This window comes from Citrus clementina, unplaced genomic scaffold (assembly GCF_000493195.1).
Source record: "Citrus clementina cultivar Clemenules unplaced genomic scaffold, Citrus_clementina_v1.0 scaffold_2, whole genome shotgun sequence".
In the NCBI taxonomy this organism is placed as follows: Eukaryota; Viridiplantae; Streptophyta; class Magnoliopsida; order Sapindales; family Rutaceae; genus Citrus; species Citrus x clementina.
Window position 1 is genome coordinate 19800578 of NW_006262688.1, and position 72089 is coordinate 19872666.

At 33.1% G+C, this 72089-nt stretch overlaps 3 protein-coding genes and 4 non-coding genes across 8 annotated transcripts; all 7 read left to right on the forward strand.

Moving 5' to 3' along the window:
• Positions 1–23482: 23482 nt before the first annotated feature.
• On the forward strand, positions 23483–26086 carry LOC18052794. Its single transcript, XM_006447315.2, has 2 exons — positions 23483–24050; positions 25177–26086. The coding sequence occupies exons 1-2, from the start codon at positions 23621–23623 to the stop codon at positions 25872–25874; spliced, it is 1128 nt and encodes a 375-aa protein (XP_006447378.1). The 5' UTR covers positions 23483–23620; the 3' UTR covers positions 25875–26086.
• Positions 26087–26815: 729 nt separating this feature from the next.
• On the forward strand, positions 26816–26961 carry LOC112101373. Its single transcript, XR_002907500.1, has one exon. It is a non-coding gene; the product is annotated as a small nucleolar RNA snoR134 (small nucleolar RNA).
• Positions 26962–27198: 237 nt separating this feature from the next.
• Positions 27199–27289, forward strand: LOC112101372. The gene has a single exon (XR_002907499.1). It is a non-coding gene; the product is annotated as a small nucleolar RNA U36a (small nucleolar RNA).
• Positions 27290–27377: 88 nt separating this feature from the next.
• Positions 27378–27471, forward strand: LOC112101335. Its single transcript, XR_002907462.1, has one exon. It is a non-coding gene; the product is annotated as a small nucleolar RNA Z223 (small nucleolar RNA).
• A 299-nt stretch (positions 27472–27770) lies between these two features.
• Positions 27771–27878, forward strand: LOC112101363. The gene has a single exon (XR_002907490.1). It is a non-coding gene; the product is annotated as a small nucleolar RNA snoR97 (small nucleolar RNA).
• Positions 27879–37448: 9570 nt separating this feature from the next.
• On the forward strand, positions 37449–43697 carry LOC18052795 (external alternative NAD(P)H-ubiquinone oxidoreductase B1, mitochondrial). The gene is made up of 10 exons (XM_006447317.2): positions 37449–37631; positions 38104–38380; positions 38610–38807; positions 38987–39237; positions 39869–40088; positions 40487–40591; positions 41307–41570; positions 41718–41839; positions 43088–43207; positions 43293–43697. Exons 1-10 carry the CDS (start codon positions 37456–37458, stop codon positions 43378–43380), a joined length of 1821 nt encoding a protein of 606 aa, XP_006447380.2. The 5' UTR covers positions 37449–37455; the 3' UTR covers positions 43381–43697.
• Positions 43698–44366: 669 nt separating this feature from the next.
• On the forward strand, positions 44367–47134 carry LOC18052796 (protein TIC 20-IV, chloroplastic). Of its 2 annotated transcripts, XM_024191451.1 has the most exons (4): positions 44367–44577; positions 45445–45596; positions 46406–46676; positions 46761–47134. In XM_024191451.1, exons 1-4 carry the CDS (start codon positions 44489–44491, stop codon positions 47017–47019), a joined length of 771 nt encoding a protein of 256 aa, XP_024047219.1. In that variant the 5' UTR covers positions 44367–44488; the 3' UTR covers positions 47020–47134. The 2 variants fall into 2 exon arrangements, with proteins under 2 accessions (XP_024047219.1, XP_006447381.1); XM_006447318.2 differs by having other exon boundaries at positions 46406–47132.
• The last annotated feature ends 24955 nt before the right edge of the window (positions 47135–72089 follow it).

Here is a 72089-nt window from a genome sequence, read left to right on the forward strand (position 1 = left end):
GGAGGTGGATTTTCATTGTGTGTAGAATTAATTTTGTAAATGGGCGGTTGGATTTGTGGTGAAAATGATTTGGATTATCCTAAAATTGGAATTGAAATGGCGAGAATAAATTCTAAAATTGGAATTGAAATGGCGAGAATTAATTGAAGAGAAATCTATTGAGATGACGTACTTAGGTATCTGGATCCGTATCAACATGTATCATGGGCTAAATAATCCTTATTAATGCCAATTAAATCATGAGGGGGGAATCCACACCTTATGAACCACGCTCTAATCAATATGGTGCTAAGGGCTTATCGTGCCAAATAATAATAACCTTGCACTAGGGGGCCGGTGAAACCAAGGCGGTACTAGACAATATTAGTATTATTTGTCGACGAAAAGTCAAAACATCCACAAAAATTAGAGGGGAATAGAAAATAAATTTACCAAATAAAACCCATGACACATGTTGAGACTTCACCTTCAACCCAAGTTTGAAAGAAAATTAGCTACTCATAATTGAAATAGGGGCAAAATGGGAATTTATGGTTTGACCCGGGTTGAACAGTAATATGGAGTAAATCATGGCCATCGGATTAAAAACAGTTTGGACGCTCAAGATTGCACCACGTCATCAGTCAACAATACGCGGTTTGACCACACGGATGAACAGTAATATGGTTTGACCCGGGTTGAACAGTGACACGGTTTGGTTGAAAATAATTCTGTGTGATGCATGTACCGTACGCGAGATTTTTCGTCCACTGATATGCTGCCACGTCACCATCAACAGTACATAAGAATTTTAGCCCAACAAGATCATGACACCTCATCAATCAATGCCACATCATCAGTCAATGCCCGTCATCGATCCGTCTATGTGAACAGTGTCATGAACAGTAACGTAGACAGTACCGTACACGTGAATAGTACCGTACATGTGAATAGTGTCATTTTTCCTTTTATGCTCCTCCTAAGATTTTTTACCGTCCTGAGTTCAAAAGTTATGTCTGTTTTGCCGTCTGATCTCTCGTTTATTGTGAAATGACCATGATGCCCCTAAAATACATAAAATACTTAATTAAAATAAAACACACATAATTAAATTACAAGAAGCTTAAATACATAAAAGTAAGGGTTGTTAGTCAGACTTAAAATGTAAAATGACGATTTTCTCCTTTATAAATATATATTTTCTAACACTCAACACACCCCCCAACCAACTTATTGCTAGTCCCTAGCAAATAAAGCGAAAATAAAATTCAAATCCAAAATGATTTTTTTTAATAGAAACACTCGTGTTTATTCAATCAAATTAATGATAGCAATCAAATAAAAGTATAAGCATTATCTCCAGTCTAAAGAATCATCACACCCACATCAACCATCCACATGAATCAGCCTAGTAGACTTTGTTATAGCTACTTTCAAGAATGACATGTCAAACTCCAAAATTTCACTGAAAGTAGTGACACTCTCACAAAGAAATTAAACTCAATAAAAACAGTCACTCCAATGAATGGTAATTGAGAGAAAATAATAAAGAAGTGATAGCACATGCTCTCACCAAGATGAAAGAAATATGCCCTCAGCTTAGAAATAATACGATCTCAAGTCAAACAAAAATGCTAGTCAACCCATTTTATTTATCTCTTTTTTATTATTATTATGCACCACTACATCTTTTTAGCCCATATAACTAACTTCTACTTCAAACTATAGTTCCCTAAAATCAAGAAGGACTTTTATTAGGACGTAATGTAGGCTAGGGACATGGCTAACACAGAAGGGAAATAAGGAAAAGAAAGTGTATGTTTGAGAAAAATACAGAGAATTTTTTTTTTTTTTTGACGTTGCAAGGTGTATTTCACCTATTGTTGTTATTTTTATTCTTTTGAAACAACAACTTTTGTTTTGAATTATTTTTTTTTTTTTTTGCTTTTATTTGGCATAACTTCACTGAACAAAATAATTATTTACATTTTCTCAAACATAAATAGGTGATGAAACTTATAAGACATCGGGTAATACTCCAAATCGGAGTGAGTCAAGATGATAAGTTGACAAAGAAAAGGTTTTTTCTTTTTTAAGGCTCAAAAGGGTTAACTATGGATATTTAATAAAAGGGATGGCTATAAAGGGTCAAACGGATCAAAGATGGCATTTCCATCGTTTTTTGAGGCCCTAAATAATCATCCATATCTACTAGTTAGATGGGCCTCCCAATGTAGCAACACACATTTTTTTTTCTTTTTCTTCTTTTTTTTTATTTTATAATTTTTTTTTTAGGGTTAACTCAAAAGAAATCTAGAGATTGTGTATAAAATAATAAACTGCTAAGCTGTATAGAGAATGAGCAAAAGGGTTACTCTCCAAGAAAATGATAGGCTCAACAACTCACTTGGCACTTATTTATGACATGTTCATTCCTTCAAGCAACTCATATTTGTCTCCGACATCAACATGTAAAGTAGCAAACATAGCGTAACATCACTTAAGACCAAAGATAATAAAAATACTAAAATTTAAAATTAATCATGTCATCCAATGTTAAAACAAATCACACAATTTTTTTTTTAAACAACATTCTACCCCCCAACCTATTCTAAGCATGAAAGGAAAATATGCATGCAGAAATGTGAATATGATGCAGAAAAACTAATTAGAAAAGTTACACTTAAAATGATAGAAAAAGAAAATGGTTTTTTTTTTAAAAGCTCAAAAGTTTGAAAATGTATATTTATAGAGAAGAAAGAAGAAGAAAAATGAACATAAAAACTTAATAAAGAAAAAGAAAATGTCTGAATTTTTTTTTATTTTTTGTTTTTTTATTCTTTTTTTTACTTTTTATTATTATTTTTTTTTCAAACGATGAAAATGCGTTTCTAGAGTCACTAGACTTCATATTCAGCCATCTTCAACACAAAACATTAGCAACAGTTAGTTTCTACAACAAAAAATCAGTAAAAACTTAACCAAGATTCCACAATTATCGACTATTCCCTCCCCCCAACTAGAACGAAACATTGTCCTCAATGTTTTAAAGGAAAGAAGTAGAGTTTAGAAGAAATCACCTGGGTGGTGCAACACAAAAGAAAATATTTACAGGCGGAGAGTTAAATCTAATTTGTACTTCTTACTGCGGCTATTGTTACCATCATTATTTGGATGCTCCAACACAAAGGTTCAGGGGTCTGGCTCCGGTCTATAAGCTTGTAACAGATCAAGTAGCTCATTAGCAGTGTGAGTACAAATAAAGAGTTTTTTCACATTAGAGGGAATGGAATAGTTTTTTATTGCATGGTTAAGAAATGTGATAAAGCCATCATAAAAGTTATTGACATTTAACAAACCGATGGATTTTTTATGGATGTGCAGATGGGCCCAAGATGCTAGTGTGATAAGTGCCTCTAGTGTTGCAAGATCTCCTGGAAGGAAAATAAAAGCATCAGCATGATTAAGCATTTCAGTTATTCTTTCTTGCATACTTGAGACCACTAACTCTTCTCCAGTTGATGAGTCAGACGAACTGCCCAATGGTTTTAGGACTCTTGGAATGATGCCTAACACTTGACTTCCTCTGACAAAAGCTGCTTCTGAGACCATTTTTTATAACCCTCGGTTACCTCCTCCATACACCAAGTGTAATTTTCCCTCTGCTATACTTCGACCAAGATCGATGGCTGCCTCAACGAACTCTTTATGTTTGCCATAGTTAAATCCAGAAAGCACACAAATGTTCTTGAATTGTCTATTTGGAGTAGCTGCCATTTGGATACTTCTCAAAAAATAATTTGTGAGTGCTTGACAAAAAAAATCACATTTAAGAGTCTTGGTGACAGTGGGTCACAGTTGTGTATGAGGTAACATGTCAGTGTCAAATAACACGTAAAGCACGTGGCTCGCGAGTCAAAAAGGAAACAGTAAAAAGGAAAAAGCAAACAGTAATAAAATTATTAAAGACAATAATGCACACAATAAAACAATAGTGAAATAAAATAACAGTAAAGTAAAAGCATATTTACAGGTAGTTGCGACTGTTGCTCACATCTTCCTCTGGTTTTACGTCCAGAAACAGCTTGAACGCCCTTTATGGGTCGAGGATAGGCTTCCTATCCAGTTTTCTTATAAACTGGCAAACAGGGTCGTTTATAGTCAGATTCCCGAGACTATATCGTGCATGCTCTTTCTGGAATAATGGCCATAACTGGAGAATCGCTCCTTGCACATATCCACTGGGATACGTTTCAAGAGACAAAAGGATACCATCCAATGACTCCTTATTCAAGCCATCCCTAATGAATTGAATCTTATCTTCCCTGTTATCAGACAACATTCCTAAAGAACATGGTTTTTTATCGCATCTCATTCTAGCACACTTATGACAAGCAACAGAAATTCTTCGAGCTCGTCGTTTTCTTGCATAATTTCCTTTACCACAATCAGGCATGTATGCAATAAATTTTGGAGATAACTCACCTTCCGATCGTACTTTAGCCTCGATTAACTAATGGATGTCAGCAGGTATGTTATTCCTTATGAGTAATCGCATGCGTTCGGACCGAGCTTTATAGATCGTAAGGAGGGCATTCTGAGGAAGTGAAGGGAATCGATTGTGAAGCTTCGCTAGAATGTCGTTTATGTCCATACTTTCGCCTCAGAATATCAGTTATTATGGGAAACTGAAGTAACCGACTTGATTGTCACGGAGTACCGTTATCCGCCACTTCACCGGGGTAACAAACTAAAGCACACAAATAGAAAAATAAATTAAAACACACAAAGAAAATTAAAATCGTCCTCTTATTGAATTTACCTCAAGCTCCAACTGGATGTCGTAAACACTTCTCTCAATGTCTCTGAGTTGGCTTTCTAAACCCTCAACATAGGCTACTAACTCTGGTGGCTGTAGAGCCCAAATGCGATGTATTTTACAAAATTGAATCTGCCTTTTGAGATGAGTTTTGACACATTGAAGTGGTTTAGGAATGTTTAGGAGGAACGGTCTAAGTAAGGTACTCATGATTAAAAATGATAAGAGAAAACTTAATAGTTAAACAAACACACTTATGCAAAAATAATTTCAATTAGCAAAAGAATAATATAAAGAAAGAAAAAAAATATCAAATCACCGAAAAGAAAAAAAATAAATTCAAATCTGGTGGGTCACTCAAATTTATTTCGGTGCCTTCTTCATGTGGTTGGTACTCTAGATATGGCTTTAATCTTTAACCATTAACTTTAAACGTGACACCGTTCTTCGGGTCCTTAATTTCAATTGTCCCATGTGGAAAAACGGTATGTACAATAAATGGGCCAGACCAACGAGAGCGTAACTTACCTGGGAATAGGTGCAAGTGAGAATTGAATAAAAGCACTTTCTGACCTGGAGTGAAAGATTTTCTCATAATTTGCTTGTCATGGAAGACTTTCATTCATTGCTTGTAAATCTTGACATTTTCATATGCGTCATTGCGAATTTCTTCAAGTTCTGTCAGTTGTAATCTTTTTTCTGAGCTAGCTTGCTGCATGTCAAAGTTGAATTACTTGATGGCCCAATACGCACGATGCTCGAGTTCCACAGGTAGGTGGCAAGCTTTTTCATACACTAACCTGTAGGGTGACATCCCAATCGGGGTCTTGAAAGCCGTTCTATATGCCCATAATGCATCATCAAGTCTTAATGACTAATCTTTTCTGTCTGGCCTCACCGTCTTTTCTAATATGTGCTTTATTTCTCGATTGGAGATCTCAACTTGGCCACTGGTTTGCGGATGATATGGGGTCGTCACTTTGTGAGTGATTGAATACTTTGTCAAAAGAGACTTGAATGCTTTGTTACAAAAGTGAGCACCACTATCATTGATTATTGCGCGTGGGAATCCAAAGCGTGAAACAATGTTGCTTTTCAAAAATCTTATCATCACCTTGTGATCATTGGTTCTATATGGAATTGCTTCTACCCATTTCGATACGTAGTCAACAGCAACCAATATGTATTGATGGTCAAAAGAAGGAGGAAAGGGACCCATGAAGTCGATACCTCATACATAAAAAATCTCAACCACTAAAATTGGATTTAGTGGCATCACGTTTCTTCGTGTAATGCTCCCCATTCGTTGACACCTATCACATGAAGAACAGAAAGTGTAAGCGTCTCGAAATATAGTTGGCCAATAGAAACCATATTGTAAAACTTTAGTCGCTGTTTTTTTAGCACTGAAATGGCCGCCACAAGCTTGTTCATGGCAGAATGAAAGAATATTCTGAATTTCATTTTCTGGGACACATCGTCTAACAATTTAATCTGCACAATACTTGAACAAATACGGGTCATCCCAAAAGAAATTCTTTATTTCTGCAAAAAATTTAGCCTTGTCTTGCTTGGTCCAATGCTCTGGAAGTTGATCTGTAACAAGATAATTCACGATGTCAGCATACCATGGTAATACTTCCACACTCATCAATTGTTCATTTGGCAATGATTCATTCAATGGTAATGTTTCCATAATTGTGTCAAAATGGAGACGAGAGAGATGGTCAGCCACAACATTCTCTGTGCCTTTCTTATCTTTAAATTCTAAGTCGAACTCCTGCAAAAGTAACACCGAACGAATTAGTCTAGCTTTTGCATCTTTCTTTGTGAGAAGATATTTAAGAGCAGCATGATCTGTGAACACGATTATTTTACAACCAATGAGATAAGATCGAAATTTCTCTAATGCAAACACTACTGCTAGCATTTCTTTTTCAGTAGTTGAATAGTTCAACTATGCATCATTCAATGTTATACTAGCATAGTAAATAACGTGGGGAATTCGATCAACTCTTTGTCCTAATACTGCTCCTACTGCATAATCAGATGCATCACACATGAGCTCAAATGTTAAGCTCCAATTTAAGGGCTGAATGATGGGTGATAATGTCAACAATTGCTTTAATTTTTCAAAAGCCACAAGACATGAATCATTAAAGATAAAATGTACATCCTTAGCAAGTAGGTTGCATAAGGGTCTAGAAACTTTGCTAAAATCTTTAATGAAACGTCTATAAAAACCAGCATGCCCAAGGAAATATCTTACTTCTCTGACTATTATGGGTGGAGAAAGATTAGAAATGAGATCCACCTTGGCTTTGTCAACCTCAATACCTTTGCTCAAGATTGCGCCACGTCATCAGTCAACAATACGCGGTTTGACCACGCAGATGAACAGTAATATGGTTTGACCTGGGTTGAACAGTGACGCGGTTTGGTTGAAAATAATCTTGTGTGATGCATATACCGTACGCGAGATTTTTCATCCACTGATATACTGCCACGTCACCATCAACAGTACATAAGAATTTTAGCCCAATAAGATCGTGACACCTCATCAGTCAATGCCACGTCATCGATCCGTCTATGTGAACAGTGTCATGAACAGTAACGTAGACAGTACCGTACACGTGAATAGTATCGTACATGTGAATAGTATCATTTTTCCTTTTATGCTCCTCCTAAGGTTTTTTACCGTCCTGAGTTCAAAAGTGATGTCTGTTTTGCCGTCTGATCTCTCGTTTATTGTGAAATGACCATGATGCCCCTAAAATACATAAAATACTTAATTAAAATAAAACACACATAATTAAATTACAAGAAACTTAAATACATAAAAGTAAGGGTTGTTAGTAAGACTTAAAATATAAGATGATGATTTTCTCCTTTATAAATATGCATTTTCTAACACTCAACACACCCCCCAACCAACTTATTGCTAGTCCCTACCAAATAAAGCGAAAACAAAATTCAAATCCAAAATGATTTTTTTTTAATAGAAACACTCGTGTTGATTCAATCAGATTAATGATAGCAATCAAATAAAAGTATAAGCATTATCTCCAGTCTAAAGAATCATCACACCCACATCAACCATCCATATGAATCAGCCCAGTAGACTTTGTTATAGCTACTTTCAAGAATGACATGTCAAACTCCAAAATCTCACTGGAAGTAATGACACTCTCACAAAGAAATTAAACCCAATAAAAATAGTCACTTCAATTAATGGTAATTGAGAGAAAATAATAAAGAAGTGATATCACATGCTCTCAATGATCCCGAACTCGGGCATGTATTTCTGGCATCTCTTCCAGAAGAATTACAACCAGAAATTCAGCGTCAGTTAGTTGCTTACAGGCTCAATATTGACACATTATCATTAGGAACATTATTCCATATTGCTCTAAGATGTCTTGACAAATTGTGTGAACAAAATAAGTTCTTCCAGGATCTCATCAAAGACAAAGAACCTTTCAGATCTGCTTGCAAAAAGCCTTATTTGGCTATCAAATGCAAAGATCCAAAGAAGTATGACTGCTCACCCAAGAAAAGTCTCACTTCAAGAAATCCAGATTCCCATTTCCACCTGGGAAACGGCGTACCAAACAGTTTCGCTTTTTCAGAAAAAGACAATGCCATTCCAAACAGTTTCCTGATAGAAAGAAAAGCAGGTGTTCCATTTGCAAAAAAAAAAGTCATTTTGCTAAAGATTGTCCTGTCAAACCTCACAAGGCAATAAAATTTATTCAACACTTGGAATCCACTACAGAATTTTCCTCAACCACATACCAAGTTGAACAATTGTTTTCTGAACAAGAAGAGCTAAATGATGATCTAGTTTTTGGCTTACCAACAGAATCCAGTGATTCTGACAGTTCTGTTTTTGAACCCATCTACACAGTCCAACCATCTTTCATTCTCATTCATGATCGTACCTACCCATACCTTCTATCAAAATCCAACTTATCCCTTCCAAATATCATAAACCTATCACAGTCATAATGTTTCTTGACACTGGTGCTCAGCAAAGCATGCTTGATCCTGCCATTCTTCCTACTAAGTATTGGAAAACTCAAAAGGAACACTTCAAAGAAGCAGACGGAAAGATCTTTACAACTAAATTAGTTACTAAACATCCAATAGAAATCCAGTTATTTCCTAATTGTGTTGTTTGGATAAAACCAATTGGTTCATCTTTGCCAAACAAAGATCTTCTTCTAAGTTTTGATATCCTACATCAAGTAAAAAATGTCCAGATTACTTCCTCTAGTCTCCGTTACAAATCAATGATTAAACCATTCACCAACACTCTAAAGATTTATTCTTTAGCCAATTCACCACCCTCATACCAAGCCATTACAGATCAAATTCTCAAATTTTGCCCTGACAACCATAGCCTTTTTACCCATCCAAACCCGTTGTGGAAAAACTCAAAGTTCTTCATATCCTTACTTTTCAAACTAAATGAAGACAGCAACCCAACCAAAACTACCCATACAGGAATGACCCCACAAGACCTTATTTTGGCCCAACAAGAATGCGCCCAATTGCTAAACCAAAGCCTCATTAAGCCCACAAATTCTCAATGGGCTTGTCAAGCCTTTTATGTTGAAAAAATGTCTGAAATTCTTCATGGCAAAAAATGATTGGTCATACACTATCAGCCACTCAATAATTTTCTCCAAGATAAAAAATTTCCACTACCCAACAAACATGCCCTTTTTGTCCACCTCAAAAATGCTCGAATCTTTTCAAAATTTGACTTAAAGTCCGATTTTTGGCAATTTGGCATTCATCCCTCTGAAAGATACAAAACTGATTTTTGTATCCCAAATGTCCATTACCAATAGATAGTCCTTCATTTTGGCCTCAAAACAGCCCCTTCCATTTTTCAAAAGGCCATGACCACTATCTTTCAGCCAATCCTCCACCATACCCTTATTTACATTGACGATTTGCTTTTTTTTTTCAGGTACTCATGATGAACATCAGAAGGTCCTTCAACAGTTTTTTCATATTATTCAAGAACATGGGATCATGATCTCTGACAAGAAAAGTACGATTGCGACTACCTCTGTTGACTTTCTTAGCATGAAAATCCAAGATGGCCATTATCAGCCTGGACCCCACATTGCAAAAGAGTTACTTCACTTTCCCGAAAGTAACTTTACCCAAAAGCAAGTCCAACAATTTCTTGGAATCATCAATTACATCCGTGATTTCCTACCACATGTCGATCACCATACACGCAAGTTTTCTGCCCTTCTAAAAAGGAATCCACCATCTTGGTCAGAAATCCACTCAAATGCTGTAAAGCAACTAAAGCAGATTGCCCATAATCCTCCACCTCTTAAACTTATCACAGATGGCAAAAGAATCCTGTAAACCAATGCCAGTGATGAGTCATAGGGGGCCATCCTCCTTGAAGAATGCAATGGAAAAGAATACTTTATTGCCCATGCAAGTGGACAATTTCCTGATTTTATGAACATCTATCAAATGAGTAAAGAACCTATGTTTTTTCCTAGTTTTCATCCTGTCATCTTTTCCTCACAGGATTAGTACTTCCACCTCACAGAGATATTACCGAAGATGAACTTTGACATACATGGTGTCTTACTATTCTGTATGCCACAAAAATGATTTTTCTTGTTTTACCCCTTTTCAACAGACTTAATAATCCAGAGTTATCCACCTCCCTTACCTAAACTCTCTTTGAATGGTTTTCACCATTACCATGGTGGCGTAGGAAGCTGCAACAGATTGCTGACACACACCACCTTCTCGACCTTCCAGACAAAGAAGGACAACAATTCACTTCTGTTTTTATCATTCACCGTCCATATTTCCAATATCCTCATACCAGAGAGTTTTGGACCCAGAAACGGAGTTATGAATGGATGATAGTCCCTCACATTGCCTGTCTCGAACAAGATTTCCATATCAAGACTTCCTTGAAGAATTTCTTTATAGAACTCAACCATATTCCTCCAGACCAGCCAGAGATCCTCCACACATCTCTTGGACCAAAACATGAAATGTTTATGATCCCTATACCATCCTTACATTCCCAACCTCCCAACCGTGGAATCATCATAAAAGAAGAAAAGCCAGATTACACTGACTTTTTATTCCAAGATTCCCAAGACCCTTATGAACATTTCACTCTAATACCTTCACCATCACTATATGATTTCCCTGGATCATCTTCTTCTCAATATCTGTTATTTTCAACCCAACCAGAACATTTCCCTCAGCAAACTCCTCTCTCACCAAAAGCCCGAGATTGCCTTTGGCCATATGTTCCAGGATGTTCTCATCTAGAAATAATCCTCAAAAAAGACAAGGACCTTGATCGTGACCCTGATGAGACTGAATCCTCATCTGAAGATGGAACCATATCTCTTTAAGAGATTTGTCACTTTGTAATAATGTAAAATAAAGTACTTTATACTTTAGCTTTTTAAAGTTGTTTGTCCTTATGTAATCATGCACTTTACTTTTGTCGGTCACTACTGTACCAGTGAGCCCTACCTACTTTTATAAAATAAGTGTGCCTGTATGCCAGCTGAAATGATCTCGATCCAGCTTTTGTCTTTTCCCCTCCTTATCTTTATCTAAGGAGAAGTTATTTAAATAAAAATTAAGAAGTTTTTTATAACATTTTAAGTTTCAATATTCCACCCTATGGATAATTAAAATCTTTGTTTCTATTCTTTAATCCTAAAATTCTTTAGGTTTAGAACTCTTACCCTTGTTCAATGTCTATCTTCTGCAAGTATGCTCTGCACTTGACTTGAAAAAGGATCTTGTGCATCAGAAAGCTAGTCAGGCTCTTATTCTTTCTTTGTTCTGAGACAATAGACGGAACCCTGCCTTTAAACTAAGTGACCAAGGAGAGTCTGTGTCTTTTTGGGTTGTCTAAGTTCTTAGTTTATCGTAAGATATGGAATGTCTGGTATCTCGCAACCACGTCATTCTCATTTTCTAGGTATATCGGCTGGAAACCCGAGAATGCGAACTACTAGTCCAGTTGGTATCAGAGCCTGACTTGTCTGGAACATCTAACAAGTCTACTACTGACACATCCACTAGCCATGAGCTTTCTAACGATAATTTTGAATCTTTTTTAAGTAACTTTCTTTATCTTCATTGTTCTACTCGTGTGAGAGAACTTCTTATTAAACTTAGAGATTTTCATTGTCTTTTGGCTACTCTCACCTTACATGACCTCAATTTTATTCTAAGACTAGGTCTAACCCTGTTTGGCGACAAGTAATGGTTGAAAGATTATAAGTTCTTAAAAGGTTTTATACTTGGGATTTAGTTTATCTTTTACTGAAAAAATCCGCCATTTGGTGCAAATGAATTTATAAAAGCAAGAGCAAATCAAATGGGTCAATTGAGCGATATAAAGGCCCTTTTGTGGCAAATGGGTTCTCTCAAAACTATGGAATAGACGATGAAGGGACCTTTGCTCTCGTTACTCGACTTATCTCTGTAAAAAGCTTACTTCTTATTGTTATTGCTTGTCATTGGACACTTTTTCAGATGGATGTGAAGAATTTCTTTCTTAATGAAGATATTTCTATGGAAATTTACTTGATATCCCTACCTTGTTATCCTCATGCTCTATATAAGGTGTGTAAACTTCGTGGTGCATTATATAGTCTTAAACAAGCTCCGCATGTTGGTTAACAATACTATTGCAGTGGAAATATTTAGATCGCGTTTCTTATATAATATATAAAATTACTATAATGTAGAAATCGTACCTTTTCTTTTTCGTAGAAGATATTTAGACTCTCAAATCACAACTTGTCACCAGCAATCTTATTATATCACAATCTGTCACTAACAATATTCTAGGTTATAACTTAAGTTTGATCTGCACTTGACGTGCGGTCGCCTTTATCATTACTATAAGCAACTAGCAAGAGAAAACCTTTTTCTCTCAAAATTAGAGGGAAAAACTCCTTTTTCTCTAATCTAAATATTGTGGCTGCTCTATCTCCTTTTTGTAGAGAAACAAGCCTTTTTGTATCTCATTTTAGTAGAAACCCTAAGCTCTTATTTATCTCCTTTGTTAATTCTATTAAATCAAATTTGATTTAAATAAAAAAGATGAGAGAAAGACCAAAAGTGGAGTTACACTTGTTCTTGTTATAGGGGCCCACCTCATAAAATAAGACAAGACCCCTTACACATAAGCATATTTAATGGAACCATCTACTAAATGGTATATTTAAGTTTTCAACCCAATTAGGTAGTTATCTTACTTATTAATCCAATAGCAGTGCAGTCAATTAAATGAAATATTGGAATTAACATGTATAATTATATGCTTCTCGAATAATAATTGAACCCATGCCACATGGATTTCTTTACTAAACAATCATTTGTACCACATCGCTAATTAAATCAATATCTCAATTGTCCAATCAATTTAATTACATCTTATTACTTGATACTTACTGTTTTCTCTAATAATCATTTTTAACATACTAATTATGTTGACACACTCTAGCCAGAGAATTCTATGATCAAGTACCAAAAACTTGTTAAGAGATGTGTTGTACAAATTCTATATTATTAATCTATAATCTTACTGCTCATAGTTGTTTTCACCAAGATACTATGTAATCTTGACTACAAATGTATGTAGTGCCCATTGGTAACTCAAATGAAATGATAATCACAAACATGAAACTATAATTAACTCAAGATTGAGATTGTAATAAAATCAATACCTATGAGATTTAATAAGTCTGACAGTCATTTTAAGCTAATTAAATCTCATATGTGATCCAGTTCAATGTAGTCAAACTACATCAGTAAATTCATACGTGATTAACACAAATCATTCAATAAATTTGTTACAGTCTAAACGTAAATAGAGCGCCCAACTTTATTTAACCACTGCGAACTTAATTTATTTAATTATAAAATAACTTGTATTTATATCTTCTGTTAATCCATATAATAATCACATAAAAGATATATTATATGATTAAATAGACTTTATTCAACATATTTATGAAATTAAGATGTCTGAAAATGTCTCAATATTTTATTAACCAGAAAATAAATCAATCAATATCCTATAAAGAGCATATAATCCCAACACCACATGCATGGTTTGCTAAGTTCAATACTATTGTTTATGGATTTGGCTTCATATCCGCTTTTTATGACTTTGCATTATTTCTTCACAAGAAGATAAGGGATATATTTTCCATTTACTTTATATTGATGATACAATTATCACTAATGATGATATGGCTACTATCTTTGATCTCAAGGCTTCTCTTTAGAAATATTTTTAGATGAAAGATCTTGGCAACTTGAGTTACTTTCTTGGTCTAGAATTGCTCTCTAATTTGAATGGTTACTATCTCTCTTAAGTTAAATATGCTTTTGATTTACTAGCTAGAGCTGAGTTGATCGATTGTAAAACGACCTCTACTCCTTTTGATCCAAAGCTTGAGCCTACACTTACACCAACAGATGGGAATTCACTCAATGATGTAACTCTCTACAAATAAAGTTCGCTTCTTAGTTTCTTTGACTATGACATGACTTGAAGGTTTTGGAATATCATCTCTTACTTCATTTTTAGTCATAGATATGAATTGACAATCACAAACAACTTTCTAAATTTCATAATTTAAAGTTTGTAAATAAATTCTCATCCTAGTTTGCCAATATGGGTAGTCATTACCGTCAAAGAACGGTGGTCTAGTTATGGACCATCCTTTCCTAAAGGTTGAGTCATTTTGGGTTACCATAAATCTTTTACTTTAAACGGTTAAGTCCTCATAAGATAATTAAGCTCTGATACCAAATGAAATGCAAGTTATGCAACCCAAGAGGGAGGTGAATTGGGATTTTAAAACTTATGCAAAATAATTCGCACAACAATTTATGCTGTGTTTACTTTCTGGAGTGGGAATGAGGAGTGTGGATTCCTCCCACTCCAGTGTTTACTTCAACAAATTAGCTCCGGATTGGGAATTCCACTTCGTGGGCCTCACCCATTTTTGGAGTGAGGAGTGGGAGTGGGATCCACTCCCACCTCTCCCTTTTCTACCCTTTTTAATTTAATTTAATATTTTATATTTAATAAAATAAATAAATATTATTATATTTATTTTAAAAATAATAGTACTATATTTATTTAATATTAATAATTAATAATAATAAATAGTTTATTCTAAGAAAATATTAATTTTGTACTAAATAATATTATATTATTATTTTATATAATAATAAATTTAATATAATTATATTAAATAAAATAAAATAATATTTCATTTTATATTTACCCTTCTTTTTTACTCTTTTTTTATTAAATTTACTATAATTATATTTAATAAATATTTCAATAATATTATATTTATTTCAATAATATTATTATATTTAACTAAATAATAATTTGGGTTGATTCTAAGTCTAAATTACTTAAAAATAATATTATTGTATTAATAGAGAATTAATAATATTACTATATACCATCTTTATTTGAAAACCTCTTCAATATTATTATATTTATTTAATATTAATAATTAATACTAATAAATAGTTTATTCTAAGAAAATATTAATTTCATACTATGTTAATAGTAAAAATATTTCATTTATATTGCCCTTATCAATAATTTTTAATTTATATAATTAAAATTAAAATTAATAAAAATTGTGATGTTCATAATTAAGAATATTAATAATTATTATAAATTTACAAATATAATAAAATAAATGTTTATTCATTAAATATATTTTTTATTAACTTTGTAATTAAAAACTATAATTCTTTAAATAAAGATAAAATTATAATTTGAAATTATTTACTCCCAATCCAAGAAAAAGTAAACACATAAATTGAATTCTGATCTCCATTTCATGCTTCCATTTCAGTGTAAGTAAACAATCTACTCCCACTCCCAATCCTAAGATTCTCACTCCTCAGGATTCCCACTCCAATCCAAAAAGTAAACGCTACCTTAATCTATTACCTTAATCAAATCAAAAATAATAAATTCAATAAAGCATAATAATAAAAATAGTAAGGGAAGAGAGAGCAAACACAATAATTTTTATGTGGTTCAAGAATTCTCGCCTATGTCCACGCCTCCAGGCTAACCAAGCTCGAGAATTTCACTATCCAAGCCTCCTAAGACTTCAAGTTCTTTACAATTGACTTCCAAGGCGTCAATAAACCATTACAACTAAGAAATTATCTCCAAATATCTTCACTCAAGTGTTTCTCACACTTATACACTCACAAATTTGATGAGAAAATAAATATTACAACAAAGAAACTTTTTTTAGAGTGGATATACAAATTATAGCACAATGATAATTCAATATATGATGATTTAATAAATGGAAGCTCAATATATGTTGTATACACTTGTTTTTACTTGCAAAAGTCTTAAAATTGAAGTTGTAGTTGAGTTTTTATAGCTAAAACCTGAAAACTAGTCGTTATAGGCAAATTCCAGTAAGCAAGTAGCTAGCTGCTTAATTTAGCTGGCTCCCTGCTTCAGAACAATAAAGTTACCATTAAATTTGAATTTGCTACAGTAACATTGTTCACAAATTACTTTTTTCTCTAAATGTTCTGTGATTATATTGGGGAATTTTACAGTAATAACCATTAAAGTTTTGATTTTTTTCATCTTAACCCCTTAAAAATATTTCTATCAACATTAGCCATAAAACAACTTTTGAGACCAAAATACCCCTCCTTCATCTCTCCCCCAAAAAACTTGTTCTGTGGCCAAAAAGCTTGATTTTTTTTTAAAAAAAAAAATCTAATCTTTTGCGGCTTGTTGCATGATTTTAAGATGGAAAATTTGTCAAGTTGTATTCTATCAGCATTATTATTATTAATGCTTTCACCTGCAAATCCAGTGATATTCATTCCCCCTTCCATAATCTTCGTGCCCAAATTGCTTCTAACTTTTCTCGACTTCGACGCGGGTGAGAGATTGCTTTTCCTTTCACCTTTTTGTTTTCTTCCGTTTAGCTTCATTATTTAAAAAAAAAAAAACCGAAACAGAACAAAAACAAAAGCGTCAGCCCGCGGCCACCGTCCAAGGCTGCCGGCTCTCGTTTTCCGTCACCGATCCGGACGCAACCACCACTAAACGGATCATAAATCGCCGGCCATCAAACCCCAAGCATCGGACACCGTTGATTAGCCACAGATCGCCGGAAAAACAACCAAAACAGCCGCGCCAACCGTGCCGTCATTCACCGGTTTCCGCCGCGATTTAGCCAGCACCACCGTAATCAATCCACTCCTCTCCACGAGCTCAACCTCTTTCGTTATTCCCCACCTCCGATCGACCAACCCATCGCCGGAATCTAAGCATCACCAAACAGTTACAACTTATCTCAAATTTCCGGCCAAAACGCCACCGTTTCCGACGAATCACAAACATCATCATGAACAACTTCAAGTTTTGGTGCGACAGGCACCCTGTCATCAGATTCATCCCCCGATTCAGATCAATAAGTTTGAAAATAACTCATGTCACGATGCCGATTAGTTTTGGTCTGTAAAGAAGGGTAATTTGGGGAGAAAGGCTTGTGTTTGGCTAATGTTGATAGAAAAAAGTTCAGAGAATTAGTTGCAAAAATAACAAAATATTTATGGTTATTTTCGTAAATTTCCCATTATATTGTGGCCCACAATGTCATAAAACTTTATAAAAAAAGTCCAATTTTAGAATTTTTAAATAATGTTTGTCATTCCCAAACTTTTTAAAATTATGATATGACTCAAAACATAATAATATTTTTCAAAGAAGTCCTTTTCAAACTTTAACAAAATACTTATAAATTTCAAAGTTCTCAAAATCTCTTCAATTTAGTCCAAAATTTGAAAATATGAAATTTTCCTCAAGTAGCTAGCCGCTAGCCCTCAGGCAGTTAGCCGCTAACTCTCTGTATATTTTTAATATTTACACTTTAGCCTTAAATTTTTAAAAATTATAATATGGCCCAAAATGTTTAAAAGATTTGCAAATAGTTCCAAATCCAAAACTTAAATCAAAGATTGCAAAACTTTTTCATTTTAGTCCACATCTTGAAAAACAACTAATTGCCTAAAATACTTGCTGCATAATTGTTAAACCTTTTGTTAATGAAAAATGATGATTTATTAAACAAAATCTTGAATACCAACTGATTGTAATTTTGATTTGTGGTCACGCTGGACAGTAATCAAATGATTATCTAGTACTTTTAGGAAGTGATTTTTATAAGAAAAAAAGAACTAAAATAAAGGTCAATTTCTAAGATTTTAAGTGACCCTAAATTATAAGGAATTGCCCAGAGAATAATACATACAAGATACTCTCAAGGCATATAGACATTAAATCCTATCTATAGTAAAACACACCACATAGCAATAGTTTAAATGAATCTCAACAAATCAAATTCTCAAAAGCAAGAATATGGATACATTTGTATTTCAAAAGTAAAGATTAAAAATGAAATTAAACCTAAAAAATTGATTCAATCAACATAAATTAATCTTTTGTGCACATGTAAAAGAAGCAAACTAAAAAATAGCAACATAAATATAGTAAAGAGTGCAACAATTTATTTGCTAGAGAATTATTTTCATCGTGGCTTGTTGTTGGAAATCAGACCTATGAAAGAGATGGCAGCAAATAGTTTAAGTCTAAAACAAAAACACAAGATCAACAATTAAACTTTCACCCAGCTATTACACAAAAGTACTCGTCTCTTTTAACAAATTAAACTAAATTTGGCACCAAAAGCAAAAAGCAACTTGAGATTTTGTAGGCTGGAATTCCTAGTTGCTATGTTTCGAAATCGAAAGGATATTGGTTGTTGTTAATGCAAAGGGAAAAACTACAACATATCTTCATATTATATATACAAGAATCAATCTAAGAGATGCACAATTTTTAGAAAAAGACAAAAAAATTAATTGGTGGATTTTAAATAATTGGGGTTTTAGGGTTTCAAATTATGAAGAAACATTATGAAATAATTCCAAATTACAAGAGCAAAAATTGAAAATTAACTACTCCTAATTTCGTTTTGATTAAATGTGAGTCAAAGTCTAGAAAAAAAAATCAAACCCACTTCCATTCAATAAATTTTCATCGATTTCTTCATCACCATGCCAAGTTTGCAAAGAAAAATTTGTCACCATTTCATGCAAGCCAAACCCAATTAATTTATTTAGCAAACTTATTCATATTACAAGCCCAATCGATTCTACACCTAAAATCAAAGGACAAATTGAAAAAAAAAACACTCTAAGCATTTACCTTCACGAAGCGAAATGACAGTGATGGTGACGCTGAAAGGACAAAGAGACTAAGAAATGATGCAAAACAAGTGTGTAATTGAGAGTAAACGACTTAAATGGCAGCATATGGTGGTGTTTTCGAATCAATTGAGAAGGTGAGAGTTTAGTTCTAGGGTTTCAATATTATTGGCAAAATGGTGGTGGCAGTGACGAGCTACTATTTTTTAACCAATATTACCGTCATAGTTACAATATACTTGAATGGCAGCCAAAGGATGATGTTTTGCTCGATTGATTGGGTGCAAGGTTGATTTCTAGGGTTTGGTCACGAGAGAGTGATGAGTGTTTGGTGAGAGTGTTAGTGAGTTTGGGACTTGGATCAAGACGGTAGTGTTTTTCTTTTCCCTTTTTTCATTTTTAAAATATTAAAACGCACCCTTTTGTTTTTTAAATAAAATAATACATTAAACTTTTGGTCAAACACAGTAAAATCAATTTTTCAATCATAATTTCTTAACAGAGAAAATTTTTATCATGATTCTATCATAAATTTGTGATAGACAATAATTTTATTACAAAACCATCATAAATTCTTGATAGAAAATAATACCGCACAAAACCATCATTAATTCATTATAGATTTAAAATTCTATCACAATTATGTCACACTATTATGATATAAGCCATTTTACACAGAATCTGTTATAAACTGTCTGTCATCTATTTCATATTTTCTTGTAGTGTGAAAAGAATACTTTTCATATATATTTGCCGTGTTGAATTCAAATCTATGGGTAGCATTTATATAAAAATTCATCTAATAAGAAATCAACTAAAATTCCTATAAAAAAAAGAAATTAACTAAAATTATTTTACTACTACATATGATATGGCTATTTTCATTTTAAAAATTAGGGTAAATGTTCATTTACTCTCTATTTTTGACTTATTTGTTTGTTTAGTCCTGATATTTAAAAACAAAATCAAGATATCCCTACTAGTAAATATGTTATATTTCTACCCTTACTTTTTCTTTATTTTTGTAATAATATCCTTATAACAATATTTTTGTAATGTTGATGAAAAGAAAAAAATGATAATTTATCAACTTAGCCTTAAAAATAACATAAAAATTTACTCAAATTTTATTTTATTATTTTATATTTAGGCTTAATTTAGTAAATTAACTTTTCTAAAACAATTATTAGTAATAAGATTGTTGTAAGGATATTAAACATTACTTTAAGTTGACTGCTATTAATTTATTTATAAATATTTATTAGCAAGATTATTGCATGGGTACAAAAACTATTAGTTCTTTCATATTAATATTTATTGGTTAATTTGATAAAATTAATTTTTTTTAAAGATAAATTAATTAATGTCAAGAATATTATTGCAAAGATATTATTGTAAAAGCCAAAAAGAGGTAAGGGTAAGAATGTAACATAATTAATTGTAAGGGTATTTTGAGGTGCTTTTTAAAATATAGAGACTAAATAGGCATTTAAGTTAAAATATAGAGATTAAACGAATATTTACCCTAAAAATTACCTTCCATACTCTATTACTCTATACACATATATACTAATTTTTTTTAAAATAAGTTTTACTATGTGTACTCTTTAAAATTAAAAAAAAAAAACAAATGCTTACTTAAACTATTAAACTAATTAACTTTATTTACTTAAAATACTAATAAAACTATAAACACCCAGTTTTAGGAGATTCAACATATACTTACAACAATATAATCAAGTCAAGTTGTAAACAAATTATTTGATATTATTTTAGTTATTAGTTTTATTTATTTACGTTCAATAGAGTATAACCCCTATAAATTAATAGGATTGGGACCATATAAAATCTATTAATTAAAAGAGAAATTAAATAATTGATAAGTTAATAATTTATTAATTAATCAATAAATTAATAACTTATTAGTTTACAAAGTATGTACAATTCAATTAACATACATCAACAACACTTCATAATTTCTTATTACAAATTGATAAGTTAACACCACACCTTCTAGATGCAATAAGAAAAATAAGATGAAATTCAATTAAATTAAATTTTAAGAAAGGACAAGTAATAATAAAGTCATATTTTATATAAATAAGTAACAATAGAGTCATATTTTATTTAATTAAAATATTATAGTCAACTACATTTATAATTTTAGTAATTTATTAATTTATGATTTGAATGAGACTACAAAGTTATATAAGTGTTTTTAGAAAAGTATTATCTTATTATTTTATCGAATTATTAATTTAGTCCATTGGTCCAAGTCGACATCCTGAAAATTTATTATGTAATAGAGATTATTAATTTATCAAGTATTAATTCATAGACATTTGTCTGTATTTGATTTTACCCCCAAAATAACTTACAATGATAATAGAAAAATATTTTATAGATACCGCCCAAAGAAAAAAAAAATGAGAGAAAGGAAGAAGAAAATCAAGTAAAGAAGAATGGTCAAAACCTTAAAAAAAATGTTTATTTTATATTACTTATATGTTGGGTCCAGCTGCCTTCCACCCGCTGGAAGGTACGGCTTATTTTGTCCTCTTGTGTTGTGGCCGTTGGATATTTGAGAAGTTGATCTAACAACTCTTGTTCGGCAGCGTGAAATTGAATTTCAATTGGCAACCGTTTCATGAACTTTGCAAGAGACAATTATCTACAAAAATACAAAAAAAAAAAACTAATTTTTCACTTTCATCGGCCGCCACTGCCACCCACAACCCCTTAATATCATCATCAGCATTTCAATCCTTAGCCACCATCTAAAAGCTCTAACAACCACCATGACTGCCGTCACAACCACCACTCCTCGCAACCCCTAGCCACCGCTACAAACATTCACAAACTCTAACCATCATTATCAGTTCACTAGCCTTATCCTCCATTGTCGCTGCCTACCAATCATCCACAACACCTAACCACCATCACCAACAAACCTTAGCCACCGCCTCCTATAAGCAAGCCTCACCACCCACCACCGCACACGCACAATGCCACACCAACTGCCATACTATTGCGACAGAGGCCACAATGTAGACAAGATCCAGCAAGGAGGGATGTTTTCCTTCTCCGGCAGATTATTCTTTTTTGTCTTTTTTTGTTTTTTAATTATATTACTTTAGTTATTTTTAGTTTTTCTCTTATTTTGTCTATATTTTGGTTGTTAGATTGTTTTTGTTGTTGTTGCTGGCGGCGATGGAGTTGCAGCTCGTGATGATGATGCTGATGTTGGTGTCATTTTAATTAAGATTTTGTTCCTTTTTTACTAGCTACATCAGTCATCTTCATTCATTACGTGTCCTTTTCTAACATGTTAGATTTTACTACTTTTTAATCGAAGGGTTAGACCACAACGAGACAAAAGAATGGGTACCTTCCAACAGTTGGAAGGTAGTTTCAGCCTACTTATATATATTTTAATTTTTAAGAAAATGAAAATATTACACATACTTTGTAGTCAAAACTTTTTCAAAATAATAATTTCCTAATTGTTCGTTTAAGCTCTGATTAAGATGCTGTAAATAAATTTTTTAAGATTTAAGATATAAAAATTATATATTGAATAATGATTGTTCAATACGGGCGCTCAAAGTAATTGTATAATATTGACTTATAATAAATTACCTTAATAATAATTCACATGATGGGTAGTTTCGTAATAAATTTTTTTAGTATAATTAGAGTTGTATAATACCTCTACCCATAGGTGATGTTTGGTTTGAAGAAATGAGAGAAAAGGAAAGTAAAGGAAAAGAGAGAAAATGAGAGGAGAGGAGAGCAAAATATTTTTTTAATATTTAGTTTGTTACATAATTATATAAAGAAAAGAAATCTCTAATTTTTTATTTAGACAATCTTAGCCTTAATTGTTGAACTTTCAATATTTATCATAAATATTATTAAAAAATTAAACAATAAATTTATTTAATATGTTTACATGAATAACTAATAAAAAATTATTTTAAATAACATACTTTTATTTATAATTAAATTTTATTTAAAAATTTTTAACATAATTTTATTTTATTACTAATTAAATAATTATAATTGGACACTCAATTGAGATACATAATGAAGTGACATCTTATTTGTTGTTCATTGAGTGAGTTGTAAAAAAATAATAAGTTAATAACTAATAATAAAATTAATTAATATCACACACATAATATTAATAATTAGTAACACATCAGTCAATATTTCAATTAGGTATCCAAACTTAGTAAATATAATATTATTATAATAATATTTTTCTTTGTTATAGATTAGTGATCATGTTGATAGACAGCCAGCTAGAACTCTAAACCCCATTTGCTTGTGAAATTAATTGATTTTTCTTCTTAAGTAAACCAATTAATATATGAAGATTAAAGAGTTTCTTTGCCAAATTCGACTGGATCAAACAATTTCGGCTTCTGGGGCGAAATGGGCCGAATAGAATCCTTCACTCTGTTATTCAGTGAACTCATCATATTCAGGGCTCAAAAATAAATGGTAGAGTTTCTGCAATTATTCTACATCCAAATCCAAATCCAAAGCATGATGCTTTCAACCGCTCTCTCGTCTCCCAACATAACCCTTAAGCCCCAACTTGACCGTCATCTGAAAACCTATACCCTTTCTCGATTCTGGCTCCAAACCCATAAAAAAATCTCTCCTTTGTCCAAAACTCGTTCACTTGAACCAATACGCACGTGGTCAAGCTTTCTGGGATTTTCCGGCGAGGAACGATTTGGGTTTTCGAGTATCAAAATTTTGAGGTTCAGCGTGAATGCAGACAACGGTGGAGGCGCAGAGACTGCACATAGTGTTGATGATGAAGCTGAAAGATTGGCCAGAGGTGAAAGTACAATGCCTGAACGTTTTAGGCACTTGACCAAAGAAGCACCTGACGTTCCTGTCAAGTGGCCTTGGTTTATTGGTAAGTCTTTTGTGAACTGGGCTCAAGAGATTGGCTAAATTTGATTTTTTTTTTGTATCTATTGAAATATTCTGAAAAGAAATTGAATAATGTGCAAGCACCGAATTTTGTTTATTTGCTGATTCATAGGGTGGCTTCTTTGCGCTAAATGTGATTTAAGTCATGGAATAGACTCAGTTTGGACATTTTTAAAAGAGTCGTAGCATATTACTAACAAGAAACTTAAAAGAGGAACGTATTTGCTACTTTCGTTAAGAGACAATATTGAAAGATCGTGAGATTGAAATTTGTAGAGGGAAAGAAAATAAGTGGTTGATCAAAACTCTTTGTTAGAAAGGACTATCGTTATAAGTCTTCCATCCTGTGAGGTTTGGGATGTGCCTCGAATTACTAACATGTGAGCTACTTAGTCAACGTTTTCATTTTGATCTTTTCCCTGATGTGAAACTTTTGGCCTTATTGGTGAGCTATGACTGGTAAGTTCTATGTTTAGTCTGTCATCTAAGTATACCCTACAGAGTTGGCTCCCTAACCCAAATTTCTATCATGGAGGATGCAAAGAGAAAGAAATTTGATCCATTATAAATTTGGATTGGAGATAGGTTGGTAATTGTGTTATGCAATTAGATGGCTATTTGAGACCAGGAAAGTAGTAATTTTTATGGTTGAATGATATGGGAGCCAGAAGATCTTTATGTTTAAATCTGCTTCTTCTATAATGTTTTATATCTGATGAGTTTAATCTATTTTATGCATCAGTGAACAGACTTAATTGTATGTCTTGTGGCTCTCACAGAATTCTGTAAACATATCAGTTATTTCTCGTAGTCATGCTAAATAAAGACCTTTTGATGCCTCGGCAAAAGTTTGTGCATATTCTTCCAAGTCATTGATGCAAAGATTGTAGGACTTGTGGGTTTGATTGTGCGTTTTTTGTTTGTTTCTTTGTTTCTTTGCTGTTCGTGTCCTAAGTAGTCATTTGTATGGTGAAAATGCAACTAAATAATTTGATTTAGGAAGTGCTTTATTTTTTGTGTTGAAAGGAGTAAACACAAGAAGGTAACTGTAACAAAAAAATAGCACCAATGCTGACTAAAACATCTTCATTTTTGGAATCGTTGTGCAGCTCTTGCTTTCCTGGTCTATGCATGGAGGACAGTCTTGTTTGAACTATCTAACTGGAGAAAGGGTGCTCTGACTATTGTTGCATTTGCGGGATACCTCCTAAAACTCATCTTAGCCCTTATTTTCCATTTCATAGGGGATCCACTTACTTCCCTGATCTTCTGTTTGGAGACTGCAATTTACTCCATTCGAGCTTTCTACTCTGGGATAGTGGCATATACTCCCGTCGGTGAACTGACCTTCATTATCATGCTTGCATCAGCTGTTCTTTCCATTGGCGAAGCCACTGTTCCAAATGCTATTAGCTGCCAACCATATCTTCTTACACTGTCTGGCCTAATTGGATATGCAGTTGTGGGAGGCCAGATCTCCGAGCCATTCTTCTGGACACTTCTATTGGGCATGTATGGTTTCTCACGGCTAATTAAAAAGAGGGATGATGTTACGTCTGCTTTACCCCCTGCGGCTGCGTTAGCAGCTGTTGGTGAGCCCTGGGTTCGAGTACTGGCAATGGCCGCATATCTAGCTCTAGCTATTTTTCATCATTCAAAGAAGCTTGGAGAAGGAAAGGAGGAAGTACAAGTCTTAGCAACAAAGAGAAAAGTACCACTGCCATTGTTTGGTGCTGCCTTGGCCATTGGAATTAGAGTCACTGCCAAGTGGGCTGGGTACCGGCATTTGACATGGATGATAACTTGAAAGCAAGGAACTCCTGCCACGACCATTTTCACATTGTAAGCTTGAAGTGGTCTGTTTTGAGAAGACTGTCGATGTTAAGGACCAAATTTTCATTGTTGAGATGAGAGGATTTTTCACTTTCCTTTCTGTCTACATTTCCTACCTTTGATGCTACTGAGTGATTTTTCTCTGTAAAATATTACAAGTTTTATGTTTCATGCTGCCAATTTATGTTCTATGTAACAACTTTATACCATAGAAGTTTAATCTTTAATATTACAAGTTTAACATCTTCAAATTAACGCAGCAAAAATTAAGATCAAATTTTTTGTCGTATCTCGTAGCAAATTACTTGTACTTTTCAGTTTAAGTGAAGTTATGTCACCCTTCGTTATCTTTATAAAACCCTACTTTAAATAAAATTATAATAAAATTACAGACAAATAAAAATCAGAATTAAATGAAAAAATTAAAAGAGTGTATTAAAAACAAAGGATATTTTTAAAAATAAAATAAATATAACTGAAAAAGAGAGTTCGTCAGGAGATTATAAAGGTGCCAGCAGTCCCAATTCTTTCAGTTTTCACAAAACTGACAAGTAATTAAGTGAATCGCCTAGGTTGGCCCATTCTAATTTTATTTGGGCTTAAAATGAATCGCCCAGATTGAGCCATACTAATTTTTACTTGGGCTTAAAAAATACTGTCCGCTCTAGAGTTTCTTAAATTATAACCCCAAAAATAGGGGCCGAATAATCCGATTCGTATCCAGCCTCCCACCCAATCTTTTTTATTAGGGTTTCAAAATCTCTATATAAGCACGTCGTCCTTCCACATAATTCACAATGTCACTCACCAAATTAGGAGGCTGTGAAGTACAATTAGGGTTTACCTTTAAGCAAAATGTAGATTTTTCCTTTTTTTTAAAATTTTTGTGTCGTCTTAATTTAATTGATTCAGCATCTGCACGACGCTACCCCGGGCTTCTCTGAAGCTCAAAAGTGACGAAGAAGCCCCAATGCTTGTGCTAAATCGCCGCCGTTAAGTGTTGCAGTTTAGCCTCTTTTTTTCTTCCACGGCTCACCTGTGTCAAAGTAACGGCCAAATCCCTCACAATTTTATTTTTGGTTTTTTTTTTGGTTGCCTCTTTACACCTTTAGCTGGTTTTCAAAAGCATTAATTATCTGAAAATTAGGCTAGTCACGGAGGCAAATATTCAATTCTCGGCGGGTGTTCACGTGGGGGTATATCTTTTTTCAATAGTCTTGCCCCTAAAATCAACCGCTATAGTTAATTTTTTATTTGCTAAGTTAGATGTTTTATTGTATTGATTTTAGATAAATTTTTGGCTATGATTATATATATTTATCCGCGCTTCTGAGAGTGTCTATGAAGTACAAGGATAAAAAAAATGGTTGAATTTCTTGATATGAGCCAGCTTATTAATTTTTTAGTACTATACCCAGATGAATTATATTGTTAAATTGCTAATTCACAGTTTTGTGTGCATGTTAATTGATAGTTTCATTGGCAATGACGATCGAAATATACAGCTTATATGCCAGTTCTGCTTCAGAAAATTCTTGATTGATAAAGCTGTTTTATACTCTGAGCCTCTGAATTGCCAAAACAAAAGAAAATTAACTTATTTAACTGCTTGATTTGAATTTAATATTGCTTGTGTTTTGATTATATGAAAATGCCGTTGATGATTCTATCCAATTTGTTTGAGGTGTAGTGGAGTCAGGATGAACCTACCTGACAGAAGCTACCACGCTTTGATATTACTGGATTTAACTGAGGCTTTATAGTATATAATTTGTGTGATTTAATTGTTCTTGTAGTAGTGAAATTAACTTTTGCTTTGAATTTGTAAATTTTTTTGTTAAATTGAGTTTTAACTATACCCTTTATACTTCATTACAGATAGATATTGGGTCTGAAAAAACTCAGAGATTGATGTGTTGTCATCAGCTTCTTCTCTTGTATTTCAAAGAGTGTGGAGTTAAATAACAGCACTACAATTATTTACACTATAATATGTTACATTTCATTTTTTCATCATTTTGTTTTGTTTTGTTTTTATGTATTATGATTATCTCTAATTTATCTTGGGAGCTTTTGTTAATCGGGGGATTTTGATTTTGTTAGTGAAGTCTGTTTCCTACTATATCATCAACATTTCTTCAAATCTCCTTGAAGTTGCCATCCCTATACCAGCATTGGACTGGAGTTCCTAAATGGTTCATGGACTCATCACTAGTATCTCATCTCTATTAGGTGTAGATTTCTTAGCCATGATCGACGTAATCAATCTCTAATTGTATTTATTTTATTCTAGTCTTTTAATATACATTAATTTTGTAAATAGCATTATTTGCTATAATTTTTGGATTTAGATTCAATCTGGATGAGTATTGCTTTCAGCAAAACTCGGACCTCTCTTCTTATCATATTAAAAATTTAGTTGCAATTTATTCTCGGGCCAAATTACTAAAATGTACATTCCTCCCGAAGAAGAGTGGGACTCAGAAGAAGAATTATTAATAAATCACCATCTCCTTCTCTGGTTCAGATCCTCTCCAGATCTAATCTGGTAGTATAAATTTAGTGGCCATAATTTATTTTCCTTATTTTCTTAAACCCGATGAAATACTCTCTTAGAATTGTCAAATTCAAAAAAAAAATCTAAATCTTCAACAATAGAGAACATTAAAATCGCTTAACATGTTATCTAAGGTAGTAAGCCCGAAATTTGATTAATCTGATGTGATAATCGCTTAGGCAGCATTGATTCAACGTCGATTTCTTCATTGTTGAAATTAGTAATCTTATGCCTATAGTTTTCTAATTCATTGAAAACTCCGATGCTCCTCGTACCAAAACTCCTCAAAGGCAATGAGAAACTCTTCAAAGATGGCCAATGGCTGTGCCGGCAAATAAAGGCCCATTAGGGTCCACGAGCCGGGCACGACATGTCCTACCAAGTAAATGGGTCGTGCCGTGCCGAAAAAAAATTCACCAATTTTTTTTTTTCAAGTTCATATATCTGGCGTGTTTTTTCAAACCCACATGCCTAGCGTGCTTTGTTTAAGTCTATGTGTCTGGTATGCTTTTTCAAATCCATTAATCCATGCACTTATAATAATAATAACAACAATAATAATTATAATTTTTATTAAGGAAACAATTAAAATTTTATTATCAGTTAATCACAATTTCACAACTATATATTTAATTTCACAATAACCAATTATGATATAACAATACATAAATTTAATTCTTTGGATTATAGCAATGACTAATACAAATCTATATGCTCAAGCAGCCAAAATAAAAAAATCTTCAAACAAATTATTCAAATTTCATTTATTCATTTAATAAATTATAAACATAAAACAATTAAATTAATTTTTAAAAGGCTATACTAATAAAATATATTAAAAATTTTAATTTCAAAATTTTATAAAATCATAACATTTTATATTTACTTTTTATTAAAAAATTTTACTTTGATATACTTTGGCCCATGTGCTATTGATAGTCCACGGGCCGAGTGTTAGCTCACTAATGAAGCATGCTTACGGGCCGAGTGTTAGCTCACTAATGAAGCATGCTTATTTTGTATATTTTCACGTGTCATGTTTTAACTCATCTCTAATTGTGCCGTACTTTTAAGACCCACATACCTAAATTTTTAAGTTCAACCAACCCGTATGCATGTCGTGCCATGTCGTACGAACACGTGCTATGCCACGTGCCGCCTGGTATGTTGGCCATCATTAGACATGACCAGACGTGGCGCCAATTAATCATGGTAGAGAGTATCAATTTCATGCATGGCCTATGCTGGTATCAGTTTTATTTCATTTGTTTATTATTCAATTTCTTTTTCTTATTAATGATTTTGAAATTATGGAATTGTGAAGTAAAGCGAGAAAAGTTTAGTCATGATAGATAATTTTAAGGAATTAAAGTGCACCATTTAAGAGGTTGTCAAAATAATTAATTAACAAGGAATTCTAACCATTGAATTTAATAATGCCAAATGTCAATAAATTTTTAAAATTTTAAGTGATGATCATATCATGAGAGTATCTTAACCCCTCGTCTCCTCTCCTCTTCCCCCTTCCCATCCCCTTCTTGATGCATAAACGGGCAGATATTCGAAAAACAAAGAAGATGTGCAAGCAGCACAATAATACTGCAAGCAGCACAATAATACTTAGTGCCTATTTAAGATTGTTTTTAAGAGATTTAAAAGTGATTTTAAAAAAGTAAAAGTTAATTTTGGTGTTTGGTGATTTTTTTTAAAAAAGAGTAAAATAGTAGCTTTTCGAAATTTAATTTTAAAAATCACTTTTATACTCTGTATAATTTCATATATATCATCATATATATTATAAAAATCTAAGTTATCTTTATAAAAAAAACTATTAATTTTAAAGAGATTATTATTATTATTATTGATTAATTAATTAATTAAATTGAGATAACAAAATTAAAATTTTAATAATATAAAAAATTTAGTTTAGTTACCAATTATCATATGTATACAATAAAAAAATATTTTTTTATATATGGTTATAAATATTTAAATACGTTTTATTAAATATTATGTCAAATTCAATTATTTATATTCTCACAACAGTTTTACAGTAAAATTTATCAAATATATACGACTGTTTTTAAAACTCATAAAACTTTTAAAAATAAATTTTATCAAATATTTAATTGATTCTCTTCACAGTTAATTATTTCTACAGCTCAGTTAATAGCAATTATTTTACAAGATACAACATTAGTGAACCGGCCCTTACTCCATTAAGACATTTGCCATTGCTTCTTTCTTATCCCTCACTAATATTTGGTCTCTAGATCTAACTAGAGGTAGCCAATGGGCCGGACGGCACGAGGCACGGCACGTGTCCGTACAACACAACACGGCACGAGCATGTCTCAGCAGAGCACGCGACACAGCATGGCACACACGTGGGCCGTGCCGGGCTTAGATTTTAGGCACGCGGGCCTTAAAAGTACGGCACGATTAGAGATGAGCCAAAACACGGCATGCGAAAAAGCATGCAATAAGCACGTTTCATTTTTTAATGAAAGTAAATTTAAAATTTTATGATTTTATAAATAACTTGAAATTGAATCTTTTAATATATTTTATTGGCTCAAGTTTTTTAAATTTATTTAATTCTTAGTTTCAAAAAAGTTATAATTGATTTATGTTTATAATTTATTAAATAAATAATTGATATCATGATTATAATAAATAAAATTATAAATATCATGATTTTATAAATATGTATTAATATTATTATAAACTATGATATATGACTCTACGTAATTTCAAGTTAACAATTAAGTTAACTCTTAAAAAAAAATTATTATTGTTAAGTACTAAAAAAGAATTCTAATACCATAGAGTCGAACTTAGCAACTAATATTATATTCTCTTATTATTATTATTATTGAATATGATCTTGAGTTTTGAATTTTTTATTATATTAAATTTAAATAAAGGCACATGGATCCAAAAAAGGTACATATGCTTAAAAAAATAAGATAACAACTTGGCATGCGGTCCTAAAAAAATAAAAAAAGGAAAAAAAGCTTAGTGTGCTATTTTTCCTAGGCACGACACGACACGGCCCACGGCACGGCACATGTGGGCACGGCACGAGTGGGCACGAGCATGAGCACGTGTGGGCATGGCACGTGTGCCGGATTGGCACGGCATGAAATGAATAGTGGGCACGGTACGGCACGAGCACGAGCACGTGTGGGCTTCCTTTGATGGGCCTGGGCCGGCACGACACGGCCCGTTGACCATCTCTAGATCTAACAATAAAATAAAATATTTTCAAGAGATTCTTTTCTTTTTTTTTCTTTTTGCAGTTTTATTTCAATATCCATTAATTGATTGATAAATTAAATAACAACAATAGCTACAAAACCATAAACAATTTCATTTCTGTCACATCTTGAAAAACGTGGGAATAACGACTAGTCACCAACCCAGGCAGCCTGTAGAGCACATGCTTTGATAGGTCATAAGCTCATCGGTGCATAGTTTATAGTTTTATACAACATCCATGTAAATCATAATAGATTGTAGACCTTAAACTATAATTCATTTATTCCAAGTAAATGCCAAGAATATTGCTGAATTTTACCCGTTAAATCTCAAGTTAATTTTTTTTTTTTTTACACTCTCAAAACAATTCATTATTTTCCTTCTAACAGTACCTAGCAAGCGCCTTAGCCAATAGCGACCTACTCAAGTAACAATAAACTAATATATAAAAGTAGCGCCACATGGCCAGAATTTTAAATTTTTTGTAATGGAGGCAGCAGATATTGCCCTATTCTTTCTTAGAGATAAAGAATAATCACAATAAATTACTTGAAAATTTGTCTAGTCATATGATAGATTCCGAACTTCTTATAATAAAAAAAATAACATAGAATTTCACAATGGTTTTTGTGTATTTTCATATCATATTCTATCGTACTCTTGACATTTGAAGTATTGAGTCAGGTTATTCTTGGCATTTAAGTACTATTGAGTAATCAGCCATCATCAATGGAGTACCAAGAGGCTTGATTCTTCCTGAGAGAGGGCTTCGGCAAGGGTGTCCACTCTTCCCATACCTGTTCCTTTTATGTGCTGAGGTCTTTTCCAGCTTGCTATCCCAGGTAGAAAGAAATCAGCAGATCAAGGGTTTGAGATTCGCTAAAGACGTTACTATCTCCCATCTCCTCTTTGCGGATGATAGCTTAGTTTTCACAAGAACTACAGTGGCTGATTGCAAGCATTTAAAAGGTCTCTTTGATACTTATGCAAAGGCATCGGGGCGGATTTTTAATTTTGAAAAGTCATCTATGTTTTTCAGTGGTAAAATTTTTGAGGGGCAGATTTTAGCAATAAAGAGTATCTTCAAGCTCAAGGTGGTTCCCAAATATGAAAGATACTTAGGCCTCCCATCCATAATAGGCCGGAAGAAGATGAGCTTTTTCAAGGATGTCAAATTAAAGGTCTTAAGCAAAATTTCCAGTTGGCACCATAAAATGTTCTCTAGTGGAGGAAAGGAAGTTCTTATTAAAGAAGTTGCTCAAGCCATCCCAGCATATGCCATGAGCATTTTCAAACTCCCGAAGGGGCTATGTGAAGACATTCAAAGAGCTATAGCCAAATTTTGGTGGGGTTCGAATCAAGATAAGCAAGCAATCCACTGGTCGAGGTAGGAAAAATTAAGTTGTGCAAAGAGTAGAGGGGGGCTGGGATTAAGAGATTTCACCAGCTTTAATCAAGTAATGATGGCTAAATAAGGTTGGAGACTGCTTCAGTTGCTGGATTCCCTGGTATCCAAGGTACTTTAGGCCAAATACTACAAGAACTCCTCATTTTTTAATGCAAAGGAAGGTTCTAACCCTTCTTTTATCTGGAAAAGCATCCTTTGGGGTCGGCAAGTTATAAAAAAAATGGCAAGATGGCGAATTGGGAATGGGAGCAAAGTTCGGGTGTACAAGAACAGTTGGCTGCCACGATTGGATACTTTCAAATCGATATCCCCCCCAACATTGCCCATGGAAACCACAGTGGCCGAGTTGATAGCTGAGAACAACAATTGGAATGAAGCTAAGCTAAAACACCACTTCCTCGAGGAGGATACAGAAGCAATACTCAAAATTTCCCTCCCCCCAAGCCATAAAGAGGATTCCTTATTATAACATTTTGACAAAAGAGGGGAATACACTGTAAAAAGTGGCTATCAGGTGGCTCTCAAGCTTAAATTTCCAAATCAGGCCAGCAGCTTAGCCAGTCCCCCCAAAGATGGAATAATCTGTGGTCCCTTAACTTACCTGAAAAAATCAAAATCTTCATGTGGAGAGCATCTAAAAACCTTTTTCCAATAGCTGAAAACTTGTGGAAAAGAAAATGTCTCCAAGATCCAATTTGCAAGAGATGCTGCAAGAGTGTGGAAACCATTTACCATGCTTTGCTGGAGTGTAAAGCAACAAAGAAGATCTGGACTCATGCTCCTCTCCAACCCAATTTCCAGAATATCCCAAATCAGAGCATCCTCAGCATCGTCCAAGATATGCCCTCCAATATGCGGAAGTCTGATTTCGAGCTTTTGATCTCTCTATGTTGGGTGGCTTGGTATGCTCAAAACAAGTTTATTTTCGAAGGTAAGAAGATAGACTCAAGGCTCTTAGCAGCTAAAGCTGAAGCAGTAATTGATGCTTTTCAAAGAGCTAGGAAGCTTGGAGCCACACTATCCATAACAGCAGTAAAGTGCCTCAGCTAAAGTGGAAGCCCCCTCCGAAGAATGTTTTCAAAGTTAATGTGGATGCAGCCATAAACAGCAAGAGTCAAGTGGCAGGCTTAGGAGCTGTAATAAGAGACTCAGAGAACAAAATTGTAGCTGTAGGCATCAAGCAAATTAGTATGAAGGAGCATGTCAGCTATGCAGAAGCTGAAGCCATTGAGTGGGGTTTAAAGCTAGCTAGAAGGGCAGCTCTTTCCACTTTGATCATAGAGTCAGATTGCCTAGAAGTGGTTGAGTTAGTAAACAACACAAAGAGCAATAAAACAGGACTATGGTGGATAATTGAAGAGATCCAGAGCCAAAAAAGAGAGTTTTGTAATGTAATTGTCAATCATATCCCTAGAACTTGTAATGTTTGTGCTCATTCCCTAGCAAAATATGATGTGGGAGCAAATACGCCTGTTGTCTGGTTAGACTATATTCCAACAGAGGTGATGAATGTTCTGGTTTAGTGTTGTTTTAAATGGAAAGGTTTACTTTCTTCTAAAAAAACAAAAAAAAAGTACTATTGAGTAATATTTGGTGCAAATCCATCTGCAAATAAGTCAACACAATAAGGGTAATTTTTAGGGACCTCTCATGAGGTTTAGCTTATTAACACTTAGATAGAATGTATTAATATAATTACAGATATCACCCCTGTCGTTAGTATAAAAATACGTATGTCATTAGCATAGAAGGCTAAATGTGTAAAAACATATTTAAAATTCAAAACAATTCAAAATTCAAGATGAAATTTTATCGATATCTGAGAAATATTAATTGGTACAATCTTTTTGCCAGTGGACAAAAGAAAGAAAAAATCTTCACGAAAAGAAATATCCACTTAGTTTTTCTCTTTCACATAAGCAAAACCCAATATTGATTTCATCTTTCTAAAGCTGAGAAGAAGCACTCCTTTTACCTAAAGCTTTATCATGATTGAAAAAAGAGTTTAGCTTCAGTTACAAACGAGATGAGTTCTTGTGGTGGCCCAAGTCTTCCACAACGCGAGTACTGGCGGTAAATGGCTTCAGCCGCGACTAGAATTGGAGCGAGAAAATGGTTAGTCCTTATTTATGACCGTTCGAAGATGTGAATCATATGCAATTAATTATTTTGTTGACCCTTAGTTTTTTTTTTTAAAAAAGAATGGGTTGATTCTGAATTACTTACGAATGAAAATGGGTTTTTTTTTTATTTTGTTTTTTTAAGCATGTTGATTTCAATAGCTGTGGTTTCTAATTTTTTTTCTATTAGCCAATTATTGTTGCCATTCGGACTGTTGTTGTTTCTCTTTTTCCATTTTTCTTCAATTTTTTTAATTCGAAATATTCATTCTATTTTTGGTATTCCCTATATATATGCATATATTTTTACTTTTCTGTTAGCCAATTTGCTTTTTTTTTTCTTTAAAGTCAATATATACATATGATATTCCCAAAACCAAATGAGTAAAGTCCTTTCCTTTCTGATTCATGTCCATTTAATTTTGAACTCTGATTTGGTCTGCTTGTTGAATTTACTCTGTTATCAATTACAAGCAACTAGGATGTAATGACAGTCTATCATGTAATGCTAACCGAGATGTTGAATTTCCTCATGTCTTCAAACTGTGGTTAGGTAATGTAATCTTCTAAATGTGTCAATAATTTTATTTTTTAAAATTGTTTTGACCTAATTTATTGCTGGGTCAGGATTGGGGGTAGCCTGGATTTAAGATTGCTGAGAGAAAGCAATTTGGTGCCATATTGAAAGAGTATTTAATTTTTCTTTACTTATATGAATTAGCAATTATGAAATCATGATCAAAACTGATGTTTTCTTCATGACATATGGATCAGTCATAGAGAGTGTGATAGACAACTCTTATAATTTCATCATTCTCCACATCTCATTTAAAAATATCTCCAATGGTCGTGGATTCATAGCTCTCCTAGTTATGCATATGTTATATTCCTTTTTGCCCTATTAAAAATTAGGGGCAAAAATAACTTGTGAGAATTTTTATGGATTATGCTTCAGGGGTATGCTAATAGATGCATATAGATTCTTACACAAGAAAAAGGACATGGATTGTGGCTTCTTATGGTCTGAAAATCCAATTGGAAAGTACTTGGGAGATCGAAGTAAAGTTTAACACTCAATTTGGATCTAAATGTATAGGTTGTGATATACTAAATTTCTTTTTTTTTTTTTTTCCATGTATCAGGAGAAAATGATGACACAATAGGCTATTTCATTGTTTCAAAAGAACTCAAAGATTGTATTATTGCATTTGAAATGCAAGGGCACAAAATTGATTTAGAAGGTACTGTTTATTTCCTGATGGGTAGCTTTTATATTACCATACATATACCTGAAACTAGTGTTCGAATGTGTGATGAATGTTATGAAAATCTTCTTATTGTCTAAGTAGCAAGTTGGGAACAAAACTTAAAATCTGAAAAGCCTCCTCTTGAACTGCTTGATTTCATCAACAATGTCTCTATAGTGATACATAAAACAGAAAAATTAGATAAATGCTAATTCTTTGTGCATTTTTTTTTCTTTGTTTGCAGGTTTTAATGGGAGTGACCATTGTCTTATTTCACTTGAGATTTCAGAAGCCAGTTCAGCTGAGGGGGAAAAAGAAAAAAAATATCGATGTCTGAGTGAAGTTGATTTGTATGTTTGTAACGATGTAATGATGTTATTATAATATTTCAACAATGCTAATTCCTCAAATTTATTAATGCGAAATCATGTCTTTACTAACTAGTGGCAATGTCATTTGTCCAATTTAACTTCAATTGCTTGTCTTCGCCTTTCAATAAATTTTGTTTTTTAACTTTGAATATGCTCATTATGGCCATTTGATTTATGTCATAATAATAGAATCTAAACAAGTTATGAAAGGCTTCGATTGAAAGTATAGTAGATTACGAATAAATATAATATAAAAAACAGTTAAAATAATTTTTTAAAAGAGCAATTTCAGTTAAATTAAAACATCAAAAGTAACTTCTAATAACATCCTACTTCACGAAACAACAAAGATTTATTTGATAATTTATTATTTTAGAAGGGAGGATATTTTAATAATTTTAATAGTCCACTAACGGTCAACTCAATATATAACTAACGGTAGGGGAAATATCTGTAATTATATCAATACATTCTATCTAAATGTTAATACACCAAACCTCAAGGAGGTCCCTGAAAATTACCCACACAATAATCATCAGTGTGGCAGACAGATTGTGTAATGTGAGTGGTGCTCTGCACAAAAGATCTATTATGTGGCAGACAGATTGTGTAATGTTGCCCCAATCACTCAACACTAAAGATCCGGTTGAAATCAAACAGCTTCGTAAAATGACGATTTTGTCCTCCTTCGTCCGGAGAGCTTCAGGTGCTTTCAGTGGCAGCTCTACTTACTCGAGGCTTCTCGTTCTCTGCACTCTCAGTCTCAGGTTCTCATTTCCTCACTGTTCTTAAAATGTAAGAGAAAGTTAGAATTTATATGAAATCAAAAAGCTATGTTATGCATCGATCAAGTTTCATTGTACTCTTTCACTTATTTGATATGCTTATTTAACCAAGTTGTTCGAGGATTTGTTTTACTTTAGCTGATAACTTTCATTTTTTTTAATTATTATTATTTTACTTTAATCTCCTCATATGGCTTCGCAGTATGTGAATGTAATCGTATCATCATTCACTAATGCTACTGAATATTTTGGCTCCATTTATGATCACTTTGGATGATTGAATGAGAAATTATTGATCCAGCTTCTTATTAGTTATTACTCTAAACAGGAACAAAATCACAGATAATTTAAGAGTTTTATCTCTAAAAAATTTAATTTTTTGCAGATGAACAACTTCTGGTTTGAGCAAGTCTAAACTCTAATTGTACGTTTCCTTTCTTTTGAACTATTGCAGTGGAGGTGGTTTGGTAGCATACTCTGAATCACAATCAGAGCCCGGATCTCCTGCTAGTGAACATGGTGAAAAGGAGCGCGAGAAGAAGAGGGTAGTCCTACTTGGAACTGGCTGGGCTGGTATTAGTTTTCTTAAAGATCTCGACGTTTCGTCATATGATGTTCAGGTTGTTTCGCCTCAGAATTATTTTGCATTCACCCCTTTGTTGCCTAGTGTCACCTGTGGAACAGTTGAAGCACGTAGCATTGCTGAGCCTGTCCGAAACATTATAAAGAAGGTAGCGGAAGCAAAACAAGAGTTTCAAAAACTTTTTACATTTTTTTTTCCTTATGCACAGCTAGAATCACTCAGCGTCTTGTTTGATAATTATCTTTCATGTTGTCACTTTTTGTCCATTAATGGCTTTTTGGTCTTATGACATTGCAAATATGAGACTGTGATTACTCTAGGTAATTGATTTCTTATTCTGTTTACATCATTTATCAGAACATTCTTTTCATTGCCAGAGAAATGCAGAAATTCAATTTTGGGAGGCAGAAGCCATCAAGATTGATGCTGCAAAAAACGAGGTTTTCTGTAAGTCTAACATTGACAAGGAAACTAGAGATTTCTCTCTGGAATATGACTACTTAATTATAGCGGTAGGAGCTCAAGTGAATACTTTTGGTACTCCTGGTGTACTGGAGAACTGCCATTTTCTAAAGGTAAAGACATTAGATTTCATAGTATGAAGATATGCATCATTTGTTCCTAAATTTTATTATTCAAACGCGGGTTTTTAATCTTTCTAACATTCTTTTATTGCTTCCTTTATCTTCAAGATGCAGATGTAAATAAATTGCTACTTAGATTCTTTGATAAGATGCTCAATTATTGAATGCAGGAATTAGAAGATGCCCAGAAGATTCGCAGGACTGTGACTGATTGTTTTGAAAAGGCTGTCCTTCCTGGGCTAAGTGAAGAAGAGCGGAAGAGAAACCTTCATTTCGTAATTGTTGGAGGTGGGCCTACTGGTGTAGAGTTTGCTGCAGAATTACACGACTATATCCAAGAAGATTTAATCAATTTGTATCCCACCGTTAAAGACCTTGTGAGAATAACATTGATCCAATCTGGAGATCATATTTTGAACTCGTAAGGAACTGACCATTTACATTTTATATTATTTAAATTGCAATTATACATCAATGAAAGATGCACGTATGCATCTTTTCTAATTTCGTGAAATAGATACTAAGACCATATATATCATGAAATAGATACTAAGTTCCATAATCTCCACAAATGAGGTCTTTTAGACTCGCCTTGATCAGCTGAAAAACCCAATGTGCTAGAGTGCCGCAAAAAAGCATAAACCTCAGGTTTTTCACTTATTGGTGTGTGACAACATAAGGGGTAAAATAAAACTTCTCAGGATAGCTTGCACTTTAGTCAAAGTGAATTATCTGGCTTCAATTTATGCGGTTATATCTGTATATTCAATCTTCTACTGACTAAAAAAGAGGCTAAATTAGATGAATTTAGCACATGCTTCTGTTTATTCTGTTCTCAGATGTCAGTTCCTCATTCTGTTTAGTGCATTTATCTAGAAAATGGTAATGGAATTTTAAATTTCCTTGGAAGACAGGAACATCCATTCTCTCTCTCTCTCTCTCTCTCTCTCTCTTTTTATTCTGAATACTTGTTGTTAGCATCTGAGGAAGAGTTTAAGTCATCTTTGCAGGGTTATTTGAAAAATAAAAAATTCAATCCCTTTTCTCTGCAGATTTGATGAAAGAATTAGTTCATTTGCTGAAAAAAAATTTCAAAGAGATGGTATTGAAGTTCTAACGGAATGTCGAGTTGTTAATGTTTCTGATAAGGAGATAACTATGAAGATAAAATCCACGGGTGCGGTTTGTTCAATACCCCATGGACTGGTTTTGTGGTCCACTGGTGTGGGGACTCGTCCAACCATAAAGGACTTTATGGAGCAAATTGGTCAGGTAGGCTGTATAAATTCCTCATGCTTGTAATGTCTTTGAATTTGAAATTTATATTTTGACCATCATTTTTCCCACCCTAGCTTATTATAATGCTAGAGATCCGAAATTTCAGTCCCAACTCGAGTCCCATTAATATGTCCCTTATCTGTTAAATGATGAATGAAAAACTACTTATTACTTTATTCCACCATCCAATTGATGGATGCCGCTTCAGTTGGGATTCAAATTGGGACTCAAATATTGGGATCACTAGCATTCCTCTTGCTCGTTATGTGCAGCCTAACATGGTGACATAAACTCTATTCTTTTGTCTCAAGTTTGAGTCAATTGAAATTCTTGAATGAGTGAATACTGATTAGTGTTTCTCAACTGCTTATGCCTGGAAATCTGTTTTGCAGGGTAAGAGACGTGTTCTGGCTACTAATGAATGGTTGCGAGTTAAGGAATGTGAAAATGTGTATGCCCTTGGTGATTGCGCTACTATAGATCAACGTAAGGTCATGGTATGTGAAACTTTAGCAGATTGATTTTGTTCTTAGATCTGCAGGGAGTGGCTTGCTTCTGCTACTTCCTTTGTTCTCCATAATTGCAGCATCTATAAGCAATTACAGATTCTTCTATATGGTCTGTGATTTGTTGATATTGTTCAACCACATTGTACTTTTTCGGGAAAAAAAAAAAAAAACCTACTACTACTTGTACATTGTTATTTCATTGGTGAAGGCTTCTGTTATCTTGCATCTTCTCATTGGTTAAAATTTTACAGTATGAATGGTTTTAAGAAAGAAACTTTTAATCCAATCAATAATTTTATGATTTGAAATCTTATTTCCATATTTTCCTTTCGGAAAATGGCTCTCTTGATGAAGTCCAAAAAGATACTAATTCAGTGAAACCTGACCAACCAATACAGCAGCTAGGCCAAGCTGTGGGACCTGAGCCTTTTGAAGATTGAGTACCTTACTAAGTTCATTAAACTTTATTATAATAAGAGAACTTTATTTGTTTTGAAAAATGAATGAAGAACATAAGACTACTCTTCGAGATACAGACAGTTGAAATATGGCAGCTGATGCTTTCTTTATTTCATTCTTTTTCTTGCACTCTATCCCTATTTTTAGTTTTACATTGAAATTTCTTATTCCCGAATGCAATTTTGAATCCATCTGTAGATTGCAATGATTTTCTACTTATAACACTATGTTGCTGTGCCTTTAGGAAGATATTTCGACCATCTTTGCAGCTGCAGACAAGGACAACTCTGGTACTTTAACTGTTGAAGAATTCCAAGATGTAATAGATGACATCCTCATAAGGTACCCCCAAGTGGAGCTCTATCTAAAGAACAAGCATCTGAATGATGTAACAGATCTGTTGAAGGATCCTCAGGGGAATCCAAGAAGAGAAGTAGATATTGAAGGGTTTAAATTAGCCCTATCTCATGTGGATACACAGATGAAGAGCCTGCCTGCAACTGCACAGGTATTTGTCCTTAATATATAGACCGTTTGGGGCAGCTGCACTGTCCCCACGCCTATAAAAGAGGAGAAATTTTCTCGTTTACGGGGCTATAATGGCTAGAGTTCACTTGTGATTTTGTTTGTACTTTGCTCATATGCCTGTACACAGGTTGCTGCTCAACAAGGTGCATATCTTGCTAGGAACTTCAACCGCAGGCAGCAATGTAAAGAACATCCAGAAGGTCCTCGACGCTTTAGAGGTCTTGGGCGTCATCATTTTCGTCCATTTCGGTACATCATATATTCTTTCTCTCTAATCCAGTTGTTTGCTCAGTGTTATGATCAGCGTGGTTCTCTCTTTGACTTGAGTTGTGTGCTTTCTCTATGCAATGCATGCTTACGACAGATAACCACTAAAAATTACTGCAAAATTCGATACACATGGGAATCTCCTTTTGGTTTTAGTATAACTATCTCCAAAGTTCTGTTCTGTCATCCTAAATGGCATTCACATGATATATAAGCCATAATTATGCACAAGTTAGAAATTTCAAATTTGAAATATTCCATGAAAAGTTCATTTGTTTAGTGTGCTAGAAAACTTTGGGTTTTAACTTTTTGACAGTTGCCAATTTATGTGAGTCCTCACACTGACATTGCTTTGGTTGGGACAAATACTGCCTACTAGCCTTTTATTGATCCATTTGCAATCCAAATAGCATTCCTCTGGCATTATCTATTCATTGTTTACAGTTTATCAGATGATTTGCACTTTTCCCAAACAGTTTTGACCTTGAAGAGCAATGATAAGGAAATCTTTCACTTTCTTGGGACGTTCAGTAACTTAATGCCTCAGATTTTCAATAACTTAATGCAACATTCCTATGGCAGTGAAACATATAAGTTAAGGAGGATTTTGGAAGCAAAGGATGTCCTCTTTAGCTAAAAGAAGAGCGTTAGAAGTGTAGCATTGCTATATGATAGGTTATCTTCTCCCAATCTTATATTGTGGTAGTAACCAGCAACAGATAACACATTCTATAATTGCAAAGTACATGAGCAATGCATTCAAAAAAGCGTCAGCGTTGTAATCTTAGGTAGTGGTATGATAACCATAAAAGAAACACTTGCAATAACTTTTTGTCAAATTTGGTGTAGTCACATTATTCATAATCTGATATGGATTTGTCTTAATCTTTGTTCTTACTGGCTTTCCAGGCATTTGATGTGTACTATAACCCCATTAGGGCATCAAACTCATAATAATTAGTAACATGTTAGTAATAAGTTATATCATTCTATTCTTTTTAAAAAAAACTTCTGAAAACTGTCTTGACTAGCACAGAGGTTAAAGAGCTTGAACCCAGTTGTTTGTCTTCTATGCTGTATTCTGGCACACCATTGACCTCAGATTTGGAAAATTTTAATATCCAAAATTGGGATATCGTTGTTTGGATAGAAAGAACTGACATGGATAGTCAAGATCACTTCTCAGTCATTTCCTTAACTTTTGCATTGTTGAAACCTTGTGATTACCAGGTACAAGCATTTTGGTCAATTTGCTCCTTTGGGAGGGGAACAGGCAGCTGCTGAATTGCCTGGAGACTGGGTTTCCATGGGCCATAGCACTCAGTGGCTCTGGTATTCTGTATATGCTAGGTGATTATCTACTGTTGCTTGTCGAATGTAAACGGTTTGTGCATCCATGAATTTAATTAAATCATTACTTACTTTTTATATTTAGCAAACAAGTTAGCTGGCGTACGAGGGTGCTAGTGGTATCTGACTGGACGAGACGTTTCATTTTCGGAAGAGATTCAAGCCGCATTTGAGGCAGCAGCTAGAGAACCTTCTTAAATTTTCTCAAGGCAGTGTTCAAACCTATTATCTGTTGTATTTAGAAACTGCGTACTCACTCCTTTGAACATTGCCACTGTATATGTTATCTTCTATGTGCAATAGCTTTTCCTGCTCTTTGGGCAGATGGCAATGAGCAGGAGCGTACCCTTAGTGATTTCAATCTCAAAATTTGAAGTTCCAAGGTTCAGAAGTTTGAGACAATGGCATGAAACGGTTTCTGGTGTTGTTTTATCTGTATATTGTTAAAATTATAGACATTGTAACACAACTGATCTACTAATTAAGTTTCAAGATGGTATTTTCATTAGTCGTTAAATGTTTATTCTTTGGGTTTTCAATATTTACTTTAGGCAACAATGCTTGTGACTCATGAGTCTTCATCTTCAATTCGCTCATCCCATTGATGTCTCAAACTGAAGTGGGTGTTCTTTTTTTTTTTTTTTTAATTATTATCTTTTTCTCCCCCTTCAAATAGTAAAACGAATATCACTTTGTTTAGTTGTTTTTCATGGCTTAAAACCTAATTTAATAAAATCTCGAACATAGATTAAAATAGTGAAATCAACGGTTCTGATTTTTATCCCTTGCGTCACCGGCTATCACAATTGTTTTCTCACGAGTTCCTTTGCTGTTCTGTCATAGTCAGTCGCTTGATGTTATGCACAAAGGATTTTGCAAAATCCTTTTTATTATGACGTGGGCCCAGGGATCTGCACTCACCATCCAAAATCTCGAACCCCCTGATACGTCACCGTTTAATTAGATTAAGAACCCGAAACTTGGTGGCCAAGTAATTACACAACCTGTGCCTAAATCCCTACTAAGTAGGGAGATCATGATCATACACGTGTCCTACATTCCCGTTTAGACAAGTCAAAAAGAGGAATATATATATATATATATATATATATATATATATATATATATATATATATTTTTTTTTTTTCTTAATTACGCGACCGTTTCCTCGCCTACAATTTTGTGCCCCGGCCGCAAAACCACTTTCCCATTTTCTCTAGAAATTTCCTCCTGGTTTTTAGTAATTAGCATAGCAAAAAACTCAGGGTTTAGTTGTCTACAATGCGAGGTTACACGTTTTGTGAGGGAGCGGGAGCCGTAGGAGCTTTCCAAGACCGTTCCTTGCTGGTTCTTGATATCAGCTGTGTCAGGTACTTTCATTTGATGGTTTTTTTTTTTTTTCCATCGAATGATTTTTATTACTATCTGGACTGCAAAAATATGCTGTTGTACGAAATAGATCACATGCAAGTTTGTTGAAGAAATTTTTTAACTAAAAAAAAAATGCAAAAGATGCTATTTTTGTTTTTTCATAAATATTGTTCTTAATTTTTTTTTAACTTGCTTACTCGTAAATAAATTATTATTTTCTCATAGCTTTTGTTTTGTTTTGCTTTGTTTTTTTTTTCATTTTTTTCCATATTTTCATTTTTTTTTTGTCGACAGTATTATTCCTTTTTTCTTTATTTATGAAATTTCAAAATCATATGAAATAAATTTTAGATAAATCTAAGATATCGATTATTGTTATTGAATATCTATTATATATTGTTGATTTTTGTCATTGCTTGCATTTTTTTCATTGTTATTGTTTGCATGTGGCTGATGTTGTTGGTTCTGTTTTCTGCAATAACTCTTTTACGACCAAAGGTGTTAGGAAAAAAACAAAACAACAGTTTTGTTTGTAAAATTGTCCGGTAAACTCTTTTTCTTGTTTGTTTTTTTTTGGGTGGGGGGTAAAAGCAAGCAGTCAGAGTCCTCTGATATTGAATTAGTGCAGTTGTACCAAAACCTCACTTAATCATCCGACAGAAGTAAAAATGTCTTGAACATCGCATGTAAGAAAAAAAGAACAAAAATTAAAAAGGACATTGGCGATCAAGAGTTAACAATTGTTGACTTGATCCAAGTGTCATCAAGAGTTTGTGACTGGAGTTTGTTTTATCTTTAGAAATGTCTCAATTACTCTTCTTATGTTGATCCGAGTGTTCAACTTTTAAACATTGGTCTTAATTCAGGTACAGGAATGCGATTAAAGAAAGATGTGCACGGACCTCCAGGGCGTGTAGACCCTTAATTGTGGCATGCAATTCTAATGCGTCAGACTACCCTGTTCTATCAAGTAGTAGAAGTTATCGGGGATCTTATAAGGAGCATTCCTTGTCTACAGGTATATCAATGTCCAATCTTTTCTTTCATTTTTTTGGCTGCCCAAACAGTTATGATAAGAGAACTTACAAAGCCTCTGCTGTCAGGGAGAATAAATTGCCACTTAAGAAACTAGCTTAGGAATTAATCAATTGTTTGTGACTCAAATTATGAAAACAAAAAATAAAGCCTGAGAGCTTTGAAGCACTACCCCTCCTCTGTTTTCTTTCTATGCGTCTGTGGCCTGTGGGGTGCTGCATAAGTCAGAGATTATCGCCTTGGTGTGCTCTTATTGTTTTTGTTATCCCTACTTGTATATTGTATACAATTAACAGGATGCACAAGTCATCCAGCTGCATTAAAAAGTTTCTTACACTTGATATTTTTGTTGGAACAAATAAGGAAATATTAGCAGCTGTCAATAGATATGATTTTTTTTTTTTTTATATTGTTGTGAGAATCTTAACCAGATATGCTGACCTTCCAAAGTTAAAATCACTCTATAACAATTACATTTAAATAAGTGGCATGTTGATTAGAATTATATATATATATATATATATATATATTATATTTTGAGACCACATGATGTGGTAAAAAGGTGATTTTCATTGTCTTTAAATTGTTCACATTTCACCATTCTACCAAAAATATTAATAGATGATTAAAACATCATATATTATCAATAGTTCATGTCTTTATGTTTTGAGATGAGATGTTCTTAGGAACATCAAAAAGACTTTCTGAATTATTCCAATTTGCTCATACTTTTGCTATTTTAATTGGTAAGAACTCCACCTCAATCATGTTCAACATCGAACTCATTTTTAGGTGACAAAAAAGAGTTTCTGTCTCCCACAAGCTTTAATTTACATAGACGGAACAGATCTGCACTGGTGCCAAGGGCTGCTGCTAGGGATGCATTTGATTTCCGCTTGCCTGCAATAACTGTGAAGCCAGAATGGTGGTGGAGGACTTTAGCATGTGTACCTTATTTAATTGCTCTGCAGATATCAGACGTAGGGTTGTATTTCTATCCCTTGTCAGAACACTATGAGCTGTTTGAAAATCTAATCTACTTCGTCCCAGGAGCCATTTCCAGGTTACCAATTTGGTTCACTATGATCTATTGCTTCATAGCTTATGCTGGGATTGTGAAAAACAAAGACTTGCCTCACTTCTTCAGGTTCCATATGATGATGGGCATGTTGATGGAAACTACCCTGCAGATTTTCTGGTATACATGCAATTTTATGCCGCTTATTCACTATCACGGTACTTTTGGAATGCACTTTTGGGCAGGTATCGGATTCGCTTACATCACCGTTTTGTTGGCGTGCGTTAGGTCTGCTCTTGCCGGGTCATACATTCAAATACCTTTGATCACTGAAGCTGCTTGTATTCATACTCTGTTTAATATAGGAAGTTTCCACAGGCCTTTCTAAAAAGTGTGTTAGTTTTTCGGAAGACTACCCCTCATTATGTAGTCCATTTTTCAAAATATTTCAAGATAAAATAAAACATAATAATAATTAATTGGATAATTAATTGTAGTTGTTTAGGAAGGGATGAGCGAGGATGCGTTATTTCGTATCATTTAATTTCATGGTTGTTTTAGTTTGTATGCAAAATTTTAATTTTGAACCGCTTCAGATCGGTTCCTTAAAGCAGGGCTGAGACTCCTGGATTCGCAAGCAACAGCATTCAACAATCAACATAATAATATTAAAAAGAGTCATCTTGCAGTACAGAACTGTATGACACACAACTAGTTGAACAGTGAAAAGGTAACTCGGACAACCGGTATTCTACCGGTTGTAAATATTTTTTACATTTATTTAATTGATTTTGTATAAGAAAAAAAAACTAAAAATAGAGAAAAATTACAAATAATTACCAGAAAAGTAGTAGAATGCCGTAGAATATTTGAGCAAATTAATTTTGAAAAAAAATTATGAATTGTAAAAAAAGTCTCTGAAATAATTATATTTAAGATAATTTGGTTAAATCTCAATACATTAGATAACTGTTCCAAGTTTACTTCTTATGTTTCTTAATTTGGTTATACTTAGGGATGGCAATGAGGCGGGGTGGGGGTGAGGATGCCTACCCCATTCCCCACCCCATTAAAAATTTTTGTCTCCATTCCCCAACCCATTCCCCAATAAATTTAGTGGGTTGGGATAGGGAATCCCCACGTGGAGAATGATTCCCCCATCTCCACCCTATTCCCCATTTATTTATTTTACAGTAGATATAAAAATATGATTTTAGTAAATTAAAAATTAAAGACTTAAAATAAAATCATTACCATATTATAAAGTATTGATTTTTTTTTTAAAAATCTCTAAACATTTGAAACAATATCTTAAAATAATATTAAAAGTGAAAAATATTTAAAGAGAGCAGCTCCTTAAAAGAGAAAAAAATATAATAATGTTTTAAAGTTGAAAAATATTGTAGGGTTTTCTTTTATTCATATTCTATTTATATTACATAAAAACTAAAAAAATTATTAATTGACATTATAGTTGATAAAATAATAATTATTAAATAAGAATTAAAAACATATTTATATATAATGGGGATTGTGATGGGGGTGGGGTGGGGAGTGCAATACCAAACCCCACCCCGTTAACAATTTGGGGATTACTTTTCTCCCACTCCCCACCCCATTCCCCAAAAATTATTAAAAATTTTCTCCATTTGGGGTGGGGCTCCATGGGGCCCCAAACCCGTAGAGGATTTTGCCATCCCTAGTTATACTTTTTCAATTATCAAGTCATATATTTCAACTCATTAGTCCACTAGTTTTATGTTTATAATTCCTATTTTTATGCTTAAATTCCAATAATTTGGGTTAGATTCCAAGTTAAGATTCTATAACTTCTATTTCCGTCCAATAAATTCTTAACATGGTAAAATTTTCTCCGTTGTTGTTTCTAGTGCTTCAACTAATTTTTGAAGTGGTTTTGTGTTACATAATCGAATTAACAAGATCAAATTCTAATTAAATGGGTTAGATTTCAAGTTTATATTATAGGCTTTTATAGTTGGTTAAATTAGTTTCTACATTTCGTTAAACTTTATTATTTTATGGTTCTATACTTTCACCTAATAGATCCACTAGATTTATGTCGATTATCCCAACTAAACATGCAGCATTCCACCACCATGGGTTAAATACCAAATATACTATTAAGTACTTTTCTTTTTATTTTATTTTTCCCTATATTCCATTATTTTTTCTCATCTTATGGTGTAATACTTCAACTAATAGTTCCACCAAATTCGTATTAAGTATTCTAACTAATTAGGTAACATTATGCTTTTATGGGTTATATACCAAAAATATATTTTTTTTGACTTGTTTCTACAAGTCATTATACTTTCTCAATTTATGGTTTTTAATTTTCACCTAATAGTTTCTCTAGCTTTGTGTTTAATATTCTCACTAACTAGGTAATATTGCAGTACAATAGGTTAATTACCACATATGCTTTTTAGATTTGTTTTTGGGTTTGAATAGTTCCCATATTTTGTAAAACTTTCTTGCATACTAGTTCCCCAGTTTCAGTTAATAATTCTACTATTTTTGTGTGGTATATTCCAACTAACTAGGTAATATTTTAATATTCTAGGTTATATATATAAATATATTTCTAGAATTCGTTGTACTTTCTCAATTTATAGTTTTAATGTTTCACGTAATTTTTTCATCGGGTTTGTGATAATTCTATGAAATGAGAGTTATCATGACACTTTCAGACTTGAGTCAGTAATATATAGAGAGTAAATGACATGTCTTTATTGCATTTTAGTTATATTTTGTATGAACATCCATTTTAGTTTATTTTTAATAAATTTAGTTTGTTTTAGATTAATTTGTGCTTAGATCATATGCATAATTGTAGGTGACTAGAAGCTTAAATTTGAAGTAACATGTAGTAGTCGTTGCTGTAGCACCATTGCTGTAGCACTGTTGCTGCAGCAGTCTTAAAGTATTGACAGAGAAGATTTCGCATGAAATATTTAAAAGATTGCGATATGGAGTTTTCAAAAATGGAAGATACGCACCCTAGACTTCCAGTTGCCCAAATTCTAAGCTATAAAAGGAACACACAAGCAAAGAAAAAGAAAGAGTCATCACCCAAGGAATAAACTGCAGAGAAAAATATAAGAAAATAGAAATCAAGAGAGAGATTGAAGGCTGTCCTAGAGGAGAAATCACAGAGATCAATTGGAAATAAGTTCTTCTTATTCTTTTCTTATTTTCTATTTATTCATGGGGATGTATTTGATGGCTGAAACTCTTTTATTTATTTTTCTATCGCAAACCATGAACTAAATTTGATTGTGGTTGAGTGATAAACGATCTTGATAGATGATTGATTGATATAAGTGTGTTGCTCTGTGTTTGCTATAGCATTTTGTCTTAATGGTATTGATTTTAATTCTCTATTTCGGCTGACCACCCATTTAGGGATACTAGCTAAGAAATAGCCTAAAAAATGTTTGACTTAGTGGATCTCATTAAGACAATACTAGGTTTTAAATTGAGTTTCCCAAGTTGAGTTAATCTCAATTTGAATAGGGTTATACTTGATCTAAAATTAGTGATGAACTAGACATAAGGATTCACCTTGTAGAGTAAATGAAACTTAGATCGATTAATACTATATTTAATATTGGCGTAACAATTGGTCATTTTTATGTTGCATTAGATATAAAATATCCAACAGGCAACAACTGATGATGCATGAAGGATTCTGCTCAGTGCTGTAGTAGATGTTGTAGCAACAATATTATAATTAAGAAAATAGTTAATGCTGAAATAATATCTAAACAACCCAAGAGGGGGAGGGGGTGAATTGAGTTTCTAAAAATTTCGCAATGCTTAAACAAAACTTAATATAAATCTTAAACGAATTTAAAGCAACAATAAGTAAATCAACCAAAATATAAAAAGATGAGGGAAGAGAGATTCAAACATAGAGATTTTTACGTAGTTCGACAAACCTCGCCTACGTCCATGCCTACAAGAAATTGAGTTTCTGCCTGAAATCGGATCGTTGTTAACAATTATCAGTTAACCGTTTTGACTGGTCCAAGTGATCGTTGAGCTTAATTTCAAATAAAAAATTGACCGTTTTCCATTATCAGTTAACCGTTAATTTCCAGAGACCTATAAAACAAATTTCGGCTATCTGTTCTTGCTAAACGGTTCAAGGTTAGCATAGAATTACATTCTGAAAATTATTGGTTAGTCATTTGGCATTAACGGTTCGCTGGTTATTTCCAGTAACTTGTAAAACAAAATAAGCTTATCCATTTTTGATAAACGGTTCAGGCTTAAGGATTTATCCCTCTCTGAAATTATCGGTTAACCGTTTCAAAGTTAACAGTTCACTGTTTACTTCCAGAATCACAATTTTAACTAAATTTCGCAGGGAATGCTTTTTCGATTTAAAATTAATGATTATCCATATTTCATGAACACATTTAGAAAGATTATACGGCTTTTGGGAAATTTTTTATAGATGAAAACTCCAACATTTTAATCGAAAACATTTTAAGTTTGTTATCATCAAAATCAATATAATGAACATATAAATGTTAACAAATGCCATTTAGTGAAATTTTAGAACAAAACTGCACTGTCAAATTATTGTAGCAAATTTGATAACATCTTTTCTTGTGGAGACGATCTGAATACTCATTAGTATATTAGTTGTTGTTTACACTTGTACATTGACACCCATAGCATTAAAGATTGCACACACCAGTTTGTGTTGAGAATTCCAACTAAATGATCAAAATTCTAGTACCATGGGTTAACTATCATATATGCTTTTTAGGTTTTTTTTTTTTTTGGGTTCTATTTGTTCTTGTATTTCGTTAGACTTTCTCATCTATTGGTTCTCTAGTTCCACCTAATAATTCCATTATTTTTGTGTTGTATATTCCAACTAGCTAGGTAATATTTCAACATCCTAGGTTATATACCAAATATGATTATATATATATATATATATATATATTTTCAGTTTGATTTGTTCTTAAAATCCATTATACTTTCTCAATTTCCAGTTTTGATAATTCACCTATTAGTTTCACTAGATTTGTCTAACTGGTGAAAATTTTAGTACAATGGGTTAATTACCAGATATGCCTTTTAGGTTGTTTTTGGGTTTGATTTGTTCCTATATTTCGTTAGACTTTCTCGTATATTGGTTCTCTTGCTCCACTTAGTGATTTCACTATTTTTGTGTTGTGTATTCCAACTAACTAGTTAATATTTCAGTATTCTAGGTTAAATACCAATGTGATTTTTATATATATTTTCGTTTGATTTTTTCCTGAAATTTGTTACACTTTCTCAATTTACGGTTTTGATGTTTTACCTAATAATTTCACTACGTTTGTATATTTCAATACAATGGGTTAATTACCAGATATGCTTTGTAGTTTTTTTTTTTTTTTGGTTTGATTTGTTCTTGTATTTTGTTAGACATTCTCATATATTGGTCTTCTCGCTCCACCTAACAATTCTACTATTTTTGTGTTTTGTATTCCAACTAACTAGGTAATATTTCAATATTTAAAGTTAAATACCAAATATGATTTATATATATTTTTGGTTTGATTTGTTCCTACAATTCTTTACACCTAATAGCTTCACTAGGTTTGTGTTGAGAATTCCAACTAATTAGTGAAAATTTTAGTACAATGGTTAATTACCATATATGCTTTCTAGGTTTTTTTAAGGTTTGATTTGTTCCTGTATTTCCTTAGACTTTCTCGTATATTGGTTCTCTTGCTCCACCCCTATTTTTGTGTTGTGTATTCCAACTAACTAGGCAATATTTCAATATTCTGGGTTAAATGCCAAATATGATTTATATTTTTTTTGTTTGATTTGTTTGTATAGTTCTTTAAGCTTTCCCAATTTATGTTTTGATATTTCACCTAATAGTTTTACTAACTTTGTATTGAGTACTCCGACTAACTAGCTATTATTCTATTATTATAGGTTATATACCAAATATGACTTATAGATCTTTTTTTGGTTTGATTTGTTTCTAAAAAAACTTTCTCAATTTATTGTTATAATGTTTTACGTAATTGTTTTACTAGCTTTGTGTTTAGAGTTTTGACTAACTAGGTAATATTCCAAATCAATGGGTTAAATATTACAAATTCTTTTCAGTTCTTATTTTTAGTTTACGTGTTCCTATATTTTGCTCAACTTTCTCGTTTAATTGTTATCATGTTCCACCTAATAATTTCACTATTTTTGTGTTTTGTATTCCAACTAGTTAGGTAATAGTAGTGTCGTTAAGGTGCACCAAATTTAAAACCTTACCACTAATATAAATAATTATTACAGAGCGAGTAAGGATCGATCCCACAGAGACTATGCTAGTTATATTTATTATTAACTCCAAAGCAAGATTTAAAATAAAATAATAGTAATAGTAATAATAATATAAATTAATCTAACTAAAGAAAAAGCCAATTAAAAATAAAAAGGGGGGTTTATGAATTTTTAACTAAATAGTAAGAAATAAAGAAATTAAAATTACGAACAAGAAAAAAAACTCTAATTAAAGGAGAAAGAAATAATAATGACGAAAACTTTGGTTAAAGGATCATTCGTCACCATCAAACATGCACATAATATATCAATTCTATTATCAATTTATATTGAAATTATCAACCGTAGACAACAATAAGCTCTGTTAGTCTCAATTTTTCCTTAGTGTGTTCTTAGGCAAAACAAGCTCTTCACCTAATCTCTAACCATTAAATAATTTAAAATAAGCTCTTTAAATTTAAGATAATGGAAGCATTAAACAAAGAAAGATATTAGGTTGATCTAGGCAATAAACACACAAGCTCGGATTATTTAACCTAGGTTATGTTCTTCGATTGAAATCACTAATTCCAACCTGCTACTAATGATTAAAATATCAAGACAATTACGGATCAAGAATTTTAATCTAGCAATAATATTTATTCAAGTCCTATTTAATTGGCCACTTAAATAAAACAAGAATAAACCATGAACATTAATTATAGAAGAACATAAACAATCTCAATTAAATAAATTGAATGATAGAATTTAAATTTAATTGCATATCATGTTTAGGGTTTTGAATTCACCCTTAACTAAATAAAAATCTAGCCTAACATAATTGAATTGGGAATAAGAGAATTGACAAAACCAATCATGGAGATTAATTCAAACGGCTGCCTTTTTTCTTCAATTGAATTCCTTCTGGCATCTTCCTTGTTTTTTTTCCTTCTTGCGGCTGCAATCTCAAATTCTCTTGCTCCAATTGCGTCTGCCCTCCTCTGTTTCCATCCAGCGGCTGTTGGCTTTTTTTTTTTTCTTTTCCTTGCATCTGCCCTCTTTTATATTGTGCCTTAAATCCTCACATGAAAAGGATTAAAGACAAAAGTCAAGCCCCCACTTTTCTTTGGATTCACGTGCAAGGCAATTTTCCCTTTTTGTTTCACTTTGCTTTCCATAATTCAATGCCATGCACGTGACTTATTTAATTAATAAGCCAATAACAATTTGGCCAAAGCCCATCACAAGAAGTGTTTGCCTTATTAATTAAATTATTTCCAAAGCTAATTCTTCTCATCTTCACGTATGAACTTCAATTAGGCATTGGTTGCTTTGATTTTCTTCCATTTTAACTCCCATTACTTTCTTTAAATTTCTAATTAGTTTCTTCTTTAAGCTCTCCTTACTTGAATATTCTGATTTAATTCCTCTTTATTCCCAAAATGCACCTAAAATAACAAAATATAAAAATTAACATAAAATTAACATAATAAAATATAATTTACTAAATTAAAAATTAACTAAAATAACTAGAATATTTAAGACCAAAACAAGAAAAAGATAGAGAAATTAATAGCAAAATATATGGAAAATATGCACTTATCAGGTAATATTCTAATAGTGTGGGCTATATATCAAATAGGATTTATAAATTCTCTTTTACTATTGATTTGTTTCTATCTTTCATTAAAATTCTTATTTAATGGTTCTCATGTTTCACCAAATAGTTTCACTGCCTTTGTTTTCCGTGTTTCAACGAAATAGGTAACTTTTCAATATGTTGGGTTAGATACCAAATATGATTTATAGATTCTGCTTTTTGGTTTACTTGTTCCTATAATTCGTTAAATTTTCTCAATGTATGGCTATTATGTTTCACTAGTTTTGTGTTGAGTATTCCTAATATTTAAGTGATATTTCAATATCACACATGTTTTTTTTAATTGATTCCAATATTTCATTAAATTTTCTGGTTTCATGATTTTCATGTTCTGCCTAATAGTTTCAATAGTTTTGTGTGCGTATTCCAACTTACTATGTAAAATTCCAATATTATTGGTTAGATACTGAAAATAATTTATAGATTATTTTTTTGCTTGATTATTCTTACAATTCTATAAACTTACTTGATTATGGCTACGATGTTCTACCTATAGTTTCATTAGTTTTGTGTTAAAGTATTCTGAGTAACTGCGTAATATTGTAATACTATGGGTTAGATAAATGCCAAAGATGCTTTTTTGATTTTTTTTGGTTAAATTATACATACTTTCCATTAAATATTATCAATTATTGCTTGATATGTATCAACTAAAAATTTCTTGATTTTTTTGTTGAATAATCCTACTATGAAACTAACATTTCGATAATTTTTGTTGGATTTCAAATTTACTTTTTACTATTGTTATTTTTGTTAGAGTAGTACCAATTTTCCTTTAAGCTTTCTCATTTTATAGTTCATTTGTTTCAACTATTTGTTCTATAAGTTTTGTGTTGAATATTCTAGTAGGTAATACTTCAAAATTTCAAGTTCAATACCAACCATGCTTTTGACTATTGTTTTCGGTTGAATTAGTGAATAATTCCCGTTAAAATTCCTCAATTTTTTGTTATATTATTTCAACTGATAGATGCACTAGATTTATGTTGAGTATTCCAACTAATTACCTAATATTACAGTACTATAAGTACCAATTGACAGGTCAATGTTACGTATTTATTTCCAAGTTTATTCCAAAACTCTAATATTGTGCTACAAGATGACTCTTACATTTAACTTTCTCATATCTTGGTTCAAATATTTCAAAAAATTGGTACACTGGTTTTTTTCTAAAAAAATTATTCAAGTTGTAATTAGGCTTATTGCATTGTGGGTCGGGTCCACTTATTAAGCAGCCATTTATCTGCATTGAAATATCTTATGGGAAGAAAAAGAGTAATAGCCTTTAAGCATGCAATTAATTTAATCATTTAATGTCGGTGACTTCACATTTTTTTTTCTGACTCATTGCTTGTTGAAGGAACAAAGATGGTTTGATTAATTCGGTACCACCCTTTTCCTGTTGACTCGTAATTTCGACTATGCAGGTAAGCTTTTTTTAATTGTAAAGCTAAGCTATTTCCTGCTTCTTCACTATATTGTGTTGTGATTGTGAAATTGACAAGTGTTTATTTAGCTCAAAGATCATTTGACTTATAAATGCAGGGACACTGTGACATAAGCAATGAACTTTCTCTGGGTTTCAATATAGACATGAATATTTTTGTAGTGTTAGTGGAGGGTGCCATGAGGGTGCTTCCATTTCTTTTGCTACCTATGCTCATAATTCGACATCCTCAGACCAATCTAGACCAACACATTTGGTCTCTTTTGCCAACTTAGATGACCACACGGATAGTGATCAACCTCCTTCCTTTTTTGTTTCTAGAGATAAGTTGTCTAAATTTGATGTAATTGGCAGAGAGTTTTCATCGATAAAAGATGTCGAAGAGTTTTATTTCGCCTATACGATGAGCATCGATTTTAGTGTTCGAAAAAATATTAAAAGAGCAAACTCAAAAGGTAATGTCACAATAAGAAGCTGGGTTTGTTCAAGAAAAGGTAAGAGGTCCAAGAAGCATCTAAATAAAAGTGATCGAAAAAGGGTAGCCACAAGGGCATCATGTTAGACTACTTTTTGCATTGGTTTTAATAAAGTTAAAGGTGTTTGGTTGCTCGAAAGTAGGTTGACACTCACACTTATGCATTAGTGCCTCATACTCAGATACAATTTCTTCGCTCTTATCGTAATATATCAGATGCTGATTATGTTACTGATTCAATTTTGTACCATTTTGGAATAAAACCATCTCAGATCTATGAGCTAACAACAGAGCGCTTGGGTGGATATGAGCATGTTGAATTGATAAGAAATGACCTGGAAAATCGTTTATATGCTGGCAATCAAGAGCAAATCATTCAAACTAGCTCAGAAACAATGCTTTCAATACTGTGTAGAAAACAAGACATGGACACTGGATTCTATTATCAATACACTCTTAACTCCAAAAATAGGTTGTCCGATTTATTATGGTGTGACTCTTGAATATGAGCAGATTTCTACTGTTTTGGTAATGTTCTAACATTTGACTCTACATATAAAACTAATGCATATAATAAACCTCTTGTCTTGTTTGTTGGTGTAAATCATCATATGCGGAGTACACTATTTTGCTTTGCACTGTTTTTTAGTAAGAGTGAAGACAAGTACATATGGCTCCTTCGCGCTTTCACATTTGCAATAGATGGTAAAATGCTTGTGTCTGTTGTCACTGATATAGATAAAGCAATTCGTAATGCTATATGAACAATGTTTCCCAATGCCTCTCACAGATTATGTTGTTGGCACTTGGAGCGAAATACAACTACAAATATTTTTGACTCGTATTCCACAAGTGCCTTCAAGGATGTTATGTTGGATATATGACAGAGGTTGAGTTTCAACTAAAGTAGGATAAAATAGTTGCCAGATTTTAGCTAAATAATAATGAATGGATAAGTAAATTATACACTGATCAATATAAATAGGCTGAAACATTTTTTAGGCTCAAGTTTTTCGGTAGGCCTCGAAGTAATCAATGGCGCAAGAGTATGAATGCATATCTAAATCAATATGTTGGTGGCAAGATGATATTATTTCAGTTCGTCATGGAGATGGACCTTTTAATTGCACTATAACGACATAAGAGGCTGAAGATGACCACCTTTCATACCACATGTCCTATGTTACCCCTTTGCACTAGTATTAAGAGAAACAAGCTACCTCAGTGTATACTTGCAGTGTGTTTAACTCAGTCCTTGAAGAACTTCATGAAGATGAGCTATTATACATCTCAAATATCATGTCTAATATTGGTTGCTGAGTGTATGATATAAAAAAATTCAACTTTGGGAATCGGTCTTAAAGGGTCATTTTTCATGAATCAAATTCAAAGGTTGTACGCAGCCACTCATTTGCTATTATGAAAGTAGAGAACCTATCAAAGATACTTATGTGTATGATTTTGCCTCATTGGACAAAGGATGCCAAAATTCCAAAGTCTTATTTGCAAAACTCATCAAGTAACCCAAGTAGTGAGGCTGTCTATATTAGCTCTTTGACCATCGCGTGTCGAAACTTGATATGTTTTGCAGTGAAGACAGTTGATGGTTATAATGATAGCATTGAGGTTATCCGTAAATTGACTTTACGAGCAAGATGCATTAGGCACTGATGGTATTCCAAGACATTCTACAAAAACTAGACATAGAGGTGATGTTATTCAGGATCCATTGGTTGTTAAGTCTAAGGGTTCATCCAAAAAGACCTTTATTGAAAAATAGCGTGTTTGTGGTGTTTGTCATCAACCTGGTGATAACAAATGAAAATGTCCACAAGTTGGTGGAGCAAATGGTAAGAATGATAATACTAGGTTGTGTAGTGACTTTATTTTTGAAAATATAATGAACATTATGTCTATAACAGCAGCTGGAAGTTTAAATTTTTCAGTACATGAGGATAAAAAATTCAGAGGTACTGTCGATTTTATTTGGTCTGCTTTGAATAAGTTTGACCCCAATGGCAAAGGTGGTGGCATTATAGAATCAGGTAACATTCTGTACTACAAACTTGCACATTTATTTTACATGTGCACACATTGGTTCATTTTATGAAATAATATATTTGATTTTATCAACATTTAATTCACTACCATCATTTATGTAGTTAAAGTCACACCAGCATGGACGTGCTACCTTCTCTATATTGCTAGAGTTTTTTTATCTCCATGACACATTTTTTAATATTAATAAGTAATGCATTTTGTAAAATTATGTTGAAAATAGGTTACGGTTTAAAATTTGTTACTCTAGCAAATTGTACATATTTTGAATAATATTTTGACATAGGCATCTATTCTTGCAATAGGAAATCGACATCCTACAAGTTAAAGCTATTATAATGGATATGGTTTAATGTATTGTGTTACTTGAAGGAACAATATTGTCTAAAGTTCTGCTATTAAATTGGCTTGGCTTGTTCTGTGAATACATAACCTGTCTAAAAGAAGTGACTGGTGTATAGACATCATTTAAGCTGCCAATGAAATCAAATAAGTTGAATACAAACTGTTCAGTCTAGGCCTTCTTGATAAATTGGCATAATACTTATTATTTTCCCAAAAAACTATTGCAACTAAATCATAGTGTAGCATGTTCACATCTATTCACCTTATGCATCTTTACATCCAAAACTAACATATGTACATTAACTTGATTATGACTGTTTACCCTATTTGCCCAACACAAAAAAAAAGCTTGGTGGATAACAGTTGTCCTCGTACAGTACACAGCTTCATAGTTCAATTTGGACCGTCTGCGGACATTTGGACCATATAGCCAGCTTGCATAAAAAATGAACCATTACAACAAAAAGAACTTTTCATGCATCATCTCATGCAAGTACCGTACCATACATATCCTATTTGGATAATAGCAGTATGATTAACTAAAATACCGAGCACAAAATGATAAATGTTATGATATATTTGATTTTATTGGCATTTCTTTCACTGGTATAAGTTTCACCAATTGCAACTTTCAATCAATCACAAATACCAGAGTTTACATTTCCATGTTTTCAAATGAATTAATTCTCTAATTCACTTAAGATAAACATAACATTCAGTCACTATTTTCCTCAAAAGTTTTACAAAATAAACTCTGGGATATGAATGCGGGTATTGAAAAAACTCAAGTAAGCAATAAAGTACAATATCTAATAATGGTACAAGGCAAAGAAATAAATGAAGGAATTTATTTCTCCTAAGGCTCTTCAATGGACGCAATTTTAAAATATTAGTACATCAACTGCCAATAATTTGAATAGCAATTTAGATGCTACTTTATAACTGATTTGATAGCAAGTAGTGACAAAAACATAGTAAAAAAATTGACAGTGAATATTATTAAGAACATAAATTAAAAATATAACACGGACCTGTAAACTATCTCCTTTTTGCATGACCTTTTGGTTTAGGCCTTGGCATTTTCTTTTTACCATCAACCTTCAATTTTGTTCGATCACCTGTCTTCGCTTGAGTTTTCCCTGTTGTTGGAGTTAAATATGAGATTTAGCCATCGTCCGAGAATAATACTCACTAGTTAGTTGCATAACACTACTGCATACAAGATTCATGTATGACAATATCAACTTCAATGCCATTTTGAGGCGCTCTTTATCTAAATCATGCTGATATTCATAAAGATGTACATTAAAATTTGACAAAAACAATAACTATGATGTTTGAACGTTAGGAAAAAATAGTTTTCATCAATAATGAGAGACTTATCCATATGCATCATGACATATAAGCCGCAATCACTGTTGTAGGGTTGTTGCAGCAACCGACTCATTTAACATATCTCAAAATGTACGAACTTGAAATTTAGACCATACACCCGTTGCCCTTCTTTACCTAGTACATGGTCCAATGCTCTAAGTTGTAGCAGAATATTGTACTTTTCATTTTAGATATAAGATAAATGTTTATCCCGTACTACTCCTTACACATGTATGTATATTCGAGAAATATTTTCAAATTCACAACACATACCATAGACACAACTTTTTATAATCTTCATTTTATGCTTGCCAGATTGTAGTGAATCCTATATTTCAGCAAAGTTAGCATGGATGTTAACCATGAACATAAACCAACGGTTTGAACCATCGTACATTGGTATGAAGATTTGCAAATTTCATATAAAGTAATTTTTTTTAAACCACGATTTCAACCAGGATAACATGCACATGTTAAATACGTTAGAACATGTTCTTAAATTTCACCAACTCATAAGTACTATAAATGCCACATGCTAACCTTCTTGCATGTCTCCATGTTTGGCATGAACCAATTAGACCATATGCTACTGCTACAGAAGGAAGTTAGGTTCGTACAAGTTGAGTTTAATACACAATTCTGCAAAAGATGCCATAAGAGAGTTAAACATATAAGTCAATCTGTTACTATATTAATTCTTCTTGAGAAACACTATCCATGCTAACAATAAATAATTTACTGAAAAAGAAGTTGGTAAGAACCATGTTCGTGGTCCAATTGGCTTATTTTGTAGCTCTTTGATTGTCTTGTACTCAGCATACATATTGATAACCTGGTGTCACTTATAGTTAGCAAACACACCACCATATTCAATTAAAGAATATCCTAAAGAAAATAGTAAACTAGATAAGTGTGGCAATCATTTTCATATTTCCTCTATTTTTTAAGTTGAAAAAACTAATTAATGCATTGAATTTCTTTATCTCTTCTTTTAACTAAAACATATATTAAGCATTAAAAATTATTACATAATAAGACTTATATAGCTGTGTATCCATTTCGTTGGCTTCAATGAGCACATGCTGCTACGAGACATAGAGTTGTATGTTGTACACACGAGGATCTCGCTGTTAACAAGTAAACGAAATATACAATCAGTATATATTTGAAAAAGCAACCTGAAAAAATATTATGCAATCAAAGTAGCTTCATATATGAAAAAGAGTAAAAACAAATTCCATGAAAATGTTCATTAATATTGAACTTATACATGATTTAATACTTACTTTTCATCTAGGATTTCATCAAATATATAACTAAGTAGTTGCAGTTCATCATTAGTGATAGGCGAGGTCAACACATAAGGACTTTTCCAATATCGTGGCGTAACAGACTTGTCGTTAACCTTCTCAAATGGCGAGCGCTGAGCTGACTAAGCTTTTTTATCAATAAAAAATCATAAGGACTATGAATTATTTTAGACGACTTTGGCTCATTCAAATTTCCCGTGACGTTATCCTCCTATAAAAAAAATAAATCACGAGATCAATCGAGATGATATCGCACCTGGTGTTACAAAACCAGAAGAGATCAAAGGGTTGTTACCAATCACTTAACTATTTTATCCACATCATGGGATTTTATCCACATTATGGGGTACATCAGTAGATGTATTTTCATTCAATGTTTCTGCACTTCTTTTAGAATAGGTCTCAGCGGCTTTACCATCAAATAATAGACCCATATCATCATTAAAAAAATTATCCATTATAATGGGATTTATTTTGTCAACTTTTATGTAACTAGAATTATTGGACAAGTCATGTGGTCCAACTACAATATCTTTATTCTCATCAAGGTTCTCAAAAGGGGGGCTTAATTTAGGCAATGGTAGAAGATCTTCTTTTGCATGGACTGGTGTAGATTCAGGAGCAACTTTCTGACCTTAAGCAACAGATTGCTTCACCATAGTTACTAAATCTACAATAACATTACTTAGTATGTTAATGCTCGTTGTTAAATTTTGTATTACATCATATTACTCTGTAATGCACTGCAACAATTGTGCAATGTCTACAGGTACTTGGCAAGAAGATCCAACATTTCCACTATCATGCAGTCGTACCTATAAGCAATAGATCATTTAATACTTCTAAATTGATTGAATTTTAACAGATAATCCTTACAATACTCTTCTAATACTTCAATATCAATGTTATTAGTAAAAAAAAATATTCTTTTCAAATGGAACTATAAAACATATCTAATACATAACATAGGCTGTACAAATATTGATTTTTCAAAGAAAATTAAAAAGTTTCTTCCAAATATGAATTGCAGTTTACAATTTTATCTTCATTACCTTCCTATTAAATTAACTTTAGCAATTTCAATTTGGTCAATACAATAACAATAACATAAAACTAGTCAATACACTTATTACCTTCTTAGAATTCACATTGCCTTGTTTTTTCAGCCATCGCATGAACTTTTTAATCTCTTCATCATTCCAAGCTATAATCAGAGGAAGTGAAGAACCACGATAGACATTTTCGCAGCATTCAACATTGTGCATGTAAAATATCTAATCATTTTAGCATATAATGTGTGTTAGTGCATCAGGTGCTTGATCATTAATGGAGGCAATTATTTCATTCCATGAAAAGCGTGGAAACCTAAACCCATAATCAAATTACATAAGTTACCAACCTGAAGAAATAACAGACAACCTCCAATATGAGCTAAAACATTTGACTTGAACTTGGACATAACCATTACAAGTCAATCGTAATAAAAAAAATCCCAATCACGTTCTCTTATTGCACCCATATCGCTTAACGTGTGTAAGAAAGAAGCTGATATAATTGGTGCACTTGATGGGCATAATACGATGGGCAATACAAACCGAACAAATGCAACATATTATTTATTTTAATGTATCATATAAGTTAAAAAAATAAAAACTTTCATGTGTTTGCTAACTATATTATACCAATATTGATAGTACATTGAACTCATCGCCGGTACCATCTAATTCCTTTAGAAAATCTTTTAGGTTTCCTATGCTCATTCCTCGACCAGTGCACTTGAAAGTGTCTCTAAATGCTATAATTTTATCAGTCTCATCAAACAAAGACACAGATAAACCTCCATCATGTATGCCTATTATATTGAAAAATATCATTGAAATCACTGAAATGCGTCGTTTGTTCAAAATAATGACACGTTCATTAGGTAAGAACTATTTAATCAATCATACACACAACTTTCTCTGCTGCCTACCAATTCGCAACTGTAAGAGGCTCTCAAATCTAATCTCCCATACAACTTGTTATTTTTTAAAACTGAAAGTTTTAACTAGCTAATGAAATTGATATGGACCACAACAACATTCTATTCCAATTTTAGCCATCTTTTGTTGCAACTTTTTGCCATTATCGGTTTGAAGATCATAATCGAAAATATTTATTAGGGATTTCATGTACTTGGCATTTTCATTCGGGGGTAGGCTTTTGTATGTTTCATCAAACTATTTTTTTATATGTCAGAAAATAAAGGTACATCACAAATTGGTGTTAATCAGGTGTCAATTTAGGGTGTGTTACATGTTGTGCAAATTTTATTGAACTCGCAAGTGCACGAATCTATTGTAGAATAGATTAATGGAGACGAGTGCCGATCTCACGAGGAGGTGGATTTTAATTGTGTGTAGAATTAATTTTGTAAATGGGTGGTTGGATTTGTGGTGAAAATGATTTGGATTATCCTAAAATTGGAATTGAAATGGCGAGAATAAATTCTAAAATTGGAATTAAAATGGCGAGAATTAATTGAAGAGAAATCTATTGAGATGACGTACTTGAGTATCTGGATCCGTATCAACATGCATCATGTGCTAAATAATCCTTATTAATGCCAATTAAATCATGAGGGGGGAATCCACACCTTATGAACTACGCTCTAATCAATATGGTGATAAAGGCTTATCGTGCCAAATAATAATAACCCTGTACTATGGGCCCGGTGAAATCAAGGCGGTACTAGACAAGATTAGTATTATTTGTCGATGAGAAGTCAAAACATCCACAAAAATTAGAGGGGAAGAGAAAATAAATTTACCAAATAAAGCCCATGACACATGTTGAGACTTCACCTTCAACCCAAGCTTGAAAGAAAATTAGCTACTTATAATTAAACTAGGGGTAAAATGAAAATTTATTAAAATACGTAGAAAATAGAAGATGGAGAAGGAATTACAGAAAATAGAGTCCAAAAATAGATTTAGAGCTATCAAATTAAGGGAAGAGGCCCCCTTTTTATAGATACATGGAGTAAATCATGGCCATCGGATTAAAAACAGTTTGGATGCTCAGGATTGCGCCACGTCATCAGTTAACAGTACGCGGTTGTTATCACGCGGATGAACAGTAACACGGTTTGACCCGGGTTGAACAATGACGCGGTTTGGTTGAAAATAATCCTGTGTGATGCATGTACCATACGCGAGATTTTTCGTCCACTGATATGCTGCCACGTCACCATCAACAGTACATAAGAATGTTAGCCCAACAGGATCGTGACACCTCATCAGTCAATGCCACATCATCGATCAATGCCACGTCATCGATCCGTCTATGTGAACAGTGTCGTGAACAGTAACATAGACAGTACCGTACATGTGAATAGTACTGTACATGTGAATAGTGTCATTTGTCCTTTTATGCTCCTCCTAAGGTTTCCGATCGTCTTGAGTTCAAAAGTTATGTCCTTTTTGCCGTCTGATCTCTCGTTTATTGTGAAATGACCATGATGCCCCTAAAATACATAAAATACTTAATTAAAATAAAACACACATAATTAAATTACAAGAAGCTTAAATACATAAAAGTAAGGGTTGTTAGTAAGACTTGAAATGTAAAATAACGATTTTCTCCTTTATAAATATGCATTTTCTAACACTCAACACACCCCCCAACCAGCTTATTGCTAGTCCCTAGCAAATAAAGCGAAAACAAAATTCAAATCCAAAATGATTTTTTTTTAAATAGAAACACTCGTGTTTATTCAATCAGATTAATGATAGCAATCAAATAAAAGTATAAGCATTATCTCCAATCTAAAGAAACATCACACCCACATCAACCATCCACATGAATCAGCCCAGTAGACTTTGTTATAGCTACTTTCAAGAATGACATGTCAAACCCCAAAATCTCACTGGAAGTAGTGACACTCTCACAAAGAAATTAAACCCAATAAAAATAGTCACTCCAATGAATGGTAATTGAGAGAAAATAATAAAGAAGTGATATCACATGCTCTCACCAAGATGAAAGAAATATGCCCACAGCTTAGAAATAATACGATCTCAAGTCAAACAAAAATGTTAGTCAACCCATTTTATTTATCTCTTTTTTTTATTATTATGCACCACTACATCTTTTTAGCCCATATAACTAGCTTCTACTTTAAACTATAGTTCCCTAAAATCAAGAAGGACTTTTATTAGGACGTAACGTAGGCTAGTGACATGGCTAATACAGAAGGGAAATAAGAAAAACAAAGTGTATGTTTGAGAAAAATGCAGAGAATTTTTTTTTTTAAAGTTTCAAGGTGTATTTCACCTATTGTTGTTATTTTTATTCTTTTGAAACAACAACTTTTGTTTTGTTTTGTTTGTTTTGTTTTTGTTTTTATTTGGCATAACTTTACTGAACAAAATAATTATTTACATTTTCTCAAACATAAATAGGTGATGGAACTTATAAGACATCGGGTAATACTCCAAATCGGAGTGGGTCAAGATGATAAGTTGACAAAGAAAATGTTTTTTTTTTCTTTTAAAGGCTCAAAAGGGTTAACTATGGATATTTAATAAAAGGGATGGCTAAAAAGGCTTAAACGGATCAAAGATGGCCTTTCCATCGTCTTTTAGGGCTCTAAATAATCATCCATATCTACTAGTTAGATGAGCCTCCCAATGTAGCAACACACATTTCTTTTTCTTTTTCTTTTTTTTTTATTTTACAATTTTTTTTTTAGGGTTAACTCAAAAAAAATCTAGAGATCGTGTATAAAATAATAAACTGCTAAGCTGTATAGAGAATGGGCAAAAGGGTTATTCTCCAAGAAAATGATAGGCTCAACAACTCACTTGGCACTTATTTATGACATGTTCATTCCTTCAAGCAACTCATATTTGCCTCCGACATCAACATGTAAAGTAGCAAACATAGCGTAACATCAGTTAAGACCAAAGATAATACAAATACTAAAATTTGAAATTAATCATGTCATCCAATGTTAAAAAAAATCACACAAATTTTTTTTTAAACAATATTCTACCCCCCAACCTATTCTAAGCATGAAAGGAAAATATGCATGCAGAAATGTGAATATGATGCAGAAAAACTAATTAGAAAAGTTACACTTAAAATGATAGAAAAAGAAAATAGTTTTTTTTTAAAGGCTCAAAAGTTTGAAAATGTATATTTATAGAGGAGAAAGAAGAAGAAAAATGAACATAAGAACTTAATAAAGAAAAAGAAAATGTCTGAATTTTTTATTTTTTTATTATTATTATTTTTTACTTTTTTTTATTATTATTTTTCAAACAATGAAGATGTGTTTCTAGAGTCACTACACTTTACATTCAGCCATCTTCAACACAAAACGTTAGCAATAGTTAGTTTCTACAACAAAAAATCAGTAAAAACTTAACCAAGATTCCACAATTGTCGACTATTCCCTTCCCCCAACCAGAACCAAACATTGTCCTTAATGTTTTAAAGGAAAGAAGTAGAGTTTAGAAGACATCACCTGGGTGGTGCAACACATAAGAAAATATTTACAAGCGGAGAGCTAAATCTAATTTGTGCTTCTTACTACGGCTACTGTTACCATCATTATTTGGATGCTCCAACGCAAAGGTCCAGGGGTCTGGCTCTGGTCTATAAGCTTGTAACAGATCAAGTAGCTCATTAGCAGTGTGAACACAAATAAAGAGTTATTTCGTATTAGAGGGAATGAAATAGTTTTTTATTGCATGGTTAAGAAATGCGATAAAGCCATCATAAAAGTTATTGACATTTAACAAACCGATGGATTTTTTATGGATGTGCATATGGGCTCAAGATGCTAGTGTGATAAGTGCCTCTAGTGTTGCAAGATCTTCTGGAAGGAAAATAAAAGCATCAGCATGATTAAGCATTTCAGTTATTCTTTCTTGCATACTTGAGACGACTAACTCTTCTCCAGTTGATGAGTCAGACGAACTGCCCAATGGTTTTAGGACTCTTGGGATGATGCCTAACACTTGACTTCCTCTGACAAAAGCTGCTTCTGAGACCATTTTTTATAACCCTCGGTTACCTCCTCTATACACCAAGTGTAATTTTCTCTCTGCTATACTTCGACCAAGATCGATGACTGACTCAACGAACTCTTTATGTTTGCCATAGTTAAATCCAGAAAGCACACAAATGTTTTTGAATTGTCTATTTGGAGTAGCTGCCATTGGGATACTTCTCAAAAAATAATTTGTGAGTGCTTGACAAAAAAAAATCACATTTAAGAGTTTTGGTGACAGTGGGTCACAGTTGTGTATGAGGTAACATGTTAGTGTCAAATAACGCGTAAAGCACGTAGCTCGCGAGTCAAAAAGGAAACAGTAAAAAGAAAAAAGCAAACAGTAATAAGGAAAAAGTAAACAGTAATAAAATTATTAAAGACAATAATGCACCCAATAAAACAATAGTGAAATAAAATAACAGTAAAGTAAAAGAATATTTACAGATAATTGCGACTGTGGCTCACATCTTCCTCTGGTTTTAAGTCCAGAAACGGCTTGAACGCCCTCTATGGGTCAAGGATAGGCTTCCTATCCAGTTTTCTTATAAACTGGCAAACATGGTCGTTTATAGTCAGATTCCCAAGACTATATCGTGCATGCTCTTTCTAGATTAATGGTCATAACTGAAGAATCGCTCCTTGCACATATCCACTAGGATGCGTTTCAAGAGACAGAAGGATATCATCCAATGACTGCTTATTCAAGCCATCCTTAATGAATTGAATCTTATCTTCCCTGTTATCAGACAACATTCCTAAAGAACATGGTTTTTTATCTCATCTCATTCTGGCACACTTATGACAAGCAATAGAAATTCTTCGAGCTCTTCATTTTCTTGCATAATTTTCTTTACCACAACCAGGCATGTATGCAATAAATTTTGGAGGTAACTCACCTACCGATCGTACTTTATCCTCGATTAACCAACGGATGTCAGCAGATATGTTATTCCTCATGAGTAATCGCATACGTTCGGACCGAGCTTTATAGATCGTAAGTAGGGCATTCTGAGGAAGTTAAGGGAATCGCTTGTGAAGCTTCGCTAGAATGTCATTTCTATCCATACTTTTGCCTCGGAATATCAGTTATTATGGGAAACTGAAGTAACCGACTTGATTGTCACGGAGTACCGTTATCCGCCACTTCACCGGGGTAACAAACTAAAGCACACAAACATAAAAACAAATTAAAACACAAAGAAAATTAAAATCGTCCTCTTATTGAATTTACCTCAAGCTTCAACTGGATGTTGTAAACACTTCTCTCAATGTCTCTGAGTTAGCTTTCTAAACCCTCAACATAGGCTACTAACTATGGTGGTTGTAGAGCACAAATGCGATGTGTTTTACAAAATTGAATCTGCCTTTTGAGATGAGTTTTGACACGTTGAAGTGGTTTAAGAATGTTCAGGAGGAACGGTCTAAGTAAGGTACTCATGATTAAAAATGATAAGAGAAAACTTAATAGTTAAACAAACACACTTATAAAGAAAAAAAAAATCAAATCATCGAAAAGAAAAAAAAATCAATTCAAATCTGGTGGGTCACTCAAATTTATTTCAGTGTCTTCTTCATGTGGTTGGTACTCTAGATATGGCTTCAATCTTTGACCATTAACTTTAAACGTGACACCGTTCTTTGGATCCCTAATTTCAATTGCCCTATGTGGAAAAACAGTATGTACAATAAATGGGCCAGACCAACGAGAGCGTAACTTACCTGGGAATAGGTGCAAGCGAGAATTGAATAAAAGCACTTTCTGACCTGGAGTGAAAGATTTTCTCATAATTTGCTTGTCATGGAAGACTTTCATTCGTTGCTTATAAATCTTGGTATTTTCGTATGCGTCATTGCGAATTTCTTCAAGTTCAGCCAGTTGTAATCTTCTTTCTGAGCTGGCTTGCTGCATGTCAAAGTTGAATTTCTTGATGGCCCAATACACACGATGCTCGAGTTCCACAGGTAGGTGGCAAGCTTTTCCATACACTAACCTGTAGGGTGAAAGCGTTCTATATGCCCATAATGCATCATCAAGTCTTAATGACCAATCTTTTCTGTCTGGCCTCACCGTCTTTTCTAATATGTGCTTTATTTCTCAATTGGAGATCTCAACTTGGCCACTGGTTTGTGGATGATATGGGGTCGCCACTTTGTGAGTGATTGAATACTTTGTCAAAAAAGACTTGAATGCTTTGTTACAAAAGTGGGCACCACCATCACTGATTATTGCTCGTGGGAATCCAAAGCGTGAAACAATGTTGTTTTTCAAAAATTCTATCACCACCTTGTGATCATTGGTTTTATATGGAATTGCTTCTACCTACTTCGATACGTAGTCAACAGTAACCAATATGTATTGATGGCCAAAAGAATGGGGAAAGGGACCCATGAAGTTGATACCCCATACATAAAAAATCTCAACCACTAAAATTGAATTTAGTGGCATCATGTTCCTTCGTGTAATGCTCCCCATTCGTTGACACCTATCACATGAAGAACAGAAAGTGTAAGCGTCTCGAAATATAGTTGGCCAATAGAAACCACATTGTAAAACTTTAGTAGTTGTTTTCTTAGCACTGAAATGGCCTCCACAAGCTTGTTCATGGCAGAATGAAAGAATATTCTGAATTTCATTTTCTGGGACACATCGTCTAACAATTTGATCTGCACAATACTTGAACAAATACGGGTCATCCCAAAAGAAATTCTTTATTTCTGCAAAGAATTTAGCCTTGTCTTGCTTGGTCAAATGCTCTAGAAGTTGACCTGTAACAAGATAATTCACGATGTCAGCATACCATGGTAATAATTCCACACTCATCAATTGTTCATCTGGGAATGATTCATTCAATGGTAATGTTTCCATAATTGTGTCAAAATAGAGACGAGAGAGATGGTCAGCCACAACATTCTCTGTGCCTTTCTTATCTTTAAATTCCAAGTCAACTCCTGCAAAAGTAACACCCAATGAATTAGTCTAGCTTTTGCATCTTTCTTTGTGAGAAGATATTTAAGAGCAGCATGATCTGTGAACACGATTATTTTACAACCAATGAGATAAGATCGAAATTTCTCTAATGCAAACACTACTGCTAGCATTTCTTTTTCAGTAGTTGAATAGTTCAACTGTGCATCATTCAATGTCATACTAACATAGTAAATAACGTGGGGAATTCGATCAACTCTTTGTCCTAATACTGCTCCTACAGCATAATCAGATGCATCACACATGAGCTCAAATGGTAAGCTCCAATTTGGGGGCTGAATGATAGGTGATGATGTCAACAATTGCTTTAATTTTTCAAAAGCCACAAGACATGAATCATTAAAGATAAAATGTACATCCTTAGCAAGTAGATTGCATAAGGGTCTAGAAACTTTGCTAAAATCTTTAATGAAACGTCTATAAAAACTAGCATGCTTAAGGAAAGATCTTACTTCTCTTACTGTTTTGGGTGGAGGAAGATTAGAAATGAGATCCACCTTGGCTTTGTCAACCTCAATACCTTTGCTCAAAATGATGTGACCGAGAACAATACCTTGTTTTACCATAAAATGGCACTTCTCCCAATTTAAGACTAAGTTCTTTTCAATACATCTCTGCAGAACTAGTGTTAGATGATGTAAACATTGATAAAATGAGTCACCAAAGATAGAAAAATCATCTATAAAAACTTCAAGGAATCGTTCAACCATATCAGAAAAAATGCTCAACATGCATCGTTCAAATGTGGCAGGTGCATTACATAATCCAAATGGCATCCTCCTATATGCAAATGTGCCAAAAGGGCAAGTGAAAGTGGTCTTCTCTTGATCTTTTGGTGTTATGGGAATCTTATTATATCCTGAGTAGCCATCTAGAAAGCAATAAAATTCATGGCCTACTAATCTATCAAGCATTTTATCGATAAATGGTAAAGGAAAATGGTCTTTATGTGTGACCGAATTCAACTTTTTATAATTAATACATACACGCCATCCTGTAGTTACTCTAGTTAGTATCAATTCATTATCAGCATTCGTAACTACTGTGACTCCTGACTTTTTGGGGACAACTTGTACAGGACTAACCCATGAACTATCAGAAATTGGGTAAATGATACCTGCGTCTAATAGCTTAAGGACTTTTGTTCTAACAACGTCTTTAATATTAGGATTTAACCGACGTTGCATTTCCCTAGTAGATATAGAATTTTCATTAAGGTGAATGTAATGCATGCAGTCTACTGGGTTTATACCTTTAATGTCTACTATGGTCCATCCTAATGCTCATTTGTGCTCTTTTAAAATATCCAACAACTTACCTTTTTGTTCGTCATTTAGGGATGATGAGATGATTACCGGTAGAGTACTTTCTTCTCCCAAAAACGCATATTCCAATGTATTGGGTAATGGTTTGAGCTCGAGTTTCGGTGGTGATTCTGATGATAGGATGAGTTTCTTCTCTGA

Coding starts and splice junctions, on each gene's coding strand:
- LOC18052794 (XM_006447315.2), top strand. CDS start 23,621: ATGGTAGAGTTTCTGCAATTATTCTACATCCAAATCCAAATCCAAAGC. Junction 24,051..25,176: donor CAAGTGGCCTTGGTTTATTG/GTAAGTCTTTTG, acceptor ATCGTTGTGCAG/CTCTTGCTTTCCTGGTCTAT.
- LOC18052795 (XM_006447317.2), top strand. CDS start 37,456: ATGTGGCAGACAGATTGTGTAATGTTGCCCCAATCACTCAACACTAAA. Junction 38,808..38,986: donor AGAACTGCCATTTTCTAAAG/GTAAAGACATTA, acceptor TATTGAATGCAG/GAATTAGAAGATGCCCAGAA. Junction 40,592..41,306: donor TAGATCAACGTAAGGTCATG/GTATGTGAAACT, acceptor CTGTGCCTTTAG/GAAGATATTTCGACCATCTT.
- LOC18052796 (XM_006447318.2), top strand. CDS start 44,489: ATGCGAGGTTACACGTTTTGTGAGGGAGCGGGAGCCGTAGGAGCTTTC. Junction 44,578..45,444: donor CTTGATATCAGCTGTGTCAG/GTACTTTCATTT, acceptor GTCTTAATTCAG/GTACAGGAATGCGATTAAAG. Junction 45,597..46,405: donor GGAGCATTCCTTGTCTACAG/GTATATCAATGT, acceptor ACTCATTTTTAG/GTGACAAAAAAGAGTTTCTG.